Genomic DNA, 72,089 nt, shown 5'->3' with positions numbered 1-72,089 from the left:
AACTCCACCTGTACCCCTATATGGAACATTAGGTAAGAAAGCCCCATCGACATTCAGTTTCACTCGTACCGGACTTGCTGCCAAATTAGCTTGTAGGTATTCCTCATACCATGCTAGAGCGGATGCCACTAGGCCTTAGCTAAGCTCGGGCGGATTCATCCATAGAATGGCATTGCGGTTCTTCCACAGGCTCCATAATAGAATGAGCAGCTTATCAAAAAGAGATGAAGACAACGAGTTTGCTCTCTCCAATAGCCACTCTTTCCAGGGTAAACTGGAAGGAGAAATAGAGAAAGGAGGAACATTCCTTATATCCCTAGCAGTTGAGCATTTACAAAAGAGATGTTCAATAGACTCGGCAGCTTGATCGCATACAACACATTGGATCTCACCTATATACCCCTTCCTTGTCAAAGCCATCCTAGTAGGAAGAAGGTTATGGGCTGAACGCCATCCAAATATAGCCACCTTCTTTGGAACTTTGACCTTCCACAATGACTTGCAAAGCTGAACATAGGGATCTCCAGCTGAAGGTGCAGCAAAAACGTTTCCAATGGAAAACTCACGAGCTACCATATAAGCAGATTTTACCGAGAACCAACCCTTCTTATCATACTTCCAAGCAACCTTGTCAGGCCGAACCGTCTACTAAGAGGAATGGAGAGTACGTGCTTGGCAATCTCGACGTCAAAACATGCATGAACAGCCCCTTGGTCCCATGACCCAGTACTAACCTCAATCAAATCCGAAACGAATTCAAAAACAGTGTCCGGTGGTCTAAATATGGAGTGGGTAGCCACATTAGGGATCCATTCATCTCCCCATATATTAACTGAAATACCATTACCAATGAGCCAAAATAAGCCAAATTGGAGTATTAGTCTGGCCTCCAGGATACTACGCCAAGAATAAGATGGCCTATCTCCCAAATTAGCTGTGAGAAAAGAACCATTAGGATAGTAAATAGCCTTGAATACTTGAGCCACAAGGGAGGTAGGGTTGGACAGAAGCCTCCAACCTTGCTTTGATAACATGGCTAGATTGTGTGCGTAGAGGTGTTTAAAACCTAAAACCCCATGTTCCTTTGGAATACACATGCGTTCCCAAGACTTCCAATGTATCTTACGTTTTTCATCAGTGCTTCCCCAAAAGAATTGGGTACATAGTTGCTGGAGATCATCACAGAGGGATTTGGGGAGTAGATAACAATTCATAACATAATTTGGTAAAGCCTGAGCAACAACTTTAATAAGAAGCTCCTTACCCCCTGCACTAAGAATCTTGGATCTCCAACTGATCAATTTCTTGGTGAGCCTCTCCTTCAAGTAAGCAAATATAGCTGTTTTATCATGCCCCACGTGAATCGGTAGGCCTAGGTACAGACCGTGTTCCTTAACACATTTAACACCGAGAATAGAGGCAAGATGAGTTCGCGAATGGAGTCCCACATTACCACTAAAAACCACACTGGATTTCTCCAGGTTGATCTTCTGACCTGAAGCCCGAGCATAAATTGAGAGAATATTCTTAAAGGCCTGACATTCTCGAATAGAAGCTTCCCCAAACAGAAAACTATCATCAAAGAACAGTAGGTGATGGATGGTTGGGGCTGAAGGTGACATGGTAAGACCCCGAATTGTCCCAGTCTGAGCAGCTGAAGAAATTAAAGCAGACAGACCTTCTGCACAGAGAATAAATAGGTATGAGGAAAGGGGATCCCCTTGTCTGATGCCCCTTGTCGGTAAAATAAAACCAGTAGGGTTACCATTAATGAGAATAGAGTAACTTACCGACTTGATAGAAGCCAAAATCACATCCACCCAATCTCGGCAGAAAACAAGTTTCACTAAAACAGCCTCCAGATAACTCCACTCAAGCTTGTCATAGGCTTTTGAGATATCCAACTTCAAAGAAAAGAAACCCTCTGCCTGTCAGCGAAGCTTTTTCATAAAATGTGCTACCTCCGTGGCTACAAGAGTATTATCTGAGATGAGTCAACCTGGGACGAAGGCACTTTGGAGTGGAGAAATAATACTCGGGAGAAGCTTTTTCAACCTGTTAGCAAGCACTTTGGAAGCTATTTTGTAGACCACATTACATATAGCAATTCGACTCAAATTTCGTCTCTTTGATCTTTGGAATAAATACAAGATGGGTGAAGTTAGATTCCTGAGAAATCAATCCAGTATTAAGGACTTCTAGGACTGCTTTGCAAACGTCGATCCACCACATCCCAAAAACGCTGGAAAAAAGGGAGACATGCCATCCGGTCCTGGGGATTTGGAAGGATGCATCTGGAACAAGGATCGTTTTATCTCATCATCCGAGTAAGGAGCCATGAGTTCTGTATTCATACTCTCTGTGACTCGAGGTTGAATGTTATCCAATATCATACCCGTAGCCACTGGATCAGACTGCTCAACACGGAAAATATTCTTATAATACCTAAGAAGAATATTTTCCACATCGCCAGGTTCACTAGTCCATTGGCCATCCTCGGTCATCAAACCCTTGATACGGTTTCTGCTTCTTCGATTCGATGCTCTTCGATGAAAGAAACTAGTATTACGATCACCCTTTCAAAGCCATTGAACTTTGGAACGTTGTCTCCAATATGTCTCGTTGATCGAAAGTAATGCATTCAACCTAAATTGGAGGCCCCTAATCTCCTCAAAATGGGAATTATGGTTGTTAGTTCACATAAGCACATCCAACTTGCTTTGAATTAGTATCATCTCAACCTGTCATTGTTGGAAAACCCCTTCATGCCAACTAAGGAACAAGTTCCCCGTTTTTTTTATCTTGCGACCTACTTGGGCCATCGACGCACTCGTTGTAGGCAGCATCCAACCTGTCTTGACGATGTTCCCACAGTCTGCATGACTCAACCACAGTTCTTCAAACCGAAAACCACGAGGATGGCAGCGCATTGGAGGCCGATCAGGATTAACCTCAATAAGTAAAGGATAGTGATCCGAGCTTCTGTGAGGAAGAATGATCACACGGGAGAAAGGGTACAACTCTCTCCACTGGAAGTTCTGACATGCCCTATCTAGGCATTCTTTGGTGAATCGATTGGCCCAGGTAAATCGAGAACCCAAAACCCCATATCCATTAGACCACAATCCACCAGAGCTTGACGGAATCTGTTCATTTGGTGGACACTCCGAGCAGGGCCACCCGACTTGTCTGCCAGGCACAGGATTTCATTGAATCCCCTCGCAATTAACCAGGGGAGGTGAACCTGTGCTACTAGGGTTCTAAGTAGGTTCCAGGTAATACTCCGATTTGCCGTTGTTGCCACGCCATATATGCTTGTAAAACAAAACACACATTCTGAACAACTACTCCTTCTTCTGCATCGATGTGGTTGGCCGAGTAATTCCAGAGACGTACAGGGATCTCATTCCTCCAGAAGAGTCCCAGGCCGCGATAATCATCTTCCCTTGGTGAACAGAGTACACCATCAAACCCTATACATCGATGAACATCATTGAGCAGATCTGGTGTAGCTAGGGTTTCCGATAAAAAAAACGAGACTGGGGTTTCGCTGTTGTACAATATTGACTAGGGCATCTTGGGTCTCGATATTGTTAAGACCCCGGCAGTTCCACGTTAGGATTTTGAAACTCTACATAGAGGACCCAACACTTTAGATACCGAGGAACGGACTCAATACGGTGGTCGTGGGACGCACGAACGAAACTAGGGTTTTTCTCGAGTTGAGAGGGAGGCTTTCTCTAAGTTTTTTTGATTGACTACTAATGGGCGCTGGACATGTTGGACAAACTTGAGCAGATCAACGTGACTTTTTCTTTATGGCCCTATGGTTCATTTGGGTTGAAAAAAAACAATGTTCTGTGGAAAAAAATATATATATGCTTTTGAACTAATGGAGTTGATTGAATGGGCTGTGTGAATACGAATTGACTAATTGCTCTGTTTTTGTTTATTTTAATGTTTCATTTGGCGTGGTTTCATCTATTATTCTTTGGTAGTTTTTTTTTTTTTTGAAAGGGGTTTGGAACCCAGCCTAGCTGGGAGGCTCAACCCCACGCCCGGTTCCATTTATTGAAATAATATTTTGCAATAGGAGAGGACATAAAACCTAAACCCCGTGCTACATTAGAAAGATTACGATAATCCTCGTAGAGTACATCATGAATAATAGCAGGAGTCTCCTCTAACCATACATCATCTAGCTTAGCCACACTAGCAAGGTGTGCAACACCATTTCCTTCACTGAAGATATGCCTTATTCTACATGATTGAAAAGAAGAGAGATAATCTTTACAATCATCTAAAACACAACTTACCTCCGAAAATTTTCCTTCTTGCAATTAAGAGTAGCAATCAGAAGGGCAGAGTCACTCTCAATGTTAATTTCAGACCAACCTTGGTGTATACCAACTAGAAGACCAGCTCTGCACGCCTCAGCCTCCATATTAATAGCCGAGTGTGCATGCAAAAAAGGCCTTGCAATAGCTACAATACCCGTGCCTAACTCATCTCTGACCACCACTCCAATGCCACCAACACCACAATCAGCCCTATATGCCTCATAATTATTATTTTTCAGTCTTCCCCGCGGTGGACACTCCCATTTAGTTAATGTCCTCTTCTTCTTCCTAGTTGCCTTTGGGTGGTAACGCTGAAAATCCTCCAACTTCTGCCTGCATCACTCAATCATATGCATTGGCTCAAAAGGTCCTCCCCTCCAAATTAAATTATTTCTCTCATTCCATATCAACCAAAGTGCCATGCAAAAATAGTCAACTTGGTCCACACTCAATATATCAAACATATTAAAAACCCATTCTTTCAAATCACATGTAGCATGATCCATTGGTTTTATCTTCAGAGGACAAAAGTTCCAGAAACATTGGAGGGCCATGCACTCCATAAATAAATGTTTCCCTGTCTCCACCGCATTACAACAAAAGACACAATTAGAGGTGGCAAACAGGCCGGCCCGACCCATTTTAAGCGGGTCTAGTCGTGCTTCGTGCCGTGCTTGGGCCGGCCAATTTATTATCGTGCCGGGCTCGTGCCGGCCCATTTACTTAAACATTAAGCCCGACCCGGCCCATAGCCCGAGCCCATATCATGTCGGGCCGTGCTCGTGCCGGGTCAATAACGGGCCGTGCTCGTGCCTACCAACTATAAAGCACGATTTTAAAATCTTAATTTGAACAAATAAAAATTAATTTTATTTAACTATTTAGAAAATTAAAATAAATTAAGTTCTACAACGCTTTTCTTAATCTTAGCTTTTTAAGATTAGATTTCTAATAATTTTTTATATTCCACTATAAGAAAGAAAAAAAAACTCAAAATATATTGTTTTTAGTATATTATTGTGAAATTAATTTTTATTAATATAATGAAGATTTAGTATCTATTATTATTTCCTTCATTCTATAGTTGTGTTATTATGAGATTAGTCTTTATTAATAAACATATATTTAATATTTAGAAAAAATACTTATGTCAAAACAAGGATATAATATTTTGTTTCATTATTTTGACCATATAAAAGAAAGCATTGGTGGAATTGTCATGAGATTTTAAATAAAAATGTCTCATATTCAAATCTCATCATTGTAGTTTTTTAATATTTTTAAAAACAAAATGAAATTTTGTGTGTTGTAACGGGCCGGCCCACAATATGTCGTGCTGTCCTGCTCGGGCAGTGCCGGGCCGGGCCAATGGACCAATATTCTTAGGCCCAGCCCGACCCGTTATTCTAACGTGCTCGGGTCGTGTCGGGCCACTAATGGGCTTGGCCGTGCCGAGCCGCTTTTAAGCGTGCCAGACCCGTGTCGTGCTTGTACTTAGTGGCCCGTTTGCCACCTCTAGACACAATGAACACTGGGCAAACTAACCTTGCGTTTTAGGAGAGCAAACCTAGTAGGAAGAGCATCGAGAAGAAGACTCCAAGTAAACACTTTGACCCTTGGGGGTGCCATAGCCCTCCAGACCTTACTCCAATAATATCGCAGCGGTCCTCCATTGAGAGCAGAAGACGTTGAGGCTCTATTCTCCATTTTCAACGATTTGCAGTAACTATGGTAGCCACTCTTAACATTAAAAACTCCTTTTTTGTCAAAGTGCCACACCATTCGATCCTCAGTTTGATGAAAACTCAAGGGGATTGCTGCAATTCTACTAACCTCTTGATCCGTAAATAACTCATTCAACACGTCAATAAAACACTCCTTATTGTCAGAATCAATCAAATCTGCCACCACCCAATCCTCTGTTCCTTCCATCAGAGGTGAATAAGGTTTAAAAGAGTTAGGAATGGGAAGCCACGAGTCATTCCACAAAGAAACATTACTCCCATCTCCAATTTGGTACCGAAGCCCCTTCCACAAGACTTCTTTACCTGCCATGATACTACGCCACGTATAAGAAGCACCCTTCTTCAACTCCGCCTCCATGAACGTACATTGGGGAAAATACTTGGCTTTCAACAACCTTGCAATTAACGATTCTGGCCTTTGAATCAACCTCCACCCTTGTTTAGCTAAGAGAACTAAATTGAAACAATGCATATCTCGAAACCCCATCCCACCCTCCACTTTTGGAAGACACATTTTCTCCCATGAAACCCAATGTATTTTCCTCTCATTGTCAGATCCACCCCACCAAAATCGTGCCATAAGTTGATGCATCTCATTACACAAATGCTTCGGTAATTCAAAACATCCCATCACATAAGAAGGTATAGCCTGCGCAACTGCCTTAATCATGACCTCTCTACCCGCAATAGAAAATGTTTTTTCTCTCCACCCCTGACACCGGGTTCAGAGTTTTTCATTCAAGAACATAAAGGCCTCTTCCTTCAAATAACTTATTTCAATCGGCAAGCCCAAGTACTTGTCATGTTTCTCAACCCTTGTAACCCTAAGAATGGCAGCCAATTCAAACTGAAAATCCAACTCAACATTCTTGCTGAACGATATATTACTTTTTTGCAGGTTAATCTGTTGCCCAGACACGCGCTCGTATTCTTGCAATAGATCCATTAACACCATACACTCAAACTGTTCTGCCTTGAAAAAGATAAACGAGTCGTCTGCAAAAAATAGATGACTTATACTTGGGGCACCCATACAAATCTCCACTCCATGTAACTTATCACACCTTTCTGCATCAATAATTAATCTCGAGAGGGCCTCAGCACAAATTAGAAAAAGATAAGGCGAGATAGCATCACCTTGTCACAGCCCGCGTGAAAGGATAACACGCCCTCTAGGCTCTCCATTTACAATGAAAGAGTAGGAGACCGTTCGAACACACCCCATTATCCATTTCACCCACACATCACAGAAACCCATTTTCACCATAACCGCTTCCAAAAACACCCATTCCACTAGGTAGTACGCTTTGATCATATCTAGCTTCAAAGCACAATAACCTTCTTCTCACTTTGACGCCTTTTCAAGCAATGAGAGACTTCAAATGCCAATAAAGAATTATCGGAAATTAATCTTCCTGGCACAAAAGCACAGTGGAATGGAGAAATTAAAAATCATTAAGCAAAGGCTTCATCCGGTTAGCCAAAACTTTGGAACAAATCTTGTAAACCACATTGCAGAGGCTAATTGGCCTCAGCTGACTCATGTACTGAGGGGTATCAACTTTCGGGATTAAAGCTACGACACTACCATTTACCAACTTCAGATGCTCCTCTGAACCAACAAACGCCATAACTGCTTCCACTACATCACTTTCAACCAAATCCCAGAAAGCTTAATAGAAGCAAGGAGAGAACCCATCAGGGCCCAGCGCCTTAGATGGATGCATTGCTTTAATGGCTTGGTAAATCTCATCAATCAGCATCGAAGCCTCTAGTCAAAACTGCATTATCTGCTTCAGAAATAGAATGAGGAATAGCTTCTAGAACATTCTGGAAATTTGCCGGTTGCGAAGAAGAAAACAAGTCCCTGAAGTAACAAAGCATTATACCATCCAAATCCTTGTCTTCCATACACCAAACTCCCCCATTATCATACAGACCCGAGATGGAATTCTTCTTCAGTCTATTACTAGCTCGCTGATGGAAAAATCTAGTATTTAAATCACCATCAGTCAACTGAAAAACCTTCGCTCTCTGCTTCCAAAAACATTCTTCACGTCGAAGTAATTCATTCAACTTTGTTTCAAGGGTGAGTCGCTCCTTATCAGGTGGTGTTGACAATGCATTATCACAAAACACAGCAAGCTGCACACATGTTTTCTCAATCTCCCTTGTCAAACTTCCAAAATGATCAAAACTCCACCTCTCCAGCTCATTCCTCGTATTTTGAATTTTGTTCCACAACTTGTGGAACGGATGATCCCCAGAATCTCCTTCTCAGCCTTTCTTAACAACCTCTCTGCATGTCTCCTCTTGCAACCAAAATTCTTCAAACTTGAAATGCTTTTTCTTTCTTTTCTTTTTCCGACACGGCTGATCCCTAATCTCCAAAACAATGGGTACGTGATCCGACTTCGAGGGGTTCAGGTGACGCACCAGCGAGGCAAGAAACAAATCCTTCCAGCTATCCGTGCCCAAGAACTTGTCTAGCAAGATTTTCACTTCTTCACCTCCTCTCTTCCCCTCCAAGTAAACCTGGGCCCGAGAAACTTAAACTCACCAAGTTCACAAAACGCCATAGCTTCCTATAGCCCCTCCATCTGCCTACTTCTTCTAGAAATCCCTCCACTTTTGTCTTCAGAGGATGAAATTTCGTTATAGTCTCCCCCTACAACCCATGGCAAGTTCCCAAGTAGACTAAGCTGACGCAGCAATAACCAAGTTTTGTAACGACTTTCCACTTTAGGCTGCCCATATAGACCCGTAAATCTCCACCTCTTTAGATCATCAACCTCCCCAATGACCACATCAATATGGCTTTCCGAATAGGATTGAAGCTCCACTGTGGTGGTATCATTCCACAACAAACATAGACCCCCCGACCTACTATACCCCTTGCATTTTTCTTCTTGACAAACTTACAATCCACTGCAATAGCATTCTTCCACCCTAACCGAACCTGCAGATCCACTATATCAGTCGTTGTACATATAGTTTCACTAAGAAAAATCAACTCCAAATGAATAAGGGAAATTATCCCTTTTAGCCCCGTCACTATCCAAGGGTTCCCGATCCCTTGGCAGTTCCAACATAGTACATTCATGGCTCGTGATGGATCGAGTCTGGACCCATCACGGTTGGATGAATTGGAGCATGTCCATAACTCACTCTTGGAATTTTCGAAACTTTGGTAGCCACCACCACACCCTTCTTCCTTCCACCCTTTCCCTTGGTACTAGGCCTCTCTGCATCAGGGGCTACCTCGGCCTGTAAGCAACCCCCTAGCATAGAACTAGCCACCACCGGTCGAACAGGCCCAAGAATCTTATTTCCCTTCTTTTTTGCAGATTTACCTGGCTTCCTGGCCCCATTAACCTTAATGTCCTCTTGTAACCCACTAAGCCCATCACTCAACTTGGGTTCCACAGCCACGTACTTCCCTTCATCAGCTACATTAGGCCGTAAAACACTCCTACCCAAATCAGTTTTTTCATCCATCGTTGACTTTCCTTTCAATATATCTGGAGGTGGGAAACAAATACTTCATCCAAACAGAGTAGAAATTTGTCCGAATTTTCCTCCCAGATCTGTTATCCCCTCATTATCCTTGTCCAGATCAGTCTTAATTACCATTAAGGCTTGTGTCAAATCTGATGCACAATGAATCTCCACCTCCCATAAATTATGCAATCCTAAACTTGGCTCCGCCTCTTCCGTCTCAGTTTTGGACCATGGCGGCCCTCCGCCTGAGCCCCATCGATTTCCATTTCACCACCCCATCGATAGCCCCTTCCATCTCCTCCATTTCCTGTCTATCATGCACTATGCCGGAGAGAGGAAATTCTGGCGCCCTCATTGACCACCGCCACTGGCCTCCGCAAAAAGACCATACCTTCTCCCCTCATTGAGCAATCGTTCCTCCGCCTCAACTCTCTCCCTCACCTCCCGCTCCCGTAGCCACCGATCCTTCTTCTCAGCACACAAGAGCTCATCAAACTGTTTTTCTGTGATCACTCCTGAATGGTGCAGCTAGCACCTATTGGAGTCATGATTGAGTCTTCCACAATAAAAGCAGAAAGTAGGGAGCTTTAGATAGTCAAGATCAAAACATGACGTCGTACTATGACTAGGAAGTTGGATAGAAGCAATTCTTCGCAGCGGCTTATCCACATCAATAAGCACCCTCACCTTCAAGGTAATTCCCAGGTAAATACCATGAACCGATTCCTCCATCCTTACAACCTCCAGATAGCATTCCTAGTTCTGACTCCGGTTTCATGCTCCATATATAGCGGGGAATCCCCCATGCACGAACCCAGAAGAACTGCCAGTTCAAAGAGATACTAAGTAAGTCTTCCATTCCATTTCAGCCAAATTGATGATCGTTAAGGCATTCAAAACTGCAATTTACAACAATGTACACGAACGGTTCCAGTTTGACAGATTCGGTCATTCATGTAAATTGTAGTGTTGAATGTCTTAACGATCATCAATTTGGCTGAAATTTTGCAGAGATGATCTATACATTATGACCTTTAACTGAACGGTTAATATGTGAATATATGATCGAAAAGTGGCCAAAAACTAGAAATCCGTTCCATAAGCATCCTTACCTAAAAAAACGTAGAACCTAATAACATTTTGCATTTAGGTCCTAATAACACAAGAATCAATTGTTTAGCATTTTGCTTATGTTCTTCCTTCAACTAATATGATAACATTTCTAAAAGAATTACTATAACCTAATAATTTTTCACTTTCGTATTCTAAACCATATTTAGCATAGTATTATGCGTTCTAAATCCTCACAAGCTCTCTCATATAAAGATCCTATGCTAATATGTATTCATAAATTTTGTATAACAATTTTGCTTCAGCAATTTTTTATTGAATACTACAATACAACCCTACTAGTGTCATATGCCCTTACTATTATTGACTTATGAAAATTATGTGAAGATACAGACAACATCTTCTTATATCCATTACAATTTATGAACCTAGAACTTCACCATCACTAATTTCCACCTTCTATTCCTTTATTGATGTAGCTTCAGAGTAACTAGGGTTATTGAAGATGAGTCTGATAAAGCACCGCCATCATTATGAGAAAACCAACTTTTGAAATATGAAAAATGTACAATGAATGTATAAAGCTTAGCAAGCAAACAAACCTATGTCATCGCGGAAGAATTAATATATCATAAATCTGTGAGGAAGAAAAAGAGGCCATTGGCAATGTCCACCTCGTGAAAGATTGCAGATTAATATTTATTTTATTTTGGTTACAACGAGGCCCAAAGGGCCTAAAGCAAAAAGAAACACTAGCCATGGAGCTTTCAGAGCGGATTATGGCTACGGGGGAATTTGAGTAGTGGTCAGGAATGATTCTGCTATGGGTAAAATGACTAAAATCATAACTTGCAAAACTTCTTAAAAGTAAATGACCATCTAATGTGCTGTAGAAATACAAGCACTCCCAATACTGAATGTAACCAGTACTCCCACAATGCAAGAAGTATAGCCTATAAGGCAATACATCAACATTTCATGCTATAAAATGAGAAGATTTACAGCAAATGACTCTGAAAGACCAAAAGAAGCGCTCACCAGGTGCCTCATCTGTGATACCACGCCCTGCTCAACTCACTAGCTTGTTCAAGCTGCTCCACCGTAGCAAGAAGACTGAGCTCCCGCCTCACGATTTCCGTCAATCCATATGCACCATAAGGCGCTAAATCCCAAAACCACCAACTATTCTGATAGCCAGTCCGGGCCCATCTTCGCTTTCCAATCAAGAGCTAACTTCATTGCTTCTACTCTCACCTGAAGACTAACTGTGGTGACATTCTCTTCAATTCCTTAACTAGAGATCGAATACAACTCTTCTAATACTCCTCAAATGGACTCACACTCTAGGTTCTCCACATTCATAATCGAAGGATAAAACCTCTCACCGCATCCAAAACAATTGGTGACTACGCTTCAAGAACAGCCGACATTGGGCTACCGCTGAATCAATCCTCTTCAGCTGCTCATTCATGAAAAAGTTTTGTACCTGCAAATGATAAGCTTATTCAAGTATATATATCAGATATTGACCCTAATGACACATTAACTATGACAGTGATATCTCATCTGATGGCCATCATCCACATTAGATTGTTTCATGATCATTTACTTTAAGGAAGTTCATGACTAAAATATACATCAGAAGTACCATGATGATTAAATTGGGAAGATTGACTATGTCAGCTAATGTAACATGCACTAGAATAAACGGTGTACACCGAATAGAATGAATCACTTGAGGAAGAACCTCCAAGACATTTAATGATATGCACATGAAATGCCTAGGAGATAAATGGGAACTAATTATGTTACGTAGTAGACGAATTATGCCTTATGTGCTAATTGAAACCAGATGCCTATGTTGCTGCCTTTATGCTACTTACCTTGATTCATTATCAGATCATGTCTTTCAGATTCGCTATGGTTCCGATTTAGGTATATTACAATATCTTGCAGTATGTATGCTAGTTCATGCGACTTCATTTCAGGCTTGAATTGACATATATAGATATAGGATCGTACTCTAGTAGTAACTGTTTAGATAGAGGAAATTCTATGTTTACATAACAGAGAATGAGTGAAATAAGTAATGATCGATCAAGTTGGATATATAGCTTTCTTTAAAAGTATTAGAGAAATCATGCCTGTTAACAGTCCCTTTTTCAGCTAGAGACTAGTGAGGAGTTAATTTGACAGTTTCTCCCTGAGAATAAGATAAATCTACAATTAAAGGTTAAAGTTATTTTCTTTTATGCTAACTTGATGTTAATTTGACTTCAATTTGTAATTAGCAAACTATAATCAACAACAAACATGGATGTTTTAATTAATTGTTGTAGCTGTTTGAGCCAAAAGCATTTTAGGCAATCCTTTAGTGGATTCGAACCAGCGGGCTGATACCTGGCCCAAAAATAAACCACTCGGGTTTGGTTATAGCTTCGCCATTCCGTGTTTCGTAAGGAGACGAACCTTATTGAAATCGAGTAGAGACTAAGCAGGAAACTTCAATTAAGAGTCCTTTTGAGGCAAGGAGCAGTCGAAACCCTAGGGTATAAATACAGGGCTAAACGGCGAAATCAAGGACCTCTCTCTCGAATCAATCAATCCCAGCGATTACAAAGCCTCCCCGAGCAAACCTTCAACCTCGTTGAAACCCGGTGACCGCCCGCCAGTCCTAGTCTCCTCGCGAGCCGACTGTCAGCATCACCAGATCAACCCGGCGACCGTGCTTCCAGTCCTAGTCTCCTCGCGAGCCGACTGCTAGTACTACTGCCACCGACACACCCAGCGAAGCAAGGGTAACGCCCTCGCAACCCAGCGAAGCTAAAGTCACGCTTTAGCAAGACCCGTGCTTTCTCCAACTTCCCAGTGATTGCTCTGCTCAGCCTACAACGTTGAGTATCGATTTTGGTGACCGAAGAGATCACACCAAAGTCCTTATCCGTAAGGCAAAAGTCCTTTCCGAAAGGCAAGAGAAGAACCCTGTGACGAGGTTGGTGCTCTCCTCGTCCACAGCGCTTGAAGAAGAAGTCAGGTCAAGGGACTACCCCAACGACTGCACCCCGCGGTGCTGGCACGCCTGCGCAATCACTCGCTCAAAAGAGACAGTTTGCAAGCCAACTGGTTTTGGAGCCAAACATTTTGGCACGCCCAGTGGGACCACAATAGTGTTTCTTTGTGAACGCAACCATTGGGAAGTCTAGCGATAACCCTTACCAAAAGGGCTACGCTAACTGCTCAAAGCATAAGACCTCCAGTTACAGACCGCATTCTCGCGCGGACTGTCGTGGTCTCTCTGAAGAACAAGTGACGCAACGATTCTCTCATCAGCCCAATCACCCGGTATGTCAACTGCACAAGATGAGAATCGCTCGACCGCTACTGAGGGTCAGAGCGTCAATGTTAATCAGGCCAGCGAGTCTGTTATCCCCGCCACTGTCGACACTACAGTGGAAGGTGGAGAAGAAGAGGCTTTGTCTCGAAGCCTATTCCGGAAGGAGCGACCGCTGAGGTCAAGTTCGCGATCATCATGGAGAATGTCGAAAACCATCGCAAGAAGATGGATGCTGACTTTGCCAGGGAAACCGCAAAATCGGAAAAGCTTCTTCGCGAAATTGAGCAGCGGATGACTCTACATACGGAGAGTACCCGGCAGCAGATCACACAATCAGAAAGTGCCTTGAAGGCACACGCTGCAGGTATCGCTAGAGAACAGGATCAGCGTCATAAGGCAATTTTGGACGCTATAGCGGATCATACCAAGCAGACCGCGTCGAATATAACAGATCTTCGCAAGGACGGGGCCAACCTGGCAACTGAGGTGGCTATGCAGAGGCCGAATTGAACCAGCGAGAGATGTACTGTACAAAGCCCTAGGGGATCCTAATGCTATCCTGGCTCTCTGGCCAGCCATCCGGTTCAGCAAGTACGTGCCACCAAATCAGCGTGAGAAGACTAATCAAAATGCTATCTTCCTCAGCTACTGTTGCTATGCTCCGGCGAAGAATAAAAACAAGCCTTGGTTATTAATGCAGCAAAGAAAGATGCTTCATCAAGCGGACATGCCACCAAGAAACACCAAGTCTCGAAGGCGCAGGAACTGCGTCGGAACCTGTGACTTTCATCCAGTACGACAGCGACGGGCAGAAGTGGTATATCAGAACTGTCGGGAGTTTTATGCGCTCGACTAGACTGGCGCCCGATCAAGATAACAGCTTTGTCGAAGAAGAGGTTATGCTGCAGTAACTCTCCAGCAACAGGCTACTACCCGCATTGTGCATGTTGGGGAAGGATCAGCATAGCAAACAGGCAGCCTTGGGCAAGCTACCCACCGAGCCACGATGGCACCTCCTCCGCCTCCGGGACCAGATTATGTGAGACTGATGAGGTAGAGGAGATGATCAGATTGGCAAACCTAGACCAGCCGATGGGGTCTATGAAGGACCTTTCCCGCCACACATCATGCTCGCACCTTTCCCGAGGTTATAAGACATTATTTCTCTACTTTTCAGGGAGGACACTGAAGCGGCAACACATCTGGCCAGGTTTAGGGTACAATGTGGCCAATACCAGAATGATGATGTCTCAAGTGCAGGATCTTTGGCACTTCGCTGTCGGCGCTGCCTTCAGATGGTTTTTCTAACTCAGACCAGGGACAGTGACGGATTGGCCGGCAATGGAATACTTTTCCGTGAGACATTTGGACTATTGAACTGAAGTAGACTAGCCTCTCTCATCAGATGCCCAACAGCCTACAGAATCGGCAGTCGCTTATCTTCAGCGCTTTCAAATCCAGAAAGCCAACTGAATGTCATTCTGCCCGAAAAGAGTTAGTCAAGTTAGGGGTCAAAGTTTGGACCCGACAACGAAAGAAGCAGCATGCAGCATGATTCAGTCGATGGGGGAGCTCATCACAGAGGTGGGCAGTTCGAGCATTCCTCAGAGAAACAGATGCGAGGAAGAATGCTTCCAGAGGACGTACGTGCCAGGTAAACACCGTACTGTAGCGCCCTGAGCTACCAGCCGCCACCTACGACCCTTATTCCATCACAATACTGGAGAAGCGACCCAGGACGATGAGAGGACGAGATATGATATAGCAGCTATGAGCTAACCGGGAAGAAGAACCCGTCCTTGAAGAGTGAAGATTTCAAAGGAGCCTGTTAAGCTCAAATCAATGGCCTTCACCAAGCCGGAGTTCGCGACATATACTTATGATGCCAATAAAGCTACGAGATCCTCGACGAGATGATCGCTGCGAGATGGTGAAGACTGATTTTGGCCATTTCCGCGGCCAGAGCAGTTGAAAGGAAAGAAGTATTGCAAGTTCCATAATCTGTGGAACCACAATACCGCGGACTGTGTAAACCAAAGACCAGATTCAGGTATGGCTTAATAACGGTAGTTTGCAGTAGAGGCTCCAGTCACAGCGGCGGCACTAGTTGACGTGGATCCCTTTCCTGACACCGGGATCAATATGGTCAATGTGGATTGGAACAAGCAGCAGCGACGGAAAACAACTCTGGATTTGGTTCCGAGCAAGCAGACTGATAGGTCTATCGCGGATGAAACGCCAGCCAAGGGTAGAATTGAGTCAACCAACCAGGCTTCACCCGTGATCCTATGCTCGCGATGTAAAGAGGAGTGCGGTATCCAAATACCGCACGAGGAGGTCGAGCAGACGTTTCACTTTGGCTCCCTACCACCAATCAAGTGGGCTTCCTCGTCACGGAACTATCAGCCTTCCAGTCCAAGAGAAAGGGAGAAGACGAAATCACCACCATCCCCCAGAGACTCCAACTTATTCATGAAGCTAAAAGCAGCAGCGTTGTCCGAACAGGAAGAGTCCAGGAGCGATTGTAAAGATATGCTGACCAAGCCCTATATACACTTGCGTCAGCTAACCCTATCAAGGAGGGCAGATGGTACACCAGGGAAAAGGGGAAGGCGGTGGAGATTAGCTCGTCCAGGAAACGGAAACTGCAGCGCAGGTTGGAGAAGCCAACGCGCTCTAGAGGCTTTAATCAGGGCCTGATCAAACCTTCCAACTGGTCAAGTCACCCGAACAATACAGAAAGAGATGGAAGCGCTGGCTGCGAAACATTAAGACCTCCCCGTGTTTTAACAAACAAACAGATTCACTAACAGGGCCTCAAGCCCATGTGTTTGCAGGATTACAGAGGAGCGCTACCACTCTTGCGCGAACGGAGAGCTCGCCAACTCGACGTCCGCATGTCAGCGCCGGCTATTCCGTGAAGCACAGTGGTCAAAGCTTCAGTCTTGAAGGCTGGGGGCAAAGACAGGACTGGCGACACCTGCAGTGGCGACCTAAGAAATCCAAAGTATGGTCATCTCTGCCTCAGAGGAGCGCTTGGAACCGGAGAGCGCTAAGCCGGTTGTGTGGAGAGGAACTGGAATCACAAGAGCTTGAATATTGCGAGGTAAAAGGACTCACGGAAGAGTCGTTGGTAGATCGTTTGGCTAAGCTATTCCAAACTGATATCCCGGTCGAAGAGCCAAGCTTGAGTTGGACGATGAATGGAAGGACCGAGACAGCTGAGTTTTGCAACATGGTTTATGTACTCCCCGCAAGATAGCATTGCCAGTCGCTGCTAGATTGCGTGGGGACAGAAGAAGAGGGTGTACAGCCATTGCAGGTCACTTCAGCAGCAGCAACGCCTGCAGAAGATGGAGTCCAGCAGGAAACAGAAGAGATTCCGAACAAGGGGTCACTCATGCACTTCTCCAAGCCAACGCCAGCTATGGTCCAGCACATGCGACCACTATACATTACGGCAGACATCAGCGGTATCAAAGTTAGCAAAATCATGATTGACACCGGAGCAGCCGTAATGTCGTCACTACTCGGACCATGCACTTGCTTGGGATTAAGCGGGAGAAAATCCAGTCCACGTCTCTTGCACTCAAAAATTTCGCAGGCACAGTGACAAAAACCTTAGGGCTATTGTTCTTGCGCATTAAGGTCGGCCCAGCAGAGGGGTCTATGCCTTCTTCGTGACGGATTGCTATGCGGCCTACAGTGCCATTTTGGGCAGAGACTGGATCCACAGGAGTTACTGTGTACCCTCGACACTTCATCAAGAGCTGGTTATGTGGAATAGGGGAACAGATACGGCGGAGGTGGTCAAAGCAGACCCCCGTCCATTCCCGGTCTCCGCAAATTATGTAGATGCCAGATACTATTTGGAGCCTATCACTCCATTGCAGGTTAGTGGCATCGATGATAAGGGCCGCCCCACAGGGGTGACGGCCTCTGAACTGGCACAGTGGGGGCTCACGCTCGCAAAAGAAGGCTTGGAAAGGCCTGGCCACGCTGTGCCCAAACCCTTAACCGATTAATGGATTACGACCTCTCGGAGGAGGGGATAGAGGCCTTCCACTCGATACATGAACGACTGTCATCATACATGGTGGAAAAGAGGCTTATGATCGCATCGCGACCTTAGAGGTCGTTAATGAAGAACTTTCTGATCCGGAGGACGAAGATGAAGTCCGCATTCAACTTGCCCCGGCAGCTGGACGATACACCTCCTAAAGTTAGAGACCCTACTGAGAAGGTCAATCTGGGCACAGTGAGCGAGCCTATGGAGGTATCTATCAGCGCTTACCTAGAGCCTAGCGAGAAACAGAGGCTCACTGACTTATTGCTAGAATTCAAGGATTGCTTCGCGGAGAAGTATGAAGACATGCCCGGCCTGTCACCAGATTTGGTTTGTCATCAACTACCAACTCTCCCTGACAAGAGGCCCGTCAAGCAGGAACCTCGACGAATGAATTCGGAGACCCAGATTCTCGTTAAGGAGGAGGTAGAGAAAATGCACAAGTCGGGTATTATAAGGTCGCCAAGTATAATCAGTGGCTATCTAATATAGTGCCTGTCCGGAAAAAGAATGGCAAGATGAGAGTCTGCGTCGATTATAGAGACTTGAATCTCGCTACACCTAAGGATGTTTACCCCATGCCGGTCGCGGATATGTTGGTAGATGCTGTGGCAGGACATGAGTTGTTGTCCTTCATGGACGGTACTGCAGGATATCACCAGATTCCGGTCGCTGAAGAAGACAGACATAAGACCGCTTTCGCTGCCCTGGCTTCGCGGGAGTTTTTGAATATGTGGTCATGCCGTTTGGCCTGAAGAATGCTGGTGCGACGTATCAAAGAGCCATGAACTTGATCTTCCACGACATACTGGGAAAGGTTTTAGAGATATATATCGATGACGTAGTCGTCAAGTCTCAGAAGAAGGAGGACCATATCGCGGATCTCAGGAAAGTATTCGAGCGCATGCGAAGACATAGACTCAAGATGAATCCGGCCAAATGCGTGTTTGGGGTCCAGGCAGGAGACTTTCTGGGGTTCATAGTTCATCAGCGAGGGATTGAGGTCCCCGAAGACAAGGCGAGCGCAGTTATCAACGCGTCTCCCCGCGACGAAAAAGGAATTACAGCGTCTTTGGGTAAGATCAATTTCCTAAGACGTTTTATCTCTAACTCTGCAGGCAAAATCCAACCGTTCTCGCCATTACTAAGGTTACAAGGGCAGAATGAGTTTGTGTGGGAGGCTAAACATCAAGAGGCTTTCGACAGTATCAAGGCCTATTTGGCAAGCCCACCAGTCCTGGTTCCACCCAGAGCCGGGATCCCATTAAAGCTGTACATTTCAGCAGCTGAGGCCTCCATTGGCAGCCTGCTCGCTCAGACGATGAGGGAGGTGTCGAGCATGCTATATTTTACCTTAGCCGCACATTGACAGACTGCGAGACAAGGTACACCCTATGGAGAAGCTGTGCCTCACTCTGTACTTTTCAGCGTGCAAGTTACGACACTACATGCTATCCTTTACCACTTGCATCATCGCTCAAACCGACCTGGTCAAATACATGTTGTCCCGGCCTATCTTGAGAGGCCGCATTGGCAAATGGGTATTGGCTCTCTCAGAGTTTTCGCTCCATATGTACCACAGAAAGCTGTCAAAGGGCAGGCCATCGCAGACTTTCTCGCACATCATCCTACGTTAGAGATACCCGCACTGAAGGAGTTAGAGATTGCCTGCACCAATACAACTCGACCAGATTTGGCGTGCATCCCTGAGTACGCGGTTTGGTACCAAGCTACGGTCTCCTGCAGCCTTGGGTATTATTCTTTGATGGCTCAAGAACGGACACACTGGCTGGCGCGGGGATTGTTCTGGAAAACCCGGCTGGTGACCGCTTCTCTTATTCTTTCCAGCTAACATTCCAATGTACTAATAATCAGGCTGAATATGAAGCTCTTATCATTGGACTCGAAGTCTTACTGGAAATGGGCGTACGGGACGTTCAGATTCGCGGCGATTCTCAGCTCGTTATAAACCAGCTCCAGGAAAAATATCGCTGTGCGAGTTGGTTGCTCGTGCCATATCTGAATCGCGCCATCGAGCTTCTGGACCAATTTACCGATGTCGATCTGGAACATATACCACGCGAGCGTAACTTTGCAGCTAATGAGCTCGCTCAGTTGGCCACAGGAATCACATTGAAGTATGGAGTGCGCGAGCGCATTTTGAAAGTTGAGCGTCGCACATTACCTTCGTGGCTTGCCCGACCTGATCCACCAGATGATCCCGTAGTCGCGGTACTAGAACCTATTGATGTGGATTGGCGAATCCCGCTGATTGAGTACCTCAAACAACCAGACCCCGGAGCTGACAGGAGGATTCGCTTCCTCGCATTGAACTACTTCCTTCGAGGCGATGAATTGCGACGACGTGGGGAGGATGGTATAGATTTTCGATGTGTCTATGGTCGCGAAGCTAAACGATTGATGCGCGAGGTGCACACGGGGATATGTGGAGCCCATCAAGCTGGACCTAAGATGCGCTGGCTTCTGCGACGTCATGGTTATTATTGGCCCAGCATTTTGAAGGATTGTATCGCATTTGCCAAAGGTTGTGAGGACTGTCAAGCGCATGGTCCAGTCCAGCATGTTCCTAACATTCCAATGCAGCCTATTATTAAGCCTTGGCCTGCGCGAGGCTGGGCACTGGACTTGATTGGGATGATCCATCCTCATTCTTCCCTTCAGCACAAGTTTATCATCGTCGCCACTGACTACTTCACTAAATGGGTTGAAGCAGAGCCTTTGAAGGAGGCTTCCGGTGCCACCATTCGCCAGTTTATTTTCCGTAACATTCTCTGCAGGTTTGGTATCCCTGAGGTGCTGGTTTCGGACAGGGGGCAGCGTTCATGGGAGGCCCCGTCGAGGAACTGGTCAATGATTTTGGTATTCAATTCATACATAGCACTCCGTATTATGCTCAATCTAATGGTCAAGCGGAAGCTAGCAACAAGACAATCATCACCTTACTAAAGAAGATGTTGGTAGAGAACCCTCGACAATGGCATGACACTTGTATGAGACACTTTGGGCCTATCGCACTTCTAAACGGAATCCCACCGCCACGACGCCGTATGCACTTATGTTCGGTCATGACGCTGTCTTACCGTTAGAAATTAACGTTCATTCTCTACGCGTGCAAGAACAGCATCATTTGATTGGCGAGGATTACGTTCAAGCAATGTGGCAGGAGCACGAAGATTTAAGCGAGCAGCGCTTGGCAGCTTTGGACAATTTGGTGATGGAAAAACAACGTATCGCCCGCGCCTATGATAAGCGGACGCGTGGTCGTAGTTACAAAGAAGGCGACCTCGTCTGGAAGGCCATTTTACCCTTGGTGAAAAGTTAACCGGTCGCGGTAAATGGACGCCGCGATGGGAGGGACCCTTTGTTATCCACCGGATCTTGGAGCGCGGAGCTTTTCACCTCAGAGACGTCGATGGCGACATCCATCGCAACCCTATTAACGGCCGTTTCCTGAAGAAATATTACCCAAGTGTCTGGGAGTTCGAAGATCCACCTGATCCTGTTCTTGCCCAGGCTGGGGGGCAACCTTAATCTTCATCGGCTCGCATCATTCGGCCTTTTCTCTGTGGCCTATAGTTCTTGTCTCTGCTTCCCCGATGAACATTGGGGGCAACTCCATATCTAATAGGCCTTATCTGAGGCTTTATTATGTAACAGCCTATACATGAGGCTTTGTTTTATCATTATTGTATTCATTATCCAAGTTATCCCAGTTAACCTCAATTTTTTCAAATTTGAATTCTTGACAAAGTGTGTGAAGAATAGATGTGAAAAGCCTATACAAGAGGCTTTGTTTTAGACTACTAACAAATTTTTGCAGATTTCTGTTTAAAGCAGGAATTTCATACATAAAGTGGCTTTGCGGCCAGAAGCATACAACAGAATAGAGCAATACAATTTCACATGCAATTACAAGGCCAAAGGTGGCTCTGACAGGAACGTAAAGTTTAAAAGTGACCGGATCTGGTTGCAAGGAGAAGGATCTGGGCGCTACCTCAGAGCACTCTTCCCCCTTTACTCAGATCCTCCTCCGATCTGAGTCGCCACTGCTGTCATCGGTACTAGAGAAGGGGAAGGAAACAATCCATCATTTCCTTCCTTGAGCCTTTCTTCCAGGCAGGAGTTGGGGTCCGGAGCGAGCGCGACTCACAACCACATCTACCTCCTGGGGAAAAACAGAAGCCTCGTACCCAGGCCCGGAGGTAGACGCGGGAGAAGAACAGCGGCCTCAACGTGGCCTTCCGCCCTTCTGCCCCATGCTCCTCGCGGACAGTCTGAAGAGACAGCCTCTTCAGAATCTGATTCTGCCGCGTTAGGAGCGTGGCGTGTTCTTCGGTTTAACTGAGACTGGCAAGTTCATCCAGATTTTCAGAAACCAAAGACATGCCACTGGACCTGAGATTAGGCCATGAGGCCTACCCAGGTCTTGAGATTAAGCCATGAAGCCTAAGAATTTGTGGCTAAGGTTGAAATCATGGAGGGAAGATTTTAGAAACTGAAGAAAGAGCAACAGGTCTTGCGAGGGTATCTGTGGGAAAGACATGGTGGTTTGGTTATCGTTGTTCTTTGGAAACCGGTATTTATAGGACCAACTCTACACCGCGCGATAAGCAGTTGAGGCACTTTCAACGCCATCAATAAGAGAATCAATGCAGTTAAATGCTATAATCTCGGAAATGGAAGATATTGAAAACGCGTGGGAAGCAGGGCAGTCTCCAAGGAGGTAACCGCCCAAATTGGGGTTATCTTTTCAACGGTTTTACTTATCATTAATTGTCAGACTGTGATGATATTTGGCCGAGCGAACGGGCTAAATATTAAACATTAAATGTTAGTTTGTTCATACAAAGCAAAATGGCCTGAGTAAGAGCCTAAAGTTTACGACCCGCATGGGTCAACGAAGTAAGTTCATCTAGACGAAAGCTAGCTCAGCAGCAGCTGCTCCGCTTGACGGACTGCTTCCGTGCTTGAGCCAAGTTCTGATCATCGCTTCGAAGGCTCTAAGGTTGCTCTATCTGAGGTTCCTCTGCTCGAGTTGGGCCGTCACCACCACCAACTGGCCTTTGCTTCGATCAGTTGGGCTTAGAGGTCCTGAATGTGGTCAAGTGTTCTGCGAATCCGTAGTCCCTGACGCGAATAGCTCGATCACCTAAGGAGTCGCGAGATGCCTCTACTTGTCGTGCAACGCCGCATAGTGAGCCTGAACCTGCCTAGCCTGCGCGCCGTGGTCTTCTCTCATTAATCCGCATAGGAGATTTGTAGGAGCTCGTATATCTCAACAAATTCAGCTTCGTGATAGTGCGCTCGCGGCGAAGCACCATCAAATATTCTTGAGCTCTGGCAGGCGCGCCCGGTAGTAAAATGTCAGGACCCAGAAGTTGCTACAGACCATCCCTCGCTTCGTCTATGACTCCTGGAGAGCCACTTCGAGTACCGAACAAGCCTTTCCATCCTGTTAGGAGTTCGGAGGAGGACATCGGCAATAGCAGTAGCGTCAACACGGCCTCGCAGGGACTCTTGGGCTCGACGATTTGGGCCGCGACTGGTTCCGGTGCTACAATTATCTCAGCTCCTACTTCTAGAACCTAGGGGGCAGGTTCTTGAGCCACCATGCTTTCACCAGCGGCTCAGCGGATCAGCGGGATCAGCGACAGCGACCTCCTCAGCAGGACGTTACTCTACGATTGGGGAAAGTTTATCAGGATATACAGAGTCAATCAAAAGATGAGGCATGGATTTTGGAATGGGGGTTACTTGTGCAGCTGAGGCTCGTCTGTAGTTGGTATTGTGCAGGGTCTTCAACTGCCGCGGTGGGATCAAGATTGAGCGATACGTCTGCCGGGGGTGTACAGCAATCGGCTCCTCGGGCGGTGCATCTGGCAGGGTGCATCTCTTCCGGCTCGGGTGAACTGTCCTCTATGATCTGCACAGGAATTGAGGCTGAGTTGCCAACGGTGTTGATAGGAGTGGAAGATTTTCAGGCCCACGGCGCCGGCGCTTGTGAAGCAGTTGTTCCTTGACTAGCAGCTGAAGACCCTCCCCAGCGGTTCCAGACCGCAAGCGACGAACCTGCAAAGAGAAGGTTATGGAAGTTTGGGCGAAGGTGTGGATAATGCTTAGTATGAGCTTCTCGCTTCTTACCAATCGGTCAGCTGGTGGTTCATCTTCTGCCCAGGGTCAGCGCGAGGTCCGAGCGACTGCGCTTGCGAGCTAGAGCAGCTGCGACCTGTCAAAATCAAGGAGTTAGGACTTAACCCACAGAACGTGATCCTGAGGATAGAGGATTTCTTACGGTTTGTGGATCGTCGTCATCAGAAGAAGAAGCATCTTCGGCTGCAGGTTCAGCGAGCACTGCTTTCTGTTTCCAGATTGTCCGGCGGCCGGGGAAGCACTGGTTGTGCGGCGACCAGGGCGCGGCGCACTCCCCTAGTACAAAGAAGTGTGAGTAAAAGGAGTGAACAGTGAAGGAACTTGCAGAGGGTAAAGTTATAATACTTACCTCCGGCGGAGGTTCGCGAATTACGATTCCAGCCTGGGCCGGGTGAGGAACTCGTGCCGGTTGGATCATTGAAGGGGCCGGGGCCCAGTAATGTCTTCAGAGAAGCGAGCGAGCATGTCAACATCGACAGGATAAGGATTCCTCAGCTCGCCAAAGATAGTTGCAAAGAGTTCGTCGTCTGGTGGGGTCCAGCAATTGACGGAGACTTATGCCCACCAAATCTCATATCCTTCTTCAGTTCCGTCTACAGCATTGATGACCTGGGCCCAATCAGGGAGATCGACTAGCGCGAGCATGCTCTGTGCCGCGGGGGCCCTGAGGGGGCCCGAATCTGCGCCAAGAGGTGTTGTAGTTCCAACTTCCAAGCGTCGTATAGAGGAACTGGTACCAATTGGACAAGGTCGAACTGACGGGCAAAGTGATTAGGAGCATAGAGTTCGTAGCTGAGTTCTTCGGCGGCGATCCTGATATCTGAACAGGAGACCGCGAGGCGAAAAGCCAGGCGAGCGCGGTCGGAATAGCGAGGATCGCCAGGAAGAAAACCATATTCGAGCAAAGATGGGAATCTTCTGCTCAGGATTAGGTCACAGTACGGCATATCATCTAGCAAGTACAGATAAGAAAAACATTCAGAATAAGGGGGAGATGAGTACTTGTCCTCGCGGCAGAACCATCGACCTAAGAGTTGGTCGGCCGGTGGAAGTAGCGGGATATCTTCGCGGCGGAAGAGTTGAAAGTAAGTCTGGATCCAAAAATCTAAAATCCAGAAAGGACCAGATATGTTGGTCTCAAATGGATGCATCGTCGCTTGGTACAGCATGCGATAGAGGGCTCCCAGTACCGGTTGTCCGAGCCCAATGTTGCGGCCGTTGTAGAGGGCCGTTGCTAAGAAGGTCCAGGTGCCAGTGGCTTACAGGAAGAGGTGCAGAATATGAACTTACACAGCCAATACTCAAGAAAAGTGATTCCACTGGTCGCGTTGTGTTCCCGGCTGTAATACGCCAACCATCGCGGGTAGGAGCCACTGTGAGCGCTGCGACTGTGTTGGGCCATAGTCGAGGTGAATTTGACAGAGTCAAATTGGCCGTGCACATAAGGCTCGCCATGGATGGGCAAACCAGTGATGGCGAGGATATCCAACAGAGTGATGCTCATTTGACCAAATCTAAAGTCAAATGTGTTGGTGGCGGTATTCCAAAACAGAGGAAAGCAGCGAGCGGCGAGCGATTACCACCGCGAGGAAGATGGAAACACAAGTCAATAGTGTGGGCGATACCTGCTGCGTTCCAGTGAGCTAGATCTCCTGCCCGCGTCTCGCGATACCAGGAAATCTCCTGTGCACTAATGGAAGATGGCCAATTCCCTATCTTGGCTCGATGGTTCTGGGCACCCCAACCGCTAAAGTCTCTAGGAGTCCTTCGGAGGACTGGAATGGGCAGGCGAATAGGAAGGCCGTATAGAGCGATGGCATCGTCCGGAATAACGCCTTGCGGTGCTGGCCCAACCCGGTGTGATGGTCGGGAAAAAGAAGGAGTAGGGGTCGATGAATTGAGGTTTCAAGATGAATGCGGGCGCCGATGTTGGTGCCCCAAGTCCGAGCAACATTTTCATTTAATTCTTCTTCCTGATTGATGATGATTTTCTTAGGGGGAGCCATTTCTGGTTAGTTTGCAGAGAAGATGTTGCAGAAATGGTTTTTCTGGGCTTGAGAGACTGGAAGGGTTTTGAAGTGACAAGGTTGCGGCTGTGAGTTTAAATAAAGGATTTTGTGAGGGAAACGATGCGACAGAAAGCGTTTCACAAACGAAAGGACGCGACCTTCATTGATGGCATCGTTTCAAGCGATCGGCACGTCTTTCTAAGTCCCCTTCAATCAGTTACACCCCAGCGGGCCTGATTTCCCGGCCTGGGGGCAATGTTTGAGCCCAAAAGCAATTTTAGGCAAAATCCTTTAGTGGATTCGAACCAGCGGGCTGATACCTGCGGCCCAAGAATAAAACCACTCGGGTTTGGGTTATAGTTTCGCCCATTCCGTGTTTCGTAAGGAGACGAAACCTTATTGAAATCGAGTAGTAGAGACTAAACATGAAACTTCAATTAAGAGTCCTTCTGAGGCAAGGAGCAGTCGAAACCCTAGGGTATAAATACAGAGCTAAACTGCAAAATCAGAGACCTCTCTCCAATCAATCGATCCCAGCGATTACAAAGCCTCCTCGGAGCAAACCTTCAACCTCGTTGAAACCCGGTGACCGCCCGCCAGTCCTAGTCTCCTCGCGAGCCGACTGTCAGCATCACCAGAACAACCCGGCGACTGTGCTTCCAGTCCTAGTCTCCTCGCGAGCCGACTGCCAGTACTACTGCCACCGATACAACCAGCGAAGCAAGGGTAACGCCCTCGCAACCCAGCGAAGCTAAAGTCACGCTTTAGCGAAACTCATGCTTTCTCCAACTTCCCAGTGATTGCTCAGCTCAGCCTTCAACGTTGAGTATCGATACGGTGAACGCAAAGAAACCACAACCAAAGCCTTACCCGCGTAAGGCAAGAAGTCCTTTTCCGAAAGGCAAGAGAAGAGCCTTGTGACGAGGTTGGTGCTCCCCTCGTCCACAGCGCTGGAAGAAGAAGTCAGGTCAAGGGACTACCCCAACGACTGCACCCCGCGGTGCTGGCACGCCTGCGCAATCACTCGCCCAAAAGAGACAGTTTGCAAGCCAACTGGTTTTGGAGCCAAACAACTGGAGTCATTTTGACTCAAGTTTGTAGAACGAAAGCCAAATTTCTTTGGCTGAAAAAATGGTGGGCCCCGCTGCATGTGATGCAATTGTAGTTAATTAATTCTCGAAATGATTAATTTATTAAATGACTTTGGCTTTTGACTAAAGATAGTTGGAGATGCAAAAATTGAATGAATAATGATGACATTAGGGGGGTCATATTTTGCATATGGCTTTGGCTTTTGACTAAATGGTTGGAGATGCTCTTAGTAATAAACTTACCTAAGGTATTAGTAACAAATTTTAACCACAATAGAAATATCACAAATGGTCATCAACAAAGGGACCATTTGTAATTTTAAGTGAAAAAACTCTATTTTTAATTTTTTTGGTAAATTGAGCGAGTATACAGTACTCAAATTACCATATAGCAACTAGCAGACCTTTCTCAGTTCAATACAATCAAAACTTATCTACCCACCCAAACTCTGCAATCATGGTTCTCGAGGTTAGCCATCTCCTTCTTCTTCTTCTTCTTTCAAAGTTCAAATCTTTAGGGTTTATATGCGATTGTATGATAACCATGCTTAAACTTAATGAACAAGCAGGCTACTATGATATGCGTCGACAATTCAGAATGGATGCGAAACGGTGATTACTCCCCTTCTCGATTCCAAGCTCAAGCCGATGCTATCAATCTCATCTGTGGTGCCAAAACCCAGGTTAAAGATTCAATCTTTTTCACTAAACCTTGTTCCCATTTCGAATTTGTTCCTCTTTAATGTGTTTATGTATTGGGTTTTGTAAATTGGATTAGGCCAATCCGGAAAACACAGTTGGGGTGTTGACAATGGCGGCAAAGGGGTTCGTGTATTGGCTACACCCACTTCTGATCTTGGCAGAATTTTGGCTTGCATGCACGGTATGGTCATTTATGCTATCAAAGTTTATGCTTTATTGTATGATTGTTTAGTTTGAGCTTGTAGTAGAGTTAAAGAATAGTTCGTACAACTTGATGAATGAAGCTGTTAGAATGGTTTTGGAGAATGTAGATGATCATAATAACATTAGTCTTAGAGGAGCTATGTTTGGAGCACATGGTGATAATTGAATGTTGCAATTTTAGTTTGGTATCTTGAAAGAGCTTACTACTAGATGATATCATGTATGCAGTATACAATCGGATTGAGTTATGCACTGTGAGGAAGTAACAAAAATAGTTTTAGGTTCTTTTCAACTGTGATTGTCTTTTGCGTGCTATGTTTTGTTAGTAGTTCAGTTTAATGTATTCTTTTATCATCCCTTCTTATCGCGTGTCCTGATGCCCGTCAATGTCTGGTCTTTCATGAATTTTGGTAGAGTTCTCTAATTTCCTGTAATACAGGTCTTGAAATGGGGGAGAGATGAACATAGCATCCGCAATCCAGGTAGCTCAGTTGGCTCTTAAGCACCGGCAAACAAAAACCAACAGCAACGGATCATAGTTTTTGCTGGAAGGTATATTGTGCTACCTTCTGACTCACTAATTCCCTTAACAAAGAAGGTATTGTTGTTCACATCTAACTTATCTTCTGTGTGTTCAGTCCTGTCAAATTTGAAAAGAAGGTATTGGAAATGATAGGGAAGAAATTGAAGAAGAACAGTGTGCTCTTGATATTGTTGATTTTGGCGAAGAAGATGATGGAAAGCCAGAGAAGCTGGAGGCCCTTCTTTCTGCTGTTAACAATAACGATAGTAGTCATTTAGTACATGTCCCTCCTGGTCCAGATGCTCTCTCTGATGTTCTTATAAGGTACAATACTTTGTCTTTGCGCAGTTTATGTGTAGTTGTATAATGTGAATTTAGAGTTTTGTATCATGTGGATCTAATTGGAACATGGGTTTGAATTCCATAGTCGTTGATTATGGGAAAAAAGGTAGGAAAAGACTCGGGGAAAATCTCTGAAAATAAGTATTACAAGAGAGAAGGAGAAATCTCTGAAAAATAAAAGAGTAGTATTTACCAAATAACTTTTAATGAAACTATATACATTACGAACTATAAAGACATAGATTTCTATTTTCTTGTAGCTTCAACGTTTTGTGTCATGTGGCTTGTATTGCGTATTTTTGAGTAAGAGGAAATATTTGTCATCAGTGGTATGAACATTTCCTTTTATTTTTAATGACAGTACACCTGTATTCACTGGTGATGGAGAAGGAGGAAGTGGCTTTGCAGTGGCAGCTGCAGCAGCTACTGCTGCTGCAATTGGTGGTTCTTCCGGCTATGATTTTGACGTAGACCCTAATATAGATCCTGAGCTTGCTCTTGCTCTTAGAGTTTCTATGGAAGAGGAAAGGGCAAGGCAAGAAGCTGCTGCCAAAAGATCGGCTGACGAAGCTAGTAGTAGACAAGGAGAGGAACCGCCATCCAAATCAGAGGATGTAACCATGACAGAAAGTGGTGATGTTTCAGTTGTCAATGAGATAAGAAACCTACTGATGATAAGGTTGGTGTCAATTCCTATCTAATGATCATGTATGCACGTGTGTAACCTTCTGTTTGTGTAGTTCTTGAAGTCTATATCATTGTTGTGTTTCTGTCATCTTTATACATGTTCAAAGCACTAAATAATCTAAATTTTCCTTGACACGTGATATGGTGATAGGTTGACGAGAATGACTTGCTAAAGCAGGCTCTGCAATGTCAATGAATATGTCTGGATCCGGTAATTCAGCAGGTGATGCTGAAATGTCAGAGGCAACTAGTGCAGATCAGGAGTTGGCTCTAGGTGTGTTATTGTGTCTCATTGATTTCAGTTATTAGGGGTGCATGGTAACATTAGTTTTTTTACTAGCGGAAAATGATTTACCAGTTTAACTTGCTATTTATATACTACTATTGTGTTTGACTTGTGAACATCACACTCCTTTCATTTTAATGGCATCTTACCAACTCTCTACATCCATTACTTTATAGCAGTACTGCACAAACCCTGTAGCCTATTGGAAGAACAAGCCATCATGAGTTTATGTTATTTGTTCTTTCATCTACATGTAAATTCCTGGTCTGTTTGCTTGATGTATTGCACATTGTCCTGCTTCACTAGTGGTATGGATAACTGAATTCCAAACTCTGAGTCATGGGTTCACATTGTCATATGCTTATAGCCATGGACTCTTAGCTGCCCAGAAACATGCAAATATTTATTGTCCATTTGTTTTGCATACTTTGTCATGCGCTGTTAAATGTTGAGTTGTCCATGAAGTTGTGCTCTTTAAGGATAAACAATTCCCAATTAGTTCTGTCTTGTTATTTGGAATTTGATTGCCGAGGTTCAGAGCTTTGACCTAGTTTTGATTAAATTTGGCTATTGTTGCATGCAGCTCTTCAAATGTCCATGCAGGAAAGTGCAGGAGAGCCATCATCCCAATCAGATATGAGCAAGTGTTGGAGACCAGTCTTTTCTTTCATCTATCCTTGAATCTGTATGTGCAATTTTCCCTATCCTGCTGTATTCTACTTACAATGAGTTGCTGTCGTCTGATACGTTATCTTGTTTACAGCTTCCAGGAGTGACCCCAATGATCCTTCAGTGAAAGAGCTTCTTGCATCTCTGAAGAATCAGTCCCAAGAAAGGATGAAGAGGGTCCATCAAAGGAGGACAAATGAAGATGTGACACCTTGTGTGCTTAAGCCTTGATTGATTTACTTAGAAACATTTGGTTATTCCGTTGCTGACCAAAGAGCTATCTTTGAAAGGTCTCCTATTATGTGGAAGATATACAAGAACAGATGCACAATAGATTTTTAGAGACTATTACAAGTTAATGAAATTATGCGCATTCCTACGCATGTTGCATGGAATGTAAGCAATGGCATGAACTCTGCCAAACTTCGTGTCATGTTATGGTTATTTATTAAGAAAAAGGTCATGTTCTCTCCTCTAATACAATCTGTGTGCAATAGGCTGGTAGTTGTTTTCTCTCATTCATCTGTTTTCAATCAAAGTTTCTCCATAGCATACGATCTTGAAAACTACAAATATATATATATATATATATATATATATAAATAAATATATATATATATATAGATATATAAATATATAAATTTTGGTCTATTGGTCTATGCAGGGAGCTTTTAGTGCCTTTCAAGGACTTTCTGATAGTTCAGAGGGTTGAATTTTTAGCTCTTTCTAGTTAATAAGGATAAGTCTTTAAATGATAATTGAAAGCTAATCGAGCCACCATGCTTGACCTTCTTGGGTGCCAAAAACATGTTATCCTGGTTCCCTCCTTGCCTGTTCATATTTATCTCAGAATCTACCCCATGGTTTTCTCATATTTTGACTCCACCTATTTGCCTATTTATGCATCAAAATTCATTCGCAATATTCTTCTTTTCTTTTCTGCTGAGAATTGGATACTTAGCCAAAATGTGGAAAAATGCTCTCTATCATTGCTTGAACAAGGGTACTGCTCTCTTTTGGGTGGGGCACTATGCCTTTTTCATAAATGTCCAACATTTTAAGTACTTCCAACTAGAAAGAAGTTGAGATTTGTTAAATTGGCATCCAATCAGGTCATGTTAACAACACATCATCAAAGCTTTGCACATAACATATGTGAGGACTATAACCTCAGATTGTAGAAAGCAAACTAATATATGAGCCACACCCAGAAGTTGTTTTGACTTGTGCGGTTGATGAGTTTTGTCAAGTGGTGATTCGTTCACACGAGAGTATGTTTCCCATACACCCTCCATGCATTCTCTAGTGTGGAATTTCCATGGATTCTAGTGCTTGTAATATCTATCCCTTTCTCTCTCATGAGTCATAGCATGTTTATCACAAAGATTAGGTGAGGATTGCATCATATTTTATGGAATGAATGTTGGGTTGTTGCTCGTATCTACTACAGTTTTCATAGACAAATTTGTGGAAGAACTCAAGCTTGGTTAGGAATACCAAATGCTTGTGGGTTAGCCCCAAAAAACTGTTATGGATATAAAACCAGAGAGAATTATATACAAGTGGGCAAGAGAACCTAAACAGATTTTCACTGATTGGAGGCACATTCATTGGTCAATTTCACCAGAAGCTTTATGCTTTCTAATTCATATCTTTCTCCTCCCTCTTCCTGTGTAGGAAAAGGTGATGAATTCTGCTTTTATCCTTTGCTTTCACGCAAAGACTCATAGAAGAGCACGAAGATGTTTAGAAAGAGTGATGGGAATTTGGGATGTGGTTGTGCGATCCAAGATGGGACCAGTATACCATCTGCATATTTTGGGGTTAAACTCATGAAATTGTCTATGTTACCGACCAAAAACATATAATTTTTGATACAAACACGCGTGACATACGAATAAATACAAAGCTAAATCAGAATTATACATGAGAGTTGAAAAAGTGAACATGTAAAATTCAACCATTAACACGATTGATATGCTAGTTTCTAGTTCCTACCATGGAATTTGCTAAACTTTTTTGTGGTATACTGGTATTTGAGTAACTGGGTTAATGAACTTTATAGTGATTCTACTGATAGTCCAGCGTCTGCAATGTTTACTGTGACTGAAACAGAGCACAGAAATTGGATAAGATAGGCAAACATGGTTGGATTCCAATTTCAGTTTCTGGATGTATTTAATAGACAGATAGCAAAACTGAAGACTAGTTCATAAACTCATTAAAGTGTCCAGATAATAAGTTTCATTAACAACCAGAATTTAAATTCGGAGAACAGTCCTTCACTGTTGACACTTTTACTTGGGTAAATGCTAGTTACACATTACCCTTTTACCATTATTCCTATCAAACTAGTTTTCTTTGCACCAGTGATAGATAGTCGATTCAATACATGCAGAACTTCATACTAATAAAAATAAAAAAAAAAATACATGTAGAACTTGAAACTAAAATTTATAAAATAAATTTAGTTCAATATAGAGACAGACTAGTTTGATAGAGAGATAGAATAGTTCTAAACTAGTCTACCAATGCATGAACCGGTATAACTCATAATCGAACTAGTCTATTTAATATATCGGTACATTGATATAATATAGGCAAAACCACTATTCTACACCCTAAGTTTCGAGTTCAACTATCTTTTTGCAAATAGTATTCGATTAAAGGAAGAAAATTACATGATAACATGAAGACCTTTTGGTGTAAAAAGGTCCAAAAGGAAGATGGTAAACAAGATTTAACTATAGGCGGAGACAAGAGGCCGAGTGTCACCAACTCAACGACAAATTAAATCAACTATGTTAGGGGCAACTTGGTCACTTGAAATCTAGTCTACACAGCACAGATCTAGAATAGATAAAGTTGTAATAAGAGCCAACATTAAGGGGCATTTCAGCAATCCAATCTTTATATAAACACCAAGTTCAACTTTGTAGACTCAGCAGCCTCAAAAATAAAGTCCTCTCAGGAATTTCTCATTACCCTTTTCAATTTCAGCAACCATGGCAATGGCTTTCAAGATGGTACAATCACTTTCCCTTTGAATATTTTTTCTTAATATCTCATACTATATCAAGTTTTTAACTTTCTGGCTAATCTGATCAATATTGTTTATGGGTTCAATCTATGTTCTTTGTTATAGGCCACAACTGGGATGTGGTTACTGATGAATGCAAGAACTCATTCCTGGAGATGAAATGGAAGAAGGTGGCTAGGTACATAGTGTACAAGATTGATGAAGAATCGAGGCTTGTGACCGTTGATAAGGTGGGTGGACCTGGTGAAAGCTATGATGATCTTGCAGCTTCTCTGCCCAAAGATGATTGCAGATATGCTGTTTTCGATTTCGATTTCGTCACTGTGGATAATTGCAAGAAGAGCAAAATCTTCTTCATTGCTTGGTCAGTCATCTCCATTCTTTTCATGTTCATCAAGATCAAGTATTTAATTACTCTATAACCCTGTGATTAGTTAGTTTTATCATGTTTATAGTTAACCAAGTAGGAAACTGGAGCTAGCTAGGATACCCCATTTAGGTATATCATCTTTTTTATATAATGATTAGGTACAATTACATCATTATCATTATTCTTAATAGGTGGGTACATGGTTTTCAATAGTCTTGGCACACCTAATAATTTCTATACTCATTTGTATGATAAGTATGAGTCATGCTTGCTTGAGGCACTAGACATATTTCAACTATTGTGATAGCGATTAGTTCATATCCGGGTCTATTATGAACCTCATTTTTTTTTTTCTAACAGGATACAATGTATTGTAAAATTCGGTCTATTTAGTTTGTTCATATCCGGATTCACTATGAGCCATTGAGCCTCATTTATAACTATCTATTATATTTGGCAGATTAGTCTAATCAGAGAAGTAGGGGATTTACATGAGATGTGAATTTGGGTTTGCAGGTCTCCAAGTGAATCAAGGATTAGAGCAAAAATCCTGTATGCAACCTCCAAGGATGGGTTGAGGAGAGTTCTTGATGGCATCAGCTATGAACTTCAGGCTACTGACCCTACTGAGATGGGGATGGATGTGATTAAGGACAGGGCTAAATAATTGTGATTAGATGAGCTTAATTATGTTCTGGAATCTCTTACTTTATTTAATAACTCCCAACCTGTTCTGCAACCACATGTGTTTTTCCTTGTTGGTGGTATCTTTCTTTTCTCATCACCTGCTAGATTTTTGGCACTAATATTGTAAGTTAATCTCTAATTTGTAATAATAATTGAGTGCTAATTAACAACGCTGTGTTGTCGGTGAGCCATCGCCTATTGGTTAGTTAGCCTAACTAACACTGTGGAGGTCACGGGTTCAAATTTCACTGACATCAGGGATGGGGTGGGGGTGGAGTAGAGAGTTACATTGTTGTCCAGAGAAAAAAAAAAAAAAAAAAAAAAAAGCGCTGTGTCTTTGTAAGTGTAATGAGGCAAAATCCAATATGGAGATATGTGATTTTCGCTTACATTTAAGAAGTTCTTACTATTTTGTAACTTTTCGTTTCTTAAGTGTAACAAGAGAGTAAATCACTAAACTTCTCTCACAGCATTCACTTACATATAATAATCACGTGATCGCTTATTGTAAAATCGATTGTTTGATTAACACGTTACGCATAATAAGAGATATGCAAAATAAATACTATCCAAGTTTCAATGCTAATGCTCTCAATATATACACAGAATAAGTTTGTTCCATGTTATCCCAATCTTAATTAGCAAATGAAACTCTTTTATCTTGATTTGTCAAACTATTTCTGTTGACTAATGGCTGCACGTATTGAAGTTGATGGCTAAGCCTAAACAACTCGGACATGATTGGTGATTTGATTTTGAGGTGTTACCCTTATCACTAGTAGAGGTGATGAGGTGGAAACTAAATAATTTGGGTAGTGGTCAATATGATAACTGCCTACTACAAATAAGTAAATAACCAAAATTTGGTGTTAAATGTTGACAATAGTTTCTTGGACTGCTTTGTCCTTCAATTTGTTTTTGGTCAATCGGTTCTCGTTTGACCTCTTCCCAAAATTGGGCTGCAAATAGTTCACCAGAAACAGAGTAGTGTTAGTTTGATTCCACATTGAATTTCGTTGCAACTTCATTGGGTTTGGTTCCATACTCATCATATCAAACTGCTGTTTGTGCATTAATAATTCCAGGGTATCAAACAACAGAAGGAAGGTAGTGTGTGCTTGTACTAAAGGAAATGAGGATCAAAACAAATGAGTAGGAAACAGATATTGATGATTGATGTCATGGGCCACCATCAAAGCAACTCAATCATGTTTTGGCACCTAACTTCACCCTTCTATCGGAGATTCTTAATCGGTATGGTACCCATTGTTTTGGTCTGTTTGTTGATCAATTGCTATGGAAACTTTTTTAAATTGATTTACCTTTAGGCTATAAGTTAACCACCATAAAACATAATTGTATGAATTACACAGTAAAATGAATTCACATGATTTGAGTGGCATGCCTTGGTTGTTGGGGCTAAGAGATTAATGATGTCCTTCCTTGTTCAATGAGGTAAAACATATATTTTGTATCAGTCATAGAAGACAATCTGGTGAAATTGTGGAGCAACTGGTGATCGAGTGGTGAACCACCTTTGGTGAGTAGGAAAGTTGCAACTAGCTAAGCATTTATCCTGGACAATACGTACATTTTTCAATGGTTTAGCTCAACCAGTGATTTGGCCATTTGGGTTTTGTAGAGGAAAATATCTTATTCTTACATAATAAGATTTCAGATGGTGATGATTCTACTACAGATGAGTTTATGTGGTCGAATACTGCGTCATCTGGAGATCAGTCATTTACATATTCTAGGGTAAAACATATTGGGCTCCCCTGTTTAATGCTCCCTGCTAAATTGCAATAACTACTTACCTTTCTGAGTCTCTCTGATTACAAACTCACAAGCCACGTCAAGGAAGGAGCATACTTGGAGTTGGAGATATTCTTGGAGATATGTCCGAACTTGAGAATGCTGATGTGATTGCAATTCCGATCCCTTAAACTTTAGAGATGATGCACTTGGACTAAAGCTGGTGTAATCCAAAAAGAAATTGGCAAAATTGCTAGAATCCGAACCCCTAATATAAATCAGTTATGATATGCATCCTGTAGTACTGCTTGGCGACTAAAATACGAATCATACGTATTACAGGTCTTAAGGGAAAGTTGCTAGGTAAGTATGGATTGTTTTGCAAACTAAAAAGCTAAGATTTATATAGTTTCCTAAGTTGCATCTTTTCTGGTGTAACAAAATTGTTTTCTGATCCAATTAATCATGGACATCTGGATTGGGAAAGATTAGTTTATAGAATTGTAGGAAGAATTGCCTGTGGGCTTCTTTACCTTCATATCGATGGTGCGTTGTTGACTTCTATTATTCATTGCATTGTGTGGAACTATTATTTTTGATGATAGAAGTTGGAATTATTATTTTCACAGTCATGTGATCTACTGTTATCAAGGGGTCATTACTACTCATTAGTCATTACATAAGATTTAAGCAACAAACAGGTGAATCAATAACAAATCATGAACTGGTGAACTAATAATCAAAATCAATGTATGTTGGTAACTAAGATTTCAGAAACAAACAGGTGTTTCAATTATTCTAAAACACAATAAAAGCTCTCCAAATAAAGAACAAAACAAAACAAATATTAATTGTAGTTATATAACGATCGATCAGCTTCAGTCAAAAGCCCATGCGTTCTCCCTTCGAACCTCCTCTTCTTCCTGAGGAGTGAAGTCATTCTTGATGTTGAATTTCTCGCGAATTTGTTCGGGAGTCTTTCCCTTTATCATGTCTGCCACAGTCTGGCATGTCAAGTCCAGCAGCCCCTTGATGTTCAGATAGTTTGCTGCCAATATCAGATCGAACAGGACGCCCTGGTCGACGTCCACGAAATCGGCGTCGAATTTCTTGAGAGACTCCTCCTGATCATTCTTATTGTCTTCATTCTTGCTTTCCTTGTCCTCAACGTGCCTCTTGCAGTACTCGATGACCTTGGCTAGGATGGCGCCGGTGACGTTGGGCAAGGGGATCGCATTATCGGCGCAGCCGTCCTCCACCATGTGCTTGATGGTCTGCGATTCAAGGGCAACCGCCTCTCTAATCTGGAAATCATCTCCGTCGCAGCTGGTCAGGGTTAGCTTCTTGTTCCCAATTTCAGTCGACATGGTTATTGGTTTCAAGGTTTGAGGGTTTGGGAGATTTGAGTGCTTTTCAAAGTTTTTAGAAGATTTGAGATGTGAATAAGCCTTGCCCCTCTGCCCCCTATTTATATTATGTGTCTGTGGATACTCCTTTTCTGGTTTAGAATTGGAAAACTAATGCAATAGGGATTCACAATATGCTCGGAAAAGTTTCTCCCAAATGTAAGAGGAAACTTAATTGTTATACGGTTGCCCATCCATGTTTCAATAGGAAAAACGTTGAAACTATCAGTGCTTCTTGTTAGTTGGGTGTCATTGAATAGGCTCTTACAAAATCAATGCAGTAGTTTGAGCAGCATAGCGGATCATTTTTTGGCATGATGATAATTTTTAATTCTTATGTCTTATGGATTCTGTAAATATTGCTTTCAACATCACCAAGTTATAAAAATTGTATCGATGCAGTAATGAAAAACACTTGTAATAGCCTTAAAGAAGAATGAAACAAGAAAAATCTGTTAGCAAAATAACCAGCAAGGTAGTACAGTAATAGCCTTGAACAAGAATATAAATTGTCACATCATCTTCTCAGTTCCCAAGCTTCTTTTTTCCATATTGATTGTAATCCCCTTCTTTCTTCCAGTAGACATGTCCTCGGCAGAGACATTCAAGATACCATTTGCATCAATATCGAAGCAAACCTCAAAATTAGGAGCTCCCGCAGGAGCTGCAGGAATGTCATCAAGGGAAAATTCACCCAAAAAGTTATTCTCTGCAGGTGTAGTACTCTCACCCTCGTAGATGGGAAAGCTTATGGAAGCTTGGTTATCATAAATTGTAGTGAAAGTGCTCTTCTTCATTACAGGGATGCTGGAATTTCTTGGGATCAAAAAATTCATGTGTTTCCTGAAACTGTCAGGTTCGGTACTCTCCAACCCAAGTGACAGAGGGGTGACATCACAGAGAGTGAAAAGTTGAAGCCTATTCCCATTATTGTGACCACAAGCACTTAAGACTGCAGCTTGAGCGGCGGCTCCATAGGCAACCGCCTCATCCGGATTGATGCCCTTGCACAACTCCTTCCCATGGAACAAGTCTTGTAGTAGCTGTTGCACCATGGGAATTCTAGAAGAGCCGCCAGCAAGAACAACATCATCCACACTGCTTGCGTCCATGCCAGCATCGCTCAAACACTTCTTCACAGGCTCCATGCACTTTTTAAAGAATTCCATGTTCAGTTGTTCAAATTTGGCACGGGTAATAGTTGCACTGAAATCTACACCCTGGTCCAAACAATCAATGTCGATGTCAACTGAAGATGCGAATGACAGTCTCCTCTTTGCCTTCTCACAAGCATTTTTCAACCTCGTAAGAGCTCTCAAGTTCCCACTAACGTCCAAGTCGTGCTTCCTCTTGAATTGCTCGGCACAATAGTTCACCATTTTGTTATCAAAATCTTCACCTCCAAGATGAGTGTCTCCAGCGGTGGCCATCACATCAAAGACGCCATGACCTATTACTAGTAGTGACACATCTAAAGTACCACCACCTAAATCAAATATCATCACAGTTCTTTTGCTCTCTGAACCGGTTTTCTTATCAAGGCCGTAAGCAATGGCTGCAGCAGTTGGTTCATTTATTATACGAATCACATTTAGGTCAGCCATTTCAGCAGCATTTTTGGTAGCCTGACGTTGTGCGTCATTAAAGTAAGCAGGGACAGTAATAACAGCATTTTTTACACTTGATCCAAGATAGGCCTCAGCAACTTTATGCATCTTTGCGAGTACCATGGATGATATTTCTTCAGCAGCGAAGTGTTTCTCTTGGCCCTTGTCTTGCACAACAATAATGGGCTTGTCATTAGGACCTTCAATGACCTTGAATGGCCAAAGCTTCATATCACTTTGAACACATGCATCGCTAAATCTTCTACCTATCAATCGCTTAGCATCTGCAAATGGTAAAATTGTGGAACAGAATCAGACTTCTATGAAATATATGGGCAATTTCAAAGCATTACATGCATGAGATGAGACAGTTCAATTAATTTTACCTGCTTTACAGTTATACTACTACGCATGTTACTAGTTGTCGAAAGATGTGTTTATATATATATATATATATATATATATAAATTATACAAAAAGTGATAAATTTTCCATGAAAGATAACGAGAGTCCAATTCAAGATTTTCCATTTGCGAATGGAAAACTTATACTATTAATGGTCGTGGACTAGAAAACAAAAACAAGTAGAATGGTTTTCATACCCACCCGAGAAGTGTAATTGGCTTCTTGAGGCACTTATTAGCAGGACCTAAATCAAACTTGTAAAAAACAAAATCTCAGGCTAACTAACGTTACGAAACTACGATAGACAAGCTGATAACCAAGAATTTGCTGAGGAAAGAAAAAAAACAAAAAGAAAGCACACGCAGGTATATAAAACTTATTGAAGACTATTTAAGTGTTAATTGATATATTTGTGGATGCATGTGAGATTACTTAGCTTGAAGATTATACCAAAGACCGAGTTGGTAGGGTTTTTGATGATCTGGTTAAGTGCTGCATCTCCTACCAATTGCTCAGTATCAGTGAAGGCAACATAAGATGGAGTAGTTCTGTTGCCTTGATCGTTCACTATTATCTCAACTCGATCGTGCTGCCACACTGCCACGCACGAATAGGTTGTCCCCAAGTCAATCCCTATTGCATGATCCTCTCCACCACCTGCCATTGTTTCAAGAACTTAGAGAAAAATATATAAAAGAAGATCGAAGAAAACTGGTCCTGGAGACTAATTGTTTGGACACTTGGTGAATGTTTTGGCTTTCTCCTTACCTAGGTTTTATAATGTTAGGTTCATGGGTATATATGGCGTTACTTAAGAGAAAAGTTTTGGAACTAAACAGGAAGGTCTTAAAATCCTGAAAAGGGAAATACCTACGAGCATATCTATATATACGAGAGATCTTAGATTCAATGCTTATCTTGTACACCAAGAATTTATTGTTTATTATTTGTAAGACCTATAATCTTTTAAATCTCAGAAAATATTTATTTGCGATTTGGTTCCTCTGATCCTCTCTATGTTCCAGAATTCTGTGACGGACTCTGTACGTAATTAGGCCCTCTATTTTCCTTTGGTTTCTGTGATAAGCCCACAAGGATCAATGTTGTTTATAAGAAGTGTAATATATCCCAACACAAATAAAATTTGAAATACGTGTACGTCATCTTAAGAATAAGATCTCAAAGTGTTCTCAGATTAAATGAAATCCTATAGATATCAATCCTGTTAAATTTAATTAAAAACAGTAACATAATATCATTTAATTTGGTGGCATTAGTGCTTATTTGTGAGTGAAATGTTTTCACTTTGACTGGTTGAGTAGTTGAGTCGTAAATTACCAGTTGTACTAGTTGCGTTGTAGAAGTTACAATGCCACCAGGTAGAACATAAACCTAACCAACAGAAAGAACAAGAGAGGAGCGGATCATTCTCCTCCCACAAGTAAACACATAAACAAGAAACTAGCAAAAATTTATTAATAATCAAGAAAAAAGGATACATAGCAAGGGGGGCTAAACCAAACCTTGCCAAGAGAAAATACAAAATTGCAAAGTACAGAAAATAACTAAGATCCTTTGAGAAGCGGGGGACTAGGCCAAGACTGCTTCCAAAACAAACATAGTACTGAAAGATAAGAAAAAGAGGCACTCATTATCTTTCATGTTTTTTTCCACCCATAAAAATAAGGCAACCCTTCCACCATAGGAAAAAAAAAAAAAAAAACTAGCAAAAAAGGAATGAAACAACAAATGTTGGATAACGAAAAGATGATACGAGAGGCATACACAACTCAAAATTTGGTCAATCTACCTAAGAAGACCAAATTTCTTAATAACATAACCACGCCACCTATTTGCCATGGTTTTAAGCTTATGCGAGAAGGATCTTCCATTCCTGCAACAACAGATGAAAATGGCGTAAACAAGATCGGTTGAGACTTAGCTCATACATGGTCATAAAAATAAAATTTCAATACCTCATAGTTCTTGTCTCAGTGTTGATTGTAATCCCTTTAGTGGACTTGTCTTCAACATAGACATCAAACTTAGAAACATGCTTGGGAGCTGGAGAAATGTTGTTGAGCACAAACTCACCCATGGAGTTTTTATAAGAGGTTTTTTCACTTTCACCTTCATTCTCAGTTACACTCTCAAGTTCACTCTCAGTTTCACTCTTACCTTCATATGACCCGGAGGTTCTTGTCTTAGTGTTTATTGTAATCCCTTTCTTGTTGCCAGTGGACTTGTCTTCAGCAGAGACATTAAGAATGCCGTTGGCATCAATATCAAAGCAAACATCAAGCTTAGGAACACACTTGGGAGCTGGAGGAATATGGCAGAGCTCAAATTCACCCAAAAAGTTATTATTTGAGGTTTTCTTACTCTCACCTTCATATACAGGGAACAACACGCTACGTTGGTGGTCATACACAGTAGTAAAGTTCCTGTTCATCTTGATGGGAATTCTGGTGTTTCTTGGAATCAAAACGGACATCCGATCATGAGTACATTCGGCAAAATAATGATCATCATCATGATCATACTCACAAACCTGTATGCCAAGTGAGAGAGGTGTGACATCCAAGAGAGTGAAGTCTTGAAGCCTATTCCCATTTGGAATCCGGCCACACCCATTTAAGACTGCATCTTGAAGCCTATTCCCATTTTGCTTTCCACACCCGTTTAAGACTGCAGCTTGAACAGCTGCTCCATATGCAATCGCCTCATCTGGATTTATGCCCTTGCACAACTCCTTCCCATTGAACACATCCTGCAATAGCTCTTGCACCTTCGGAATTCTAGAAGAGCCACCAGCAAGAACAACATCATCCACACTGTCCACACCCATGCCAGCATCGCTCAAACACTTATGTACAGGATCCATACATTTTTTGAAGAAATTCATGTTCAGTTGTTCAAATTTTGCACGGGTAAGATTTGTGCTAAAATCAATGCCCTGATCCAAACAGTCAATTTCAATGTCAATTGAAGATGTAAATGAAAGTCTCCTCTTTGCTTTCTCACAAGAACTTCTTAACCTCATAAGAGCTCGGGAGTTTCCACTAACGTCCAATTTGTGCTTCTCTTGAACTGCTCAACACAATAACTCACCATTTGTTATCAAAATCTTCACCACCAAGGTGAGTGTCTCCAGCTGTGGCCTTGACGTCAAAGATACCGTCACCTAGGGTTAAGTAGTGACACATCTAAAGTACCTCCACCCAAATCATATATCATCACATTTCTCTGGCCTTCTTGTCAAGGCCATAGGCAATTGCTGCAGCTGTTGGTTCGTATAATAATTCGCATCACTTTTAACCCTGCAATAAGACCAGCATTCTTCGTAGCCTGACGTTGTGAGTTATTGAAGTAAGCAGGGACAGTGATAACTGCATTCTTTACATGTGATCCAAGGTAAGCTTCAGCAGTCTCACGCATCTTTGCGAGAATCATGGATGAGATTTCTTCTGGAGCAAACTGTTTCGTCTTCCCATTGTGTTTAATCAGAATCTTGGGCTTATTTTCTGCCCCTTCATGACCTTGAATGGCAATAACTTAACATCATGTTGAACCGAGGCATCGCTAAATCTCCTACATTAATCGCTTTGCATCTGCAAATTAATATCAAATTTAGGAACATGTATAGTTCACTAATGCAAATGAATTCACATAATGGTGATTAACTGTTTCTCAAATTCAAAACTACCTAGCTTGTAGTGAGATGTATGTTACTTGGTCAATATAATATGTGCATTCAACATATTGTTTGATATGAGAATAACGGCTAGGGCTGCCACTTGGTTTGGTAATTTCCAAACTGAATACCAACCGATATTTTAAGTTGGTAACCGACTTTTTGGTAACCGAGACCGAAAAAACTGAAATCGAAAATTACCGAAAAAGTTGGTTTGGTTTTGGTAAATACCGATATCCGATTATCTAAATATTAGATTTATATAATACAGTTTTCAATGCACATACATGTTATATTAAGAAATAAACATAAAAACTTTTATAATAGTATGAACATTACTACATATACTACATTAATAGTTAAGTACCCTAGTCAGTCAGTGATGGTTAAATAATCTAGTTTTATTGAAAATTGCTAAAACTTGATGTTATAATACACAAAGAAAGCTATAATTAGTAGATGAATACAAAGTTTATGACTATAAAATTCAAAAACCTAGTTTTGTTCATTCTAATTTATATTATAAAGAATTAGTTGTTCTAAAGTTGTAATACCGAAAACCGAAATACCGAATTTAGTAGATATAATTAACAACCGAAAATTTTGGTTGGTAATTGGTAACTCAGTTTTGAAACCAAAAGCTTTGGTTTTGAAGTTGGTAATACCTATAACGGATTCGAACCGACGAATGACAGCCCTAATAACGGCAATTATAGGGTCATTGATCGTTTCAAATATTGTCGGTTTTGTGTACTTACGAAACACAATTACTAAAAGAATTTTGATCAGAGGTATGGTTTACGCTGGACGATTATATTACAATATATATCAAAAGTGAAATACTATTTAATCAGAAAAATAAAAGGTAAATACTGAAAGTTTTTCTGAACAATCATCCTGATTAATAAGCTAAGCTTGTTCTAAAAACAGTAAAACCTTGAGGAAGTCAATATAGATTTAACTGCTTCTTAAGAAGTAACTACCATGACCTTCAACTCTAATCAATCTTAAGTAGACACAGATATATAACTCCTCCTCAATGCACTCGATCAAAGAATAATAAAGGATTAACATGCTGCAAAATCAATCTGGATCGGACTATGAAGTATACATATAATATGTGTTTGATGAAAATATATGTGACTGATGGATGAGGACCTTACCAAATTATGGAGGTAGTGGGATTTCTGATGGCCTGGTTAACTGCTGCATCACCTACCAGTCGCTCGTTATCAGTGAGGCAACGTAAGATGGAGTTGTCCTGTTGCCCTGATCGTTGGTATGATTTCTGCATTATTGTTCCGCCAAACTGCCACACACGAATAGGTTGTTCCCAAGTCGATCCCTATTGCATAACACTCTTCTTCTTCTCCTGTTATTGCCATCCTCAATGCTTTTACCAGTTGAAACCTGAAGGTTAAACTCAATGATCGAGTTAGCTAGGGTTTACAGGGATAGCCGCTTTACTACTAGAAAAGTTAAGTGAGAACCAAAAGAGAAACTTTTAATTAAAGATATTCTTAAAAGATAAGAGAAACTTTAAAAAGCACCTCATGATTCTCTCTGTCATATAAGGTAAGGTAAAGAATCGGTACGTAGTGATAAATATGATGTAACTTGGCACATAATTAATGCATGCATGAAATTTGATTCCTTTCAGATTTCTTTATCTTTCATTTTTAATTTTATGGGAACCCTAAGAAAATCGCCGATACTTGAATATCATGTGTAATCAAGCCAATTAGGTTCAAATTTCCCGTTTTGTTTTCCTAATGGCAAGGTGACTGGAGAGCATAGATATTAGTTTACCGATCGATTGGAAAAGCAACCTGCACTGAGATAGGTATAGGATCATCGATACATACATGTAGAGCATCAGATGTGATCGAGTCTATTGCTGCTTGGCGTAGAACTTGTTTGAACCAATATTTGACAAGGCTCACGTGGCAGATAGGTGGCCAGACCCATAAGGCGTAATGAATGACCGCGGCTAATTCGTTAAAGATTTACAAATTGATTCCCAAATTAGCCCGGCACATTAAAGATTTACAAAGTTGATTTTCAAATTTATGGAGAAGATAACGTGTTCGGAGAACCGTTACTGAGATCAAATGACTCACAAGGCTTAATGAATGACTGCGGACCACAAGGGTAATGAATGACCATGGCTAATTAGCCGCGGCACATTAAAGAGCATGATTGTCATGAGAAAATTTACCAAAACTTGGTTTAATTCACTTGATAAGCATTAAGGGGTTTTATTGCCAATCATCAGTTACAGAGGCGGAGCCACAAAGGGGCCTAGTGGGTCTTGTGCCCCACTGAGATTGATACAAATACAACTTAGATTACAAAGATTAATAGTTCCCAATTTGGCAGAGTGGCCCAACAGTTTTTGTTGTGAACACTAGGTCCCTAGTTCAACTCTTGCAGTTTATTTTACTTTGTATTTTTTTTTTTGGTATAGAAAAGGGACAATATACAATTCTCCATACAATACAGTACAAATATACAATACCTATGAAATCTCCATACAATACAATACTAATATACGTACTATAGGCTTCTTCTAGTTCTCTTTTCTATACTTTTCATGTGGTTTTCACACCAATAAAATCTCATTGAAGAAAATTACGTGCCGTTGTAATATATAGATTACATATACAGCTGTTTTTTAATGTTTTGCTATGATTAATTTTTTTTTTTGGTGCCCCAGCAAACTAAAATTTCTGGCTCCGCCATTGATCAGTTACAAAGCCTGATTGATTCTTTCTATTTGTAACAAAGCCTGATTGACTGCTCATGAAAGAATCAATCATTGATAACGTCAAAAATATCATAAACATGAATACTGTTCTATTTGTAATAAATTCGGTCTTAGCTGTAAAGGCTGCGATTGCTTCTTTTCCTTCATTCAGTAGTTTAGCTTCACGATAAAAATGACCATAAGATTCATTGTTAGAGGTCCTTGACCAAACGTTCTACGCGAGTAATCTCAATACATTTCAACAGTTTTGCAACACTTATCAATGTTTACGTGTTTATCTTATCTTTTTCTTTACCGGTATTTATATTTCCTGTACTTTACATTGGCGTTCTTTACATTCCCGTAATTTATCTTTTTGCTTGTCACTTTGTTGCACTTTATTCCCGCGGTTTACATTCTTGTTCTTTATCTTCATGTATTTTATTTGCTGCACTTTTACATTCCTGTACTTTCTTTACCTGCACTCTCGTTTATGCTATTTATTTTCTGTTGTTTACTTTACGTCATTTACTTTATACAAAATCACAAAAACGAATCATCATCACTTCACTTTCACCTCAATCATCGAGTTACACAGCACGAAGATTGCAACTAAGTAAGGCCGATCCATGCCAAAGTCCTTGCATTCAAGGCAGAGAGAACCCCGCTGCCGAGATCGATCATTCCTCGGCCCACAATCAATTGATCAGAAGTCAGATCGGCGCAAGATCTACAATCTAGAATAAAATCTCGCTTGGCCTACCGGGCGCGAGTTGGCATGCCTATGCACTCGTCACCACTCCAGAAGGACACGTGTAAGCTAAAGAAGCCCTCGGCCTAGTAACACGCGGCCGAGATGATTTTTGAGCTAACATAGCCAAAAAGACAAAATATATCAATGGATATAGCTGTCGGCAAATACCCCATGGATGATATCATGGAGGCGGTTCTACAACATCTGAACTTCAAGGATCGAATACGTTTAAGCGTCATCTGCAAGTCTTGGAGATCAATTGTTATGCAAAAAGACATTCGTGGTGCTCCACACCAACTCCCTTGGTTATATCTTCCTCAATATTCATCTCAAACTCAGTCCACAAATTGCGTACTTAAGCTTTTATAGCCTCCATGATGGCAAAGTTAACAAGTTGAGGCTGCCAAAGCCACTTCATGGAGGGTGGTTAATGGTCTTCTAAAGGTTGGTTGATTGTGATAAACAAAAAAGGGCTACTAGCTGAAAATTTTCTACTAAACCCAATCTCCAGAGCTCAATTCCAACTTCCACCTATCAGAGCAAGTACAGAAAGGACGAGGAAGTCAATGAAGAACAATATTATCCTACCTCCTGTTTCCAGCAACATTTTGCGCCTATCTACCTCGGATATCAATTCAGAATATTGTATGGTGGCATCGGTTTATTTTACGACATTGTTTTTGTGTAAGCCTGGATACAAACGATGGAGTATGGGCTTTGAGGTATTAGATGAGAAAAACCACACACTCTTGTCGATGTGTTATTCTCTGGTGGTGCTCTATATATCTTGATTGAAGTTGAGAGTAGTCATAATTAATGAGGATGGCATCGTCGTTCAAGCTCGTACTATAAGCTTTGGGGATCATGAAGTGGAATTGAAGTCGGTCTATGATTACTATCCAGGTTCTTTAGAAGGGTTACGGTATTCGCTAATGTTAGAATCTACCAACAATGAAGTCTTGCTGATCCATCAATTATCTAAAGATTATCATGGCGGTAACAAGACAAGTGATTTTAAACTATACAAGCTTGAGATAAAGAATGGCGAGTTTCTTAGGCTACAACACCTGGGGGATCAAATATTGTTTTTGGGAGACTCTGGTTCCTGGTCGTTTCCTGTGAACGAGATCAATGAGTTGGAGTTAAAAGGGAATAATTACATTTCTTTGCAACAAACACAATTACAGAACATCATCACATACATGCTTCAGAAGCATATATATCAGGTGAGATGTGCGTCTATTACCTAGCTGATGGAACCATTCATAAGCGATCTCTTCTGCGTGAGGATCTTTATTTGCGTCTTTCCCAGTTTGAATGTTTTCTGGAGACTAAAACCTTGGATGAATTACGAAAATTAACTTGGTTCACCCCGAGTTTATAGAGAATCAAGAAGTCTTTTTATTATTATTATTTTTTTTTGGTGAAAGAAAATTTTATTAAATAAAAGAGAGATCAAACATTAAAAGGGGGAGACATGAGACCAAAACCCCTTATAAAAAAAAAAACAAAAAAAAAACATTACAAAACCATGAATATGGTTGAAGAAAAACCAATTCCTAACAATTAAAGTTGAGACGCACCGTAGGTGTCCGATTGCTTGTCGGGTACCTTGAACTCAATTGACATTGTTTTGCCTTGAATTTTTGTGTTGAGGCTTTAGGAGACTGCAAAGAAGATTCTCATCTAAAGCTGTTTTACCCTCATTAAACTAAGTTTTGAATCAAGCTGTGCTAAAGTTAGTACTTATGCTATGTTGTAATCGGGTTACATATCGAGTTATCTTTCCGCTATGTCACTGCTATGTTAAAGCAAATGGAGTAGCTCATTGTGCACTCTTTGCTAGTTGGTGCTTGTTAGAATACAAGTCTCCTGTAGAGATTTCTGATATTATTTCGGAAAATACTCTAGATGTTTATTGTAATCAAGGGTTTAGGCTCAATGTCCCCCCCTGTATTCGACAGTTTCATTAATCAAGGCTTGAGGGGCTTGAGGGCAGCCGCACCAGTCTTTTATTCAAAACAAAAAAAACTAAGTTTTGAATCAAGAAGTCTAGTTTTTTTTTCTTCAGCTTTCATTTTAAATGGGACTCAATGTATGAGGAAATGTTGAGGAGAATCGATTTTTTCCTTTATTGAAAACCAACTATATTGGTTTGATACTCGGTTCTTTCTCATAGACCGAGATCAACCTAGGGAATCCAGAAAGATAGCTTATGAACTTCACCTTTTGGCTTTGGTCTTTTTCCCTTATGCTATCTCCAATAGAAGGTTCAAAGTCCATAATTTAGACCATGGTTGAGCAAAACCCATCTCCAATCATGGATCGGGTCTATTATAAAAAAGCTCAATGGAGATCTAAAGTCCATTTCTTGGTCTAAATATAGACTAGCAAAGGTAGCCCACATTAAGCTTCATGTTGCATGATTGCATAATTGATCCAAAGTTTTCCCAACCCGCCAACCGTTCCTTTTTTTTTTTTTTTTGAATAAATTTGATTTTATGAAATCTTTAATTTTATGAAAGCTTCAGTGGTCATGTAATCTTTAATTTTACGAAATAAATTTGACATAATTTATTATAATTATTATTATTTATTAGTGGTATGATACATCAACTAAATATAACTATGAAGTATAATACAAAATGAGCCATTACAATAATACTTTACTACTTTTATTCTTTATAATAAAAAAAAAACAAATAATTTGTGCAGATAAAAATCTAATCTGTAATCTGTAGAGTTGTGTATGAATCGACACGTGGACTCGAAAAGTCTTATCTAACAATACAGTAAGATTTCTTCAATCATTAAAATCATATTTTTGTCTCTAAAAATAATTCTAAGTATACTTGAATTAGTAATATAATTGAAAACTCTAATAATTTTGAAGTATACAAATTAAAAATAATAAAATATATTAAAGTCTATAATTTAGACCTCAAAATATTAGAGTTAGAAAAATTATAGACCTCACTATTTAGATAATAGTACCTTTTAAAAGTCTAAAATTTTAAACCACGGTCTATTTTAGACCTCCACGCCTGAGATAACCTGGAGGCGGTGCAAATTACGCCTCTGACTGAGGTTGGGCATGTCCCAAACTCGGAGGCATGTCGTACTTGTCACTTCAACCTCAGACGCCCTTTAACAAAAGCGTCAAATGACATCATCACCTGGCACATGAAATTGACAGAAACCAAATTATTATCCCACGACGTCGTTTTGGGCGTCTGAAGCCAAAGGGAAAAGGCTCCACCTCACGTGCCACAAGTCTTCTATCCATTAATTACTTTGATAATTATATGCATTTTTTTTAACTAGCTTGTAATCATACTGCAATTGAAACATTTACTATTACTCATGTGTGCAATTTTTGTTTGTGGTAATTGAATTATTACCAAGTGGCATGTGTTGACCCAAAACAAGTAGTATGATGTGCAAATAGTGAAGGACCATTTGACATCAAAAAAAAATTCAAATAATTACTCCGAATGTTGAAATTGATCCTATTTAATCTAAAAAAAATAGTTTAATCTAAATAAAAATGGAAATTTTATTTGACATCTGATGTTCATAAGAGCATCTTTAATAATGAAGTCAAAACTCAAAGTCATTTTATAAATTAATTATTTTGGATAATTATTTAACTACTATATGAATTTATGTATTTATGTATCATACATAATTATTTTATATAATATAGGGCCCTTTAAAAAAAAAAATCACTAGGGCTGGGATCGGTTATGAAAATGCAAAAATTTGCCTGAACCAGAAAGGGAACTTCGGTTCGATTGTTATAGTTGACAGTGTCGGAACCGACGAGAACAGAAATCGAGAACCTTCGGTTCGGTTTTCCGGTTTTAATGATTCCTTGATGAAGTTGAAAAAAAACCCCAAAAACAGGCAATTTTCCAGTTCCATCTCTACCCTCTCCACCCGTTACACTGCATAGTAGGCCTCGTCTTCTACATCTCGGACTTCAACGAGCACGGTGTCTCCACCGACGGGACCATGCGGTTGTACTGCAAACACAACGAACTGCTTAGGGGAATCTTCGCAGTCGGATTAATCTGAATCCTCATTTGAATCTTTGCAGTCGGATCTGACCCTTGAACCGGTTGTTGTTGAGGTAGAGGTTCTAGACGGTGAGAATCGGTTGTAGCTGAGGTCGATGGTCGGGTGATTGAAATATGATTCGAGGGTTTGACTACAGGTATCGGTTCCATCGGGTTTGACCCTCTTCCGGAACTAAGAACTGAAACCGAATCGAGAACTTACTAAACGGTTCGGTTCTGGAAATAAATCGAACACTGACAGCTAGGAACTGCACCAAACCGACCATTTCAATTCGGTTCTTCTGGTTTTCGGTCCGAGAGTCCCAGCCCTATATATCACTATTTTAACTTTTGACTCTATGGTTGGAGTTACTCTAATATACTTAATTCATGTCTTAAACTTTTTATTCACGACCATATATGTCTGTAAATGATTACAAGTTTAGTTAAGGATTTTTTTTTCTCGATCAAAAAAGAGAAATGAGAAAATTTAAAATGATTCTAGCTAGTTTTGAGACAACATCTTCATGACAAAGACCTAAAGTTGAATGATGAATTCCATGCATGTAACATCATTTTATTAACCATTGTAGGGACTTGAAATAAAAGTAAATGAAAATCAGTAGTTAAATGTTGCATGTGGATTTTACATGAGTCACCAGCTTAATGGTAGATGTACCTCCCAATTAGCATGTGAATGTCCGAAATAGGCAAAAGGAGGATCATACAAACTTTATGAGCCCCGTCGTACTTGATCATTTGCATGATACAAGGAAATATAAATTTCCTTAGCAACAAACGAAATGCCACGTACTATGTAAATAACGGTACTCTTTAATAAGTCCCAATTTATAAAAGTTGAGTAATCAATGATCCACTATTATAAGTCAAATTTCATTATCGAACAGAAACAAAATTCATTTAATTGTGAATGGACACTATTGTCAAAAGACAATAATTTCCAATAGACACTGATTTATCAGTAGTTCACTACCACAAAAGAAGGACTTACACGTGATAATTTGAAACTGTTTCATGACAACAAGAAAGATGCTAGTCAATGTCTATGTATCTATTGGTGGATTTTTGAAACTAAAACCGACAACTGATAAATCACACCTAACTACACCGAACTGATAAAAGATAATTGAAACCAAACTAAACCAACAAATATATTAACTAAAAATCTTAGATATAGTTACTGCTGCATACAACAGCTCTCTCACAATAATATCGGTATCGGTTAGATACTATTTGCCATCAGCCCGTACAATAGAATTTCTCAACAAGATATGATGATGATTTTGTCGACAAAAAACAAGATATGATGATCTTGACCTCTCCAAACCAACGGTGATGATTAATTAACCATCACGCGGGGGCTCCCTATTGGGGAAGAAAATATCCCACAGCCCTCCATTTGAGGAGTAAAGGGCGGAACCCCGTAATTGAAAGGACCCATCTCTTTAATACCCCTCTCTTTTCTTTTCTTTATTCTCTCTCTCTTTATTTAGAAACTGTAATCCAGCTTAATTTATTCCAAAGAGTCGTTCCGAAGCAAAGGTCCCACAACCCGACGTCGTTTTCGGTAAAGCTATATCCCGGATAAGTTCCAAATATCTTTTGGGCCCCGCACGAAAAGTGGGCTGACTCATTAGACCAAATTATATCACCCTTGACCGTCAAAAAAAATAATTAAACCACTAATTAAACCACTATGAGATTAATAAATTAATCAAAAAGGACAATAATCTCACTTATATCTCCCACTCTTCTCTGTCGGTTCTACTCAGTAGTTCACTTCACTCTTACTTATGGCTACCTTTCTCTCCATTTCCCTCATCTTCATCTTCTTCTTCATATCTCAGATCGAATCAGAGCCCCTCGATCAGACGGTGAAGACCTTCATCTTCAGAATCGACAGATTCTCCAAGCCGTCGATTTTCCAGTCCCATTACCACTGGTACACTTCCGAATTCGCCGACCCACCTCAAATCCTCCACGTATACGACACCGTTTTCCATGGCTTCTCCGCAACTCTCAGCCCCGACCAAGTTGCCTCCCTCAGCCAACACCCTGCCGTCCTCCACGTGTTCGAAGACCGCCGCCGCCAGCTCCACACCACCCGCTCGCCGCAGTTCCTCGGCCTGAGAAACCAGAAGGGGCTCTGGTCCGAATCCGATTACGGCTCTGACGTCATCGTCGGGGTTTTCGACACTGGAGTTTGGCCGGAGCGTCGGAGCTTTTCCGATAGGAATCTCGGTCCGGTTCCGAAGCGGTGGAGAGGGGTCTGTGAGACCGGAGTTAAATTTACAGCTCGGAATTGCAATAAGAAGGTGATCGGAGCTCGGTTCTTCATCAAAGGTCATGAAGCCGCCGCCAATGCTGGCGGTCCGATAACCGCGATCAACGGCTCAGTTGAATTCCGGTCTCCCAGAGATGCCGACGGCCATGGACTCACACGGCGTCCACCGCCGCCGGGCGGTACGCCTTCGAGGCTAGCATGTCCGGCTACGCTTCCGGCATCGCAAAGGGAGTTGCTCCGAAATCTCGCTTGGCTGTCTACAAGGTCTGCTGGAAGGACTCCGGTTGCTTCGACTCCGATATTCTGGCCGCCTTCGACGCCGCCGTCAACGACGGCGTTGATGTCATTTCAATCTCAATTGGAGGCGGCGATGGAATTTCTTCTCCCTATTATCTCGATCCGATTGCAATCGGATCATTCGGCGCCGTTTCGCATGGAGTGTTTGTTTCGGCCTCCGCCGGGAACGACGGACCTAACGGAATGTCGGTGACGAACCTGGCGCCTTGGCTGACGACTGTCGGAGCGGGAACAATCGATCGGAACTTCCCGGCGGTGGTAGTCCTAGGCGACGGCCGGAGACTCTCTGGCGTTTCTCTATACGCCGGAGCTCCGCTGAAGGGGAAGATGTACCCTCTGGTCTATCCCGGAAAGTCAGGTATGCTCTCTACTTCACTGTGCATGGAGAACTCCCTGGACCCGCGTCAGGTGAGGGGCAAAATCGTAATTTGCGACAGGGGAAACAATCCCAGAGTGGCGAAAGGTATGGTGGTGAAGAAAGCAGGAGGTGTGGGGATGATCCTGGCTAACGGAATCTCCAACGGCGAAGGACTCGTCGGCGATGCTCACCTTCTCCCCACCGCAGCTGTCGGCGCCGACGAAGGTGACGCCGTCAAAGCTTATGTGTCGTCCACCAAGACTCCTTCAGCTACTATCGACTTCCAGGGGACTGTGATCGGAATCAAGCCGGCTCCGGTGGTTGCTTCGTTTTCGGGTAGAGGGCCAAACGGATTGAACCCGGAGATTCTGAAGCCGGATCTGATCGCTCCCGGAGTTAACATCTCTCGCTGCTTGGACCGACGCGGTGGGCCCAACCGGGTTGGATGCGGATAACCGGAAAACAGAGTTTAATATCCTCTCGGGAACATCAATGGCTGCCCCTCACGTGAGCGGAGCCGCCGCTCTGCTCAAGTCGGCTCACCCCGATTGGAGTCCGGCGGTGATAAGATCGGCGATGATGACGACTGCTGGCATCACCAATAATCAGAACAAGACCATGACTGATGAAGCTACTGGAAATCCCTCCACTCCTTATGATTTAGGGGCGGGTCATTTGAATTTGGATCGGGCCATGGACCCGGGTCTGGTATATGATATCACCGGTGAGGATTACGTCCGGTTTCTCTGCTCGGTCGGGTACGGGCCGAGAGTAATCCAGGTGATCACTCGGTCGCCGCCGAAATGTCCGGGGAAAAAGACTTCGCCGGGAAATCTGAACTACCCGTCAATCGCCGCGTTGTTTCCGACTTCCTCGGCGGGGCCGTCCAGCAAGACGTTTATTCGGACGGTGACGAATGTGGGCCAGCCCAATGCGGTATACAGGCCCATGATAGAGGCGCCTAAAGGAGTGAAGGTGACGGTGAAGCCGTCGAAGCTGGTGTTCACGGAGGCGGTGAAGAAGCGGAGCTACTTGGTGACGGTGGCGGTGGATAGAAGCAACATCGTGTTGGGTGAGTCGGGGGTGTGTTCGGGGCGCTATATTGGAGCGATGGGAAGCAGCATGTGGTTCGGAGCCCCATTGTGGTGACCCAAATGGATCCCTTGTAAGACTAGGAAGGATCAAAACACGTCGTTTTGATTGGTATTGAGGGGGTAGGTGTACAAGTTGGAACCTGTAGTAGAGGTTTTTGTGGGTTTTGTGTGAGGGTTGCTGTAGTAGTGTGGAAAAGTTCCCACTCTCTTTTTTTTTTTTTTGTTTTTCTTTATTTCCTTATATAGAGTATTATTCCGTTGGTTAATCTTGTTGCCTCCTTGATGGAAAAATTGGTCAGCACATATATATGAGTTTCATCTACTACTACTAGTAGTGTGCACCCATTATGAAGCAATTGCTTAGCTCAAAACTGGCATAGGGTATATACTTATTTGATGTTTTGAGCCGAGGACTCTTATATTTATAATGGATTTCAAATAGTTCGTAACCGCGTATACACAATCTAGTGACTTTTGACTTTTATTATACTTTCACACTGATTTGTTAATGTGCATGAATAAAAATAATGTACTTTTGGACGCTACCGCTACGACTTTGTTACAAACTTACAAGTTTTCCGTTAGCTAGTCAAATTTATCGACTATAAAACTCATGTATGTCACTACTTTTATGAACACATAGATCGTCTTTTGGTGAACAAAAAATCACGTGAAAATTTTACAGGTTTTAACTAATATTTTGGAAGTTGTAAATCTAACGGTAACATAATGACAGATGCCATGAATTCAATATTGTGAACTTGGATTAAAGGAATCAAACTAGCAATAAAATATAGATGATGGTATTGGTGAGATATTCAAAGATATTCATGGGGTTTTGAATAAAATTCCCAATTCCACTAAGAATGTATCTCATATTTTAAACAGCTTCAAATCCTTCACTGGTCTTTCCCAAATAACAATGTCTTTCTCTTCTTAATGGATTAATTAGTTCTTGGATTTTCTATTTCTGATTTGTAGACGGGAACAAAGCTGAGGAACAGAACTGGTCGACCACAGCATATATAACAGATCGTTTTGTACCTGATTGATAACGGTAATCCATCAAACTACGCTTTATGAATCTCATTCCTCTTCAAGTTAGTCAAACAGAACAATAAAATATTGAGAGAATGAATTGTTTGATATACTATTCATCTCACAATAGAGGTATATAAAGAGGATTACAAGAATACAATTGTAGTTTGTATTCTCTACCACACAAAGAATAGATAAGCACTAACTACAATATAATTACAATATATTTCATTCCTAATATTATGTCATGACTCACACTAACACTTCCCTTCAAGTTGACACATACACATCAACCATGCCTAACTTGCTTAGTGAGTCGTAAAACACTTTCCTGGTATATCTGTAAGTTGCCCTTCAATTGTAACGAAAGGAAAACTAATAATTTTGGCATCTAGCTTCTCATTTATAAAGTGACGGTCAACCTTTACATGCTTAGTACGATCATGCTGTACTGAATTCTGTGATATGTCAATAGTTGCCTTGTTGTCATAATACAACTGCATAGTACTTTTGAGTTTGAAACCCAGATTACGTAACAGATTTCTCAACCACAGCAATTCACACACTCCCTGAGCCATATCTCTATATTCGGCCTTAGTACTAGATCGTGCCACAACATTTTGCTTTTTACTCTTCCATGTAACCAAATTACCTCCTACAAAGGTAAAGTAACCTGATGTTGACCTCTTGTCTGTAATGTTTTCAGCCCAATCTGCATCTGTGAAGCCACAAACCTCAAGAATGTTGTTGTGTTTAGAAAACAACACTCCCCTTCCTGGAGCAGACTTTAAGTACTTCAAAATTCGCATAACAGTATCCATGTGACTCTCACTAAGGTTATGCATGAACTGACTCACCACACTCACTAAATATGCAACATTTGGTCTAGTATGAGCCAAATAAATCAAACGCCCAACTAACCTCTGATAGCGAGCTCGATCAGTAGGTACCTGATCTGGATACTCAGCTAAACAATGGTTCTGCTCAATAGGAGTATCAATAGGTTTGCAATCCAATAATCCTGTCTCTGTCAGCAAGTCAAGAACGTACTTGCTCTGGCACAAGTAGATCCTTCTCTCCCCTGGCTACCTCAATTCCTAAGAAGTACTTAAGTTCACCCCAAGTCCTTCATCTCAAACTCAGAGGCTAGCTGTCTCTGCAGTCTATCCATCTCAACAGTATCACTGCCAGTGATTACCATGTCATCCACATAAATAATTAGAGCTGTTACATTCCCTTGTTGATGCTTGAGGAACAAGGTATGGTCTGAGTTGCTTTTTTTGTAACCAACCTTTTGCATGAACTGTGCAAATCTTCCAAACCAAGCACGGGTTGACTGTTTGAGACCATACATAGAATTTCTCAATTTGCATACAAAATCATCAGGAGAAGCAACTACATACCCAGGTGGAAGGCTCATTACACCTTCTCAGCTAACTCTCTATGAAGGAATGCATTCTTGACATCAAACTGTCGGAGTGGCCAGTTTAAACTAGCAGCAAAAGAGAGCAGAATCCAAATATTGTTCATCTTGGCAACATGAGCAAATGTTTCATCGTAGTCTATGCCATATGTCTGAGTAAACCTCTTGGCTACAAGGCGTGCTTTGTATCAATCATTGATTCATCTGCATTATGCTTCACGGTAAACACCCAACGACAACTTACAGCCTTCTTGCCTTGTGGTGGAGGCACAAGTTGCCAAGTATTGTTCTTCTGCAACACCTCCATCTCTTCCTCCATTGCTTTCCTCCACTTTAGATCCCCAATGCATCTTGCACTTTGTTAGGCACTGATACAGTAGATATTTGATTTACAAATGATTCATATGACTTAGATAACCTCCTAGTGGACATATAACTGGCTACTGGGTATTTTGATTTGGCAGTAAGAGTAGGTTCAAATCTTTTGGTTGGTTGACCCCGAGTAGTCCTATTTGGTAACAAATATTGCCCAACATTAGATTCACTACTATTAGTACCAGTGGGTGGACATATCTCAGATGAGTGATCTTCAGTATCAGGAAGCTGTGGGTCAGGGTAGGAGCTATAACCTGAGGGGCAGTTGTGTCTGCAACTTCATTTTCAGTGATTGAAACTTGTGCTTGGATGTCTGGAGTTTTTGCTTCTGGAGGTGACAAGTTGATGGTCTTAACTGGATCCGTCAAAATACCTTCTGCCTGCGTCACTTCCTCTCCTCCTTTTAATTCCTCCTCTTCTCCATGATACAGCTCTTCAAAATATGAATTCTCCCCCTGAAGAGCTGTATCTGAAGAGGAAAAATAGCTCATGTCCTCAAAGAAAGTAACATCCATAGTGACATAGTACTTGCTGGTAGGAGGATGATAGCACTTGTACCCTTTCTAATAGCCTCCGTAGCCAACAAACACACACTTAAGTGGCCGGGCATCCAATTTAGACCTCTGGTTTTTAGGGACATGGACAAAAGCAACACAACCAAAGACACTAGCTGGAAGATTATGAAATGAAGGTAAGGATATATGAGTTGCAAGAACCTCAAATGAAATTTTTACCTGAAGGACACTAGATGGTAGACGATTGATAAGATGGGAGGAAGCATGTACAACATTGCCTCAAAGATACTTAGGCATATGAGCACTAAAGAGAAGGCACGAGCCATATCAACTATGTAATGCCCTGTACCTTAAAATTTTTACTAGTTACATTTTACCATTATTGACTGAGGAGTGACTTTTTCTTGAGTTCGGTAAATTAGGGAATTTCTTTGTGAATGCCGTAGTATACGAAAAATCGAGTTCGTGGACACGTAGTTTGGCTAAATCGGAGTTTTATCCGGAAAGTTGTGACCAAAAAGGGAAGTTACTATTCATAGTGGTTTTTTTAAAGAATTTCCATTTTGGGATTGAGGAGAGAGAAGTCAAAGCTGCCAAATCGAGACAGACCCGACCTCCCCTCCTCCTTTCTTCTCCTTTTCGCCGTTTTTGGTTTTCCGGCTATTTCGTCGCCGTCCGGCCACCCCAGGACGAATCGTTTGGCATGGCGTGATCCTCTCCTTCTTCTCTACCTAGTTATGCAAGTTTTTCACTTTGGGTAGTCTTGGTTTTTGAGTTTTGAAGAGAATTTCAGAAATGGGAAAAATCGGGATTTTCTTTGATCTCCAGTTTCTGGAGGTTTCCGCCCGGATTCTTTGAGGGTTTTGGTTGTTGGTGAAGTGCTGAACGTGTTCCTAACCTTGTTGCAGCTTATTTTGATCGGTGGAGGAAGATTTGAAGGTGTTTGAGGGTGTGAACAGTACCTGTCGAGTTCTTGATTTTTGTTTGATCTTTCCGGCCAATTCTGCTTGAATTTGGCTGTTGTTGTTGTAGGTATGGTAATTGTTGGGTGTGTTGTGAAGATGATTTTGAGCTAAATAAGTTGAGGAATTGGATTTAATCTTTGAGTTTTGTGTTAGATTAAGGTTGTTTGGATAGTAAGATTCATTGGAGTTTGAGGTTGGAGTGGTTGCTGGAAGTTGGAGAAGTGATTGTGGATTAAAAAGGGAAAATTAAGAGAGAAATTGGGAATTTTGGGAAGGAATTATTTTATATTTTGGTGGTTAAATTATGGTTGAGTTGTTAAAGAGTTTAGATGGCATTGACATTGTAAGGAATTCTGAAATTTGAGAATTGAATCCTAAATTGAAGAATTGGTTGTTAGAGGAAATTTCTTTTGGGTAATGAGTATTAATTCCAAAGGATTAACTCTTAAATTAATTTCTTGTCGAGGTTAATTATATCCTGTCCTTTTACCACAGGACGTATTGAGCCCTCAAGCGAGAAGGACACGGGCAGGCAGCAGGATTAGCTGCGAGATTCACCTGTGAGTAGACTTTTGTTTTATTTAAATAATGCATGCAGCACAGTATTAAATTTATAATGGATTATTATTTGAGTAAATGTGGTTTTGTGAAAAGAAAAGAATTTAAAGAAAGGAGTTGGCAAGGAGGCTAGTTTCGGCGCATGCGTACATTATCTAGTCGACAGTCCCCTCTAGGTAATAGTCTGGTCGGCAGTCCCCTCCAGACTATAACCCGGTCGGCAGTCCCTCCGGTGAGTCATATGGTCGGCAGTCCCCTCCAGATGAGGTAATTAGTTGGTAGTCCCTCTAACTACCTGTGGTTAGTCGGCAGTCCCCTCTAACCACTGCCTCCTACATTCTGGTTGGTAGTCCCATCCGATGCGTCATCTGGACGACAGTCCCTTCCAGATGGCATGAGATGATTAGACAGCAGTCCTCTCTAGTCATCGAACGATTTTCATGAAAGGATAGTTTTAAAGGAAGGATTTGGATTGTTTTTAAAATCTCGCTGCGTGTCGGATTTTTTTTTTTAGTAATGAGGAAATGGGAAAGCATTCAAGCATCAGTTTCATTAATTATTTCAGTTTTGTCCACTCACTCTAACGGATTTTAAATGTTTTCCCCTGGGCCGTTTGTTTTCAAATGCCCAGATTTCAGATTTGCCTAGATCGCGTCCAGGAACTTGAGGCATAGGAATTTGCTCTTCTGTTTTGTCTGTAGGTTATTACTTAACCTACCTTGTATGATATCGGCTTAATTGTGTATATCTGCTCTGATAACCAGTTTACTTTGGAGAATGTTAATGTTTGAGAATCTATTATCGTAGTGAAGTTAAGGTGACACTTGTCCTATCAGAATGTAACATATTCACTTGGAATGTAAATATTGGAATGTATCTAGGAGTGTGAGTTTAGTTTAAGCATGTCCAGGTTTTGTAAAATTTTGGGTAGCCAATTTTAGGGGAGGTTCTGTCGATTTTTTGGTAGGATTTCACTTAAAGTGGGTCCCACAGGCTCGTATCCGGGTTTTAGGGTGAAACTTGGGTCGGGTTCTGTCAAACTAAGACGGTTTTCCTTTCAGACACTCTATTTTGTTCTGGTGTTTGTAGACACGTAGTTTGGTGAACAATCCCATGGGTTTTGAAAAACTATTGGAAAACATGATTAACATACTCTCCCCCATTGTCAAAACGAAGGACTTTAATGGTGTTATGGTATTGTATTTGAACAAGAGTACGAAAGGTTTGAAAAGCTGGAAAAACTTCATCTTTGGTTTTAAGAAGAGCAACCCATGACAATCTTATGCAATCATCAATAAACAACACAAAGTATCTCATACCCGATATAGTGGGCTCTCTAGAAGGTCCCTAAACATCAGAATGAATCAACTCAAAAGGAATAACACTTTTATTAGAAATACTAGGAGAATAAGTTGCACGATGACTCTTGGCCAAAACACATGTTTCACAATGTAAAATAGACTTATCCACACCAATAAACAAAGTAGGCATGGTTTTTCTCATAAGACTAAAAGAGGGATGCCCTAAACAGCGATGCCACAACCAAATCTGACTTAGCTTATCAGAACTCGAAGTCAAAGCGGCGCGGGACTGTGTTCCTGGTTTCTACCCTGCGTATGTTTGATCCAGATGGAACAACTTGCCCCTCAGATACCCCCGACCGATTATCTCACTGGTGAGAAGATCATGAAAAATCACATACATAGGATAAAAGGCTACGGAGCATTTAGACTCAATATTCAATTGGGCAACAAATATCAAATGGTGAGACAAGTCAGGCACATATAACACATTATGAAGTTCTAAGGTGGGAGTAATATGAATTGACCCTTATCCTAACACATGAAAAGCCTCACCATTGGCATTGGTTACATAGGACACTGGTGGGGAAGACAATTCAATAAAATATGATTTATCATAAGTCATATGATCGGAGGCATTAGAACAATAATCCGTGTATCAGAACCAACAAAGTTAGAAACCTTTAAAGCCATACCAATCTTACCACGACCAGCTACAGAGGCTGTAGGAGTAGCCCCACCTGCATACGATGATCTTGTCCTGCCACACCATAGAAGTCTGGTTCTTGGACCAACTGAACTGCAGCTGCCTTCGCCTTAGGATGATGACCCTTCTTTTTAGGGTACCAATTCAGTTTCCAACAAGTCTCTCGAACATGTCCAAGGTCTTTGCAATAAGATTATTGAGGACGAGGGCGGTTAGTGAAGCCTGGTGGGAAACCTTGCTAATAAAGTGGGGCGGAACTCTGCTGCTGAAGGAAAAGTACTGGTGACTTGGCCTGAATGGCTAGGCTAGATACTTCAATCTGTGCATGTTTGGCACTTTCCTGCTGAGACTCATCCTTGCGAATGTATGTAAAAGCTATGTTCAAACTAGGAAGGTCTGTCATTCTGAGCAATTCTCCCTTGGCACTGCTATGCTTCTCATCAAGCCCTCTCAGAATACATGAACCTTTTCAAGTTCCTTCTCCTACTGGTACCACACAAGATCTTCTTCATTCCTGATCTTGCAAGGATGCTTCTGATCAATTTTAGCCCAATATTCTTCAGCTTGGTGAAATACACAGCTACTGGTTGCCCATTCTGTTGCAAACTGGCAGTTTTGCACATCAATTCATGAACATGTATAAAATCAGATTCATTTGTATATAAATCCCCAATGTCTTCCATATTGCTTCAGCAGTCTCACACTCTTCCACCAATTGTAGCACATCTTTAGTCATGGCTTTGAATAAGATTGCCATCACAGATCCATCATCAACCTCCCACTTAGATAGGCATCCACATCCTCCTCACTAGGAGCTTTGGTTGTTCCAGTCACATGCCCCATCTTGTGTATGCCACGAAGATGGACAAACATAATCTTCTTCCACGTTCGAAAATTGGTACTATTGAGTTTCGTACCCCCAAAAGAACCACCGTCTGAACTTCGGATAGAAACCTCAACCTTTTGGACCTCATTGATCTTGATCCCTGACCTTCAATTTCATCACCACCCATCACAACAATGCAGTAGCAAAAACACAAAATCACAGAGTATGCAGCGGAATCAAGTGAAATATATATATATATATATATATGGAAATTCGTCCAAACAGTGTCTGAACTTTTCCAGACTATTAATTTTCATAAATATACTTCAAAATATATCAAAATAGTACCTGAGTGTTTGAGCCCAACCTAATTTTCGTACCTAGCAACAGTATAATCGTTAACTCCGTCAACTTTTGAATGATATTTTCGTCATTTTACTATTCATCTTCTCTCACCACTCGTCTCCATCCTCTTCTTCTCCTCCACCAAAACCATGACATTCCCATCTCTCTCTCTCTCTCTCTCTCTCTCTCTCTCTCTCTCTCTCTCTCTCTCTCTCTCTCTCTCTCTCTCTCTCTCTCTCTCTCTCTTTCTGAGGATGGAAATAGACGACTTCGATCGGCTCCCGGACCCCGTGAGCCTCCAGATCTTCGACCTGGTCTCGGACACCAAGACCCTTACTCGCTAGCTCGCCATTTTGAAACCCTTTAACTCCCTCGTCCCCCACACCGACTCCTTAATCCTCATCGTCGACCGCCTTATCTCCTCCGACGACGTTTCCAACCTCCTAGCCTCTGCACTTTCCATTGGTGTCGGTGATGTGATCGATACAGGGTTGGGGAAACGACGTACCGTTGTCCCAGACAAGCTCGTTGTTGATGGAAGGGGTTTGTCAAGGACGATGTGTTTGCCGATGGGGAGGTCCATGCCGGCGCAGAGCCGATGAGAGGAGGCGACAGAACGGTGGAGGATGCCATTTCCGCCTATGATTTTGGACGCCACACTGCTTAGTCTTTCGCCCATGATATCCGGGGCACGCTAGGATGCAGGGTGGAGTGGGTTGCAGTGTTCAGAGTGTCGTCTCCTCCGACTCCTACTCCGAACGACTGGTGACGGTGGCAGAGTGAAGCCCAAAAGCTTCTCGGGTTTTCCGATGTAGTTTCTGAAGAGAGAAGAGAGAGAGAGTCAGGGCTGGCCTCGGCTCAAAACCGAGGTATTTTGTTCAAAACCATCTACCGAGGCAAATACACCATGAAAGCCGGCGAGTTCGAGTTTTGATCTCCAGATATATTAACAGAGGAAAAGAAAGAGAAAAGAGATGAAGAAAACAGAAGAAAAGAAAGAAGAAATAGAAGAATTGAAGAAGGAACGATTGAGATTTTGGGCTACTAGTATTTGCAACTTAAGAAGAAAAATTAATAGTAAGAAACTTTGTGGCTGGGAATCTGGAATGAAGAAGGAGGAGAGAGATCTACTTGCAGAGGCTGCAACACGAGAAGGAAGATGACAGAACGGTCAAAGAAAAGTTTTTTAAAGTAAATGATATATATAATTTTTGTTTACCACATATTAACAACAAGCAAGCATTCTGGTGGTTGGGCTTTCATTCCCATATGTGTTGGGATGTGTTTGAGTCTCCCCAACGTCAAAGTTTGGGGATTATTTTGGATTTTCATTGTTTTAAAATTGATTTACTATACCAAAATACATGAAGTATCGCTTTTACCCCTAAAAATTTAACGGCGTTGACGATTTAAAAAAAATACATTTTAACAACGTAGCAAACTGAACAAGCAGTTCGCTAGCTTCAATCAACTCAACAATGATACTAAGTTGATATTAACCTAGCTACAAGCACAGTTGAAACAACAAAGCACGTACACTCTGCATTCACTCCAAGAAAAGCTGGTCTCCTCGTACACTCATGGCCTCAACTAAGACCGTTTACCTCCAAAGTGATGGAAAAGGATGAGATAGCAGAGTCGACAGAGTGAAGAAACGCTCGATCACTTCAGAGAGATAATTGAGCAGACAGCTTGAACGGCAGTGAATATGATGACAACAACTGCTGCCACGAAAGAAATAATTGCCCAAGGGGTGTTGAAATAATCGCGTCTCAGAATTGCCAGGCTATGGTGCCACTTCGTACGGTGGAACTTGTTCAGTTTTCACAAAGATCACCATAATAGAAGTTTCCTGAGTCATATAGAATCCCAGTTGAAAGGCTGTTGATCAAGCTAGACAACTGGTGATCGCCACCTCCGAGATCATTTTTAACAATGTCGTACTTAACAAGCAACTCCGCATCTTTTGGAGTGTCCACCAACTCATCCATCATGCTAACATAATCACTAATGTAATAATCGTCAGAAGTAGTACTGCATTGTTCAAAGGCAACTAAATTTCTAAGTATAATCTCTGTTGGATCCTCTATATTCAATCTTGGAATCATTAGAATCCCTTTATCGAATCGTATGTCAAACAAGTTCGTGTCTGATTTGACCTTAAATTTGACTCCTGCCAGGTGTAGCTTTTCAATGCTAGGTGCTGTTGCAGATTTTTTCTTTTTGGTGGCAGATTTTCTTTGTTCATTCGATAAAGGAGCTATCCATAGCTTTCTTAAGAGATCAACAAGATGTTGCACTTCTTCGTTGGAAGAATCTATTTTTGTCAATAACTCCTCTAATGACATTCCCCCGAAAGTTGTGACACCAACTGAAAACTCCTGATGAAGAAACCGTATGGAAAGCCTCTCAACACTAGGGACTTTAATTCTGTTTGCAATTGAGTCGAAAAGGTCCTTGAGAATGAAGAATGGCAGCTGATTTTCAAGCATCAGCAAGTCAGTCAGTATATCCTCTACCATCCTTGGTTTTCCAAAGATGCAGTCATTTGCATCTCGCAATTTATCGTCCCAGTACCTCCATAAGAACTCAATGACGAAGATGGCATCCACAAAAATGATCGTGACAAATTCATCACTTTTACGCACAATGGTCTCACCGTACCAACTCCGCAATTTCTTTTCTTGGTCTTCTATTTTTCTTGCACAATCATTCAGCTTTGAACTGGTTCGGCCCATGAAACATTTAAGGTACCACTTTTTGTGATCTTCCATGGCTTTCAAGGTTTCATTTCCATGATGAAATGGGCCTATAGAGATTACACGAGGTGTGTAGGCCTCCTCGTGTACACGGCGAAGTCGATACGGAACCCGGTAGATGCAACGCAAAGGGGACGGGGGAGACAGCTATCCACCTTCTTTATCAAAGTTTCTAATGGATCGTACGAGCTTTCTATGTCAGTTGGAGCAGCTACAATATTTCCTTCCATTTTCCTCATATATGTATTCTTGGGACTGCAACGGTTGATGATGATTAGAGATTACTGGAACCACAATCAAGCAGGTAATTACTGAGGGAGGGTGTAATTATTGATTACTGATAATAAACATTTTCATATGCAAGTATTTGGCAGTCCACTTATTTGACTACTTAAAAGCAGAGTGCACATCTTAAAATTTATCATAGGGTTTCTATAAAAAAAAAGGTCGTGACCAACCCAATTTCAGCTTAAGAATTGCACACTTACTCCACTAAGAGCACGTTTACTTACTTGGAATGAAAGAGAATGATTACGGGGTAAAAACATTCTTGTGTTTACTAAAACATAAAGGAATCAGAATGATTCCGGGTAAAAAAATTCATGCGTTTACTAACACATGAAGGAATCGGAATGGATATAGGTCCCACCTCCTTATCAGGAATCAATTCATGAATACTCAGGAATTCGATTACGAAGGGGGGAGATGAGTTTAGGAATTATTCATCCGAAATCAATACCGATTCCTTTCTTCTCCCATTCTACTTGTCTCCGATTCATGATTATTTTCAATTCCAAGTAAGTAAATGTGCCATAAGAGTTTTTTAACCCCATTAACCCAAACTAATATATATTGACAGTATTGCCCTCATTTTAATTAATGAATTACACATCTCTCTCTCTCTCTCTCTCTCTCTCTCTCTCTCTCTCTCTCTCTCTCTCTCTCTCTCTCTCTCTCTCTCTCTCTCTCTCTCTCTCTCTCTCTCTCTCTCTCTCTCTCTCTCTCTCTCTCTCTCCTCTCCTCCCTCCTCCCTAACGATTTCTCTCTCCTTGTCGACTCTCTCTCCCCCCACCCCACCCACCCCACCCCGATTTCTCTCCCCCCTCACCCACCGATTTCTCTTCTCCATCCCCGAATTCGGCAACGCCATCATTCCGCCATCCCCGTCGCACCAAATAAAAGTGCCGCCTCCTCCAAGCAAATCGATCCCCAGTTTGGATATGTGAACCCAGTCCAGATCGGATCAGTCCGATCAGATGCGATCCAGGCCGCCACAGATTCGACGTTGCTCGGTAAACCTCGAACCTGCACCTCCAAGCCATTTCGCCGATGAGTACAGTGAGGCATCTGTGAAACCCAGTCCAAATCGGATCAGTCCGATCCGATGCGATCCAGGCCACCTCGTTCTAATCGAACGAGGTGAGCGGCATACATTCTTGTTGCGTTCAGGACCGACTTGAGCTCCACGGAGGAGGAGTTTTCAGTGACCCAATTGAGAAAAAATGTTGTTTGGTAAATAACCAAATAGGGGTTTTGATTGTTTTCAACGAATTCAAAGGTTTTGAGGCTAATTGGGTTCTGGGTTGAAGATGATGTGGATGGAATTGAACTGAAGTTGACCAAAGTGGAAGATGATGATGAACGATGGAGATGGTGGAAGCTCCATGCGCAGGGTATCCACTCTCCTGTGTCATCCCCACTCCCCACCCCACTCCCCACCCCCACTCGTGAACCTCCACCCCAACCCCACTCTCAAATCCCAATAAACCCAACAGAAAACCAAACCCACCTCTCTCTCTCTCTCTCACTCTCTCTCTAGGTTGTCGTCCCACACGTGCTTCACCCACCAATAATAAGATTATTGGGCGGCAGTAAAAAGATTATTGGAGGGAAATAACATATTTATTGGGACAGTAATCAGATTATTACGAGGCAGTAATAAGATTATTTATTTGGATAAACCTACAAAAACTTTCAAAATTATAAACGTATTCATTTTTAATTAATATTGATCCCTAATAAACTTGCTACTGGGGGCAATAATATTATTATTGGGGGGCAATAATATGATTATTTGGGGGGGGGGGGAGGGGTAATAAAATCAGACGCCGAAATCCGGTCACCAGTCCACCGGATTCCTGTCACCGGTCGCAGGAGACCGCGGCCGGCCACTGATCACCGGAGCACAGTAAGATGGAGGATGACTTCTCTCTCTAAGTGACTTCTTTCTCACTTAGAGAAGAAGTCACTTAGAGAGAGAAGTCATCTTCCATCTTGCTGTGCTCCGGTGACTGGTCACCGGAGACCGCGGCCGGCCACTGGTCACTGGAGCACAGCAAGGTGGAGGGTGACTTCTCTCTCTAAGTGAGAACGAAGGAGAGGGCAAAAAGTCCCCAAAAAATAAAAAAATAAAAAAGGAATTAATTGGGTATTAGAGAAATAATCCCTTAGAGTGTTTTGGGTAAATGAGGTTAAAAAATGTTAGTAGAGCAAGTGGGCAATTTGGTGCCTAAAATTGGGTAACTGATCATTTCCCCTAAAAAGGATTGAAGGATCAATTACATATTATATATTATGGGGTGTTTTCATCAATTTCATGCGTACTCAAATATCAAATTTTATCATTTATGGACATGAATTTACCTCCACTAGTTGATTTCAAATCCGGGATTAAATTTTTTTTTTAAATGTTAATGTGGCAATTAACTACTGATGTGGCAATTAATTGCTTACATGGCACCACAACGTCCGTCTCTCTCATGGTCGTAGTGCCATGTCAGAATTTAATTGATACATCAACAGTTACTTGCTAGCAATTGACAGATTTTTTTAACAAAATTTTTTAACCTTGTGTACAAAAGCGACTAACGGAGATAAGTTTAGACACGTAAATGACCAAATTTGAATTTGGTTATAAAATAGTAGGGAGTCATTTAAATGAGTACCACTAAAGTAATAGGCTTTTCACAAGTTGAGAAAGATATATTGAATAGTTTCAAAGATTTTACACCACATATACAAAGTTACTACTCAGCATGAAAACAATCAATAATGTACGTATTACACATGTACGTGTATAACATTTCTCACAATAATAAATACATAATTATGGCTTAGGTTTTTAGCATCTCGATCCGCTATTGTATGTGTGTGTGAGAGAGTGAATTTCAGAAGGAAAATAAAATAAAAAAAATCTTGTGCCAGGGGGTGAAGCTCAACATAACCATCATATTAGTAATTTTGGAGCATTAAAACTGATGCATGCGTGGGGGCTTATATAATGTTAGACATACAGCATATCGTAATTAGTATCTTAACTTATGAAATAAACATTGTATTAAAATGCATTAAAAAGTAAAAGAGTCCTTTAATTTTTTATTCTATACAGAAAATTCATCAAGTCAGTGATCGACTGGATCGAGTATGCACCTTGTATGTGATAACAGAAGTTGGAAACCTTGTATGTGATAACAGAAGTTGGAAAGCTCAGGATGTACTCCTGTTTAACGCGTGCTGTTGGATCTGGTACATGAAAGAGATATTTGTTCTACTACTGTTTAACGCATGCTCCACTCATTTCGCTCTTCAGTCTTGCCTATGACAATTACTGGCACTGCAAACAGTCATCAACTAGTCTATCAATATCGATCAGAATGATTCGTAATGATATGACCAATAATTTGTTGATAATTTTTTTGGAATTTATCTATGTATTACTATGCACCCACGCAGTGAGACATTGTACCAAAAATTTGTTGTGTTAACGAAATAAAGAAAGAATGAAAAAGTTTGATTAGAGTAAGTGTCCCTCACCCCCCCGGTGCTGATTCTAATTTCAACTATCATGAACAATATTGTGGACATGACTGTTATGAACAATATAAGATTGTACAAAACAAATAAACAGAGAACTAATTGGCTATGGATAGAGTGACCCAAACCCTTATAAACCTATAGGCAAAGTCTCATTTTTTCCATGTGAGATGTATATATTTTCAACACGTCCCCGCACGTGTGGCGAATTTTCAAGCCATACACGTGGACAACTTTGGGTGATGTGGAGACCGTGTGGCTGCAAGGCATGCAGACATGGGATAACCGGCTCTGACACCATGATAAGTAATCTGGGAGTTCACATCTAAAACCAATTGGCAATGGATGGAGTGGCCCAAACCCTTATAACCTATAGGCAATGTCCCATTTTTTCCATGTGGGATGTATATATTCTCAACAGATGACTCCTCCTCTGTTTGGGTAGATGAACTAGAAATTTTCTCTTATTAACAGAATGAGGTACAATGATGATCTAGAACACGTTGGCTAAATTAACTACCAAAAAAGATAAAATATATGGGTTGCTTAATTAAGTTACAAAAAAGAAAGACTTGCAGAAGATGATGATTATCTAGTCACTAATTAGTTTTTCAAAAACTCAAGTGATAAATTTTAATTTTTTTTTGCGCTGGAAAAAAAAAATTTAGTTGACAAAGTTAATTAATTATTGCATGATATTCCCTGTGTGCTCTGCCGGTTTGATATTCTTAGCTATCTCCTACGATTTGACAAAATTGGTGCTTTAATTCTTATATTTAAATATTTGCACATACTTGGTTATCTAAAATTACAGAACTAGTTGTCAATTCGATATATCCAAATGAACCGTTTGGACAACTTATCTAAACACTATGGAAGAATCACTAAGGGGAATGAAAATTAAATTTTGGTCACACAATGTTGGATACTTTCGCTATTATCAAGTATTAACCTTTCAACATTTGCGACAAAAATTTAAACAAACATAATACGTTAACAATCAAGGCTATAATTTAAATAAATGACTACTACAAAAACTTACCAGAAAATTAGCTTCTCTCTTTGCGTTGTTTACGAATCCAAATGAGTCCGTTGTGATTAGAAGTGAAAACTGTGTATTTAAAGAACGGTTTGATATACCAAAACCACAAAGAAAGGAATGTTTTGCATTTTTATATTCTTTCCTAGCCAAGACAAGGAAAGTTTATCTACAAATATTCCAGATGTTGGAATCTATTGGATCGCGAGGCAGGAATTCACTCCTTTTCGTGTTATAAGTTATAACCAATTGAACGATCTGTTTGAGCCCAAAATAAATATTTTTTCCGACATGGGGGACTCGACGAAATCTAGGCCAATATTCGGTGGCCCAAGCTATTTATTTCCGATAAGTTCAGAATATATTGTTTAGAGGCCAAATAAGGCCTACTTGGAGCCAAGCGATTCTGAGGCGAATCTGGATATTCATTGATTTACTATTAATTATCAAATATTTGATAATTAATAATGGTTAGTTTGCTTATGAGTACTGCACAAGTTGGCGTGAGATTGTATATATTTATATAATTGCTTACAGGGGGCCAATTAAGGAAGGAAGATTGGACGTTGGGCTATGCAATTAAGGTGTCCCATGCAATTATTCTGGACGTGGAATTTATGGAAGGAAGCAAGCATCTTTAATTGCAAAGAATATATACATGATCTTATTATACATGCATGATTGCATGCTCACGATAGTGTGTTACTGAGCTCCAGAATCATCGGGAAGAGACGTGCATATCAAACAGCTCGCGGCCAAGAAGATTACGTCCAGGACTCCAAAAGGTAATTAACCTTGCTAGAGATTGCTACAACAGAGTTAATCTCTTATTACCTACGATAGATATCAAAACTATTAAGAGTTTTGATTTGATTCAAGGCCAATAACTGTGGCCTAAATATAGTATTTCATTCCTATTGGACAATGAATCTGCAATAGCCTATATATAGAGGCTAAGGACAATACAGAAAGGAGCTCTCTCTCAAATCAATCAATCCCAGCGATTACAAAGCCTCCCCGGAGCAAACCCTCAACCTCGTTGAAACCGGTGACCGCCCGCCAGTCCTAGTCTCCTCGCGAGCCGACTGTCAGCCTCACCAGTTCAACCC

The 72,089-nt window shown here is 41.7% G+C and overlaps 3 protein-coding genes, 1 long non-coding RNA gene and 4 pseudogenes across 5 annotated transcripts; 3 read left to right on the top strand and 5 right to left on the bottom strand.

Annotated features, from left to right (window-relative positions):
- The first annotated feature begins 27,734 nt into the window (after window positions 1-27,734).
- LOC112173607 lies at window positions 27,735-30,736 on the top strand (annotated as a pseudogene).
- Window positions 30,737-33,731: 2,995 nt separating this feature from the next.
- On the top strand, window positions 33,732-35,025 carry LOC112170732 (annotated as a pseudogene).
- Window positions 35,026-37,325: 2,300 nt separating this feature from the next.
- LOC112173819 (SKP1-like protein 1A) lies at window positions 37,326-38,259 on the bottom strand. The gene has a single exon (XM_024311500.2). The coding sequence runs from the start codon at window positions 37,958-37,960 to the stop codon at window positions 37,472-37,474; it is 489 nt and encodes a 162-aa protein (XP_024167268.1). The 5' UTR covers window positions 37,961-38,259; the 3' UTR covers window positions 37,326-37,471.
- A 141-nt stretch (window positions 38,260-38,400) lies between these two features.
- LOC112173817 (heat shock cognate 70 kDa protein) lies at window positions 38,401-40,727 on the bottom strand. Of its 2 annotated transcripts, none has more exons than XM_024311499.2 (2): window positions 40,462-40,727; window positions 38,401-39,890 (listed from the first exon to the last, which is right to left on the bottom strand). In XM_024311499.2, exons 1-2 carry the CDS (start codon window positions 40,673-40,675, stop codon window positions 38,512-38,514), a joined length of 1,593 nt encoding a protein of 530 aa, XP_024167267.1. In that variant the 5' UTR covers window positions 40,676-40,727; the 3' UTR covers window positions 38,401-38,511. The 2 variants fall into 2 exon arrangements, with proteins under 2 accessions (XP_024167267.1, XP_040363795.1); XM_040507861.1 differs by lacking the exon at window positions 40,462-40,727 and adding an exon at window positions 40,213-40,404.
- Window positions 40,728-41,817: 1,090 nt separating this feature from the next.
- Window positions 41,818-45,090, bottom strand: LOC112170731 (annotated as a pseudogene).
- A 7,951-nt stretch (window positions 45,091-53,041) lies between these two features.
- On the top strand, window positions 53,042-55,766 carry LOC112172620 (annotated as a pseudogene).
- A 9,420-nt stretch (window positions 55,767-65,186) lies between these two features.
- LOC112170730 (UPF0481 protein At3g47200) lies at window positions 65,187-66,143 on the bottom strand. The gene has a single exon (XM_024308040.1). It carries the CDS (start codon window positions 66,141-66,143, stop codon window positions 65,187-65,189), a length of 957 nt encoding a protein of 318 aa, XP_024163808.1.
- Window positions 66,144-66,318: 175 nt separating this feature from the next.
- LOC121049835 lies at window positions 66,319-71,025 on the bottom strand. The gene is made up of 3 exons (XR_005801433.1): window positions 70,984-71,025; window positions 69,558-69,741; window positions 66,319-66,412 (listed from the first exon to the last, which is right to left on the bottom strand). It is a non-coding gene; the product is annotated as an uncharacterized LOC121049835 (long non-coding RNA).
- Between the last annotated feature and the right edge of the window lie 1,064 nt (window positions 71,026-72,089).

The sequence above is a fragment of the Rosa chinensis genome, chromosome 6 (assembly GCF_002994745.2).
Source record: "Rosa chinensis cultivar Old Blush chromosome 6, RchiOBHm-V2, whole genome shotgun sequence".
NCBI lineage: Eukaryota > Viridiplantae > Streptophyta > Magnoliopsida > Rosales > Rosaceae > Rosa > Rosa chinensis.
The sequence above is the reverse complement of the archived record's forward strand: the minus strand, read 5'-3'. Positions and strand labels throughout refer to the sequence as shown.

Bases quoted from the DNA above. Each gene is read 5' to 3' on its own strand.
- LOC112173819 (XM_024311500.2), bottom strand. From the start codon at position 37,960: ATGTCGACTGAAATTGGGAACAAGAAGCTAACCCTGACCAGCTGCGAC.
- LOC112173817 (XM_024311499.2), bottom strand. From the start codon at position 40,675: ATGGCAGGTGGTGGAGAGGATCATGCAATAGGGATTGACTTGGGGACA. The intron at 39,891-40,461 runs GTATAATCTTCA...TACCATTTGCAG, and splicing joins CCCTACCAACTCGGTCTTTG to ATGCTAAGCGATTGATAGGT.
- LOC112170730 (XM_024308040.1), bottom strand. From the start codon at position 66,143: ATGGAAGATCACAAAAAGTGGTACCTTAAATGTTTCATGGGCCGAACC.